The 72089-nt window shown below is 41.9% G+C and overlaps 3 protein-coding genes across 3 annotated transcripts; 2 read left to right on the forward strand and 1 right to left on the reverse strand.

The window, feature by feature from the left end:
- The first annotated feature begins 14879 nt into the window (after positions 1 to 14879).
- On the forward strand, positions 14880 to 23507 carry LOC149286572 (transcription factor Sp1-like). The gene is made up of 5 exons (XM_089493973.1): positions 14880 to 15035; positions 16251 to 17682; positions 20983 to 21148; positions 22177 to 22376; positions 23191 to 23507. The coding sequence occupies exons 1-5, from the start codon at positions 14880 to 14882 to the stop codon at positions 23505 to 23507; spliced, it is 2271 nt and encodes a 756-aa protein (XP_089350099.1).
- A 3233-nt stretch (positions 23508 to 26740) lies between these two features.
- Positions 26741 to 39866, reverse strand: LOC149286573 (cell division cycle-associated protein 7-like). Its single transcript, XM_089493974.1, has 7 exons — positions 39645 to 39866; positions 39461 to 39541; positions 39085 to 39258; positions 38406 to 38549; positions 38023 to 38172; positions 37426 to 37562; positions 26741 to 26810 (listed from the first exon to the last, which is right to left on the reverse strand). The coding sequence occupies exons 1-7, from the start codon at positions 39864 to 39866 to the stop codon at positions 26741 to 26743; spliced, it is 978 nt and encodes a 325-aa protein (XP_089350100.1).
- Positions 39867 to 46375: 6509 nt separating this feature from the next.
- On the forward strand, positions 46376 to 56882 carry LOC149286574 (anti-Muellerian hormone type-2 receptor-like). The gene is made up of 9 exons (XM_089493975.1): positions 46376 to 46436; positions 47245 to 47376; positions 49921 to 49992; positions 50717 to 50784; positions 51127 to 51238; positions 52209 to 52369; positions 52463 to 52610; positions 53608 to 53744; positions 56712 to 56882. Exons 1-9 carry the CDS (start codon positions 46376 to 46378, stop codon positions 56880 to 56882), a joined length of 1062 nt encoding a protein of 353 aa, XP_089350101.1.
- The last annotated feature ends 15207 nt before the right edge of the window (positions 56883 to 72089 follow it).

The following is a 72089-nucleotide window of genomic DNA, read 5'->3' on the forward strand; positions in this document are numbered from 1 at the left end:
CACAATATGCATTAGCAGAACTCCTGTCGTGTTTTGATGAAACGATCCATGCTGATGAGGCCTAAAATAGTTTTTTCTACCTCTGATCCTCTAACGTTATTGAAAATGAAACATCAAGAATATGCTTTGGGAGGATGCAGCAAGAAACCGAAGCACGTACTTCTGCAATGGCCAAAATATAGGTGTGAAAATCAAGGGGGCTAAACTTATAAACTGGGGGCATTTATCTTATACCAACCGAGGAAATACGTGACAATGGAAGGGGCAATATTTGCACAAGTAAGCTGTACACTAATTTGAAAGCCTCGGCAAGGGATGTCCGTGCCAACAAATTAAAAAACAAAATCCAAATGAAAGTAAATATGGCACGGCAGAGTCTGTTAACACCAGATTAAGGGCAAAATTGATGAAAAGTTAGATATTTTTTAATATTAAATTTAAAAGAAATTCCAGTGTTTAATGGTGGTTGTTATTTAATTGGAATGCATTACAGTTCTCTAAAACATAGAGAACAATAAGGGTAACTATAATGAACCAAAACATATACTTCAATGCTACGTTGAAGAAATAACTGATAAGAAAAACAAAAATGGGCACATGCCCTTTAGTGGATAGAAGGTGGTACAGCAACTGAGTTGGAGATGAGATGACCGACTTCTAAAGCAATAAGGCTCTGCGTTCATTAATCTTCATGTAAACCTAACAAACAGCCTTAACGTAACGGCCGACAAGTATTGGACACTTCACTTACCCAGGGGTGACTACGTTCCGTAGACTGCCCAAGACAATTCCTTGTTAGCTTGGGCTTAAAATCTTTTGGATGTAAGACTCCTTGTTTAGAAATCGGCTAGGTGTGTGTGTGTGTGTGTGTGTGTGTGTACACACACACACACACACATCCCCTATAAGTCAGTTACACACTTTGATGATATTGACACCAGCTGTTTGGGCCATTTTAACTCAATACAGCTATTTTGCACCTATTTTGTATAAAAGATTCTCGAATCTCTGTTATCTGAAATCTTGCGTACTAATTTTGCTCAGTAACCCTGCAAACAGCAATATCAGCAAGACTGTGTTCTCTTTCTGTGAGTACTTATTCATAGAAAGCGTGCAAATTAGTTTTGACGTGATCTACTTACTACTTAAGCTGTGCTGACTCCTAGTAATAAACTCTTTTCCCAAATATTGCAGTGGATCCGCACTAAATGGCAAGCTCCCTGGTCTATAATTTAGCAACTGAGATTGTGTTGCCTTTTTGGAATAAAGACCCACATATTCTTTCCTCCTATGCGGTGGCACTCCTCCAGATTACAGAGAATTAGGGTTTGTGGCCTGGCATTTTCTGAACAAAGCTTTATAAGTTTATGCCATCCAGGTCAGCTCCTTTGCACCCCTTAAATGGAAAACACTGCGATTTTTGTATGTAGCACCACTGCGCCATTAAACAATTATTACCATAGAGTTGTGTGAAATAATTTGATTAACCAAGTATTTTCAAGACCCTTTAAAATGTTCAATTTGGACAAATTCATAAGAAAATAAACTTTGGAAATGTCAGACTTTATGTGCATAAGGCGTTTCAATGCATCCCATAAATCAATAATTAAATGCTTAAAAGCATTTGTGTTTTTGGGAATATTCCTACCAGCTGGGGTGCAACGGTTTATTTCAACCTACAATGACAACCTACAGGTTCAGAGGCTGCGGCCAATGCTCCGCTTTACCAGGAACCGATTGCCCTACTGGCTGATCGATTTAATCAATGGGTCGCAGCCCAATCTCCTGGTGTGTGCTTGAGATGGCATAGACATGTGTGGCACCTATCTCCTAATCTATAGAAACTTCTAAGGTGGATTGTAAACTCGTTTGAGCAGGGCCCTCCTCACCTGTAGTTTCCGTAAATCAAATTGTTATGTTATATACTGCTTGTTATGTCCTGTCTACCCATTGTACAGCTCTACGGAACTTGATGGCACTATATAAAACAAATAATAATAAGGTGGAACATTTGGATGTGTAGTCATATTGTTGCAACTTGCACATTGAGGTCATATATTGTACAAGGAAGTGATAATCGAGGTGATAAGTGCTTGCAATTTGCACCCTGATGAGTCTGGCAATGTGAACACCCATCATTTATACATCACTGCTAGGACGGCAGATAAAGGTTACGCTGCACTCACAGTGCCAACCTGCAAGTGAGCAGGGATCTGTGCTTCTTCAATACATATATCTATGATCCCCTCTACAGCAATGTTTTCATCATATTCCAGGGCTCTCCAGAGCACATCCAGCAGAGCAAAGTTATTACTACATGGCAGAACCAGGCATCACATGCAGCAGCCTTGGGTCCTTGAATCAGAGTAGCGCTGGGGTCTTAATTGGCTACAGGTCTTGGGGCACATTAATAGGGGCAGATCATGTTATTGGGACCCAAATCCCTATGCCCCCCCCTCCTTTTTAAGAGCTCAGAACATCTGCTGGGCATGCATATATACAACACCCAATGTGAGGTGGCCCTTAAACGTATAATGAAACCGTAAGGCAAAGCAGAAGTTTGTTGCTAATTATAAAAACATAACACTATCTAAAATGAAAAAAAAATGGGGGCGCTACAGAGTTCCTGGGGATCCACTTGGTCTAGGACCAGCCCAAAATGGAGCCGACCACCGTGGAGTACTGTGCTGCATTTGCCCTTGTCTTGTATTTGCTGGGAGGGAAGCTGTAGCCTATGGATGTGTACTCCATCCTCAATGGCCACACTCCCCAAGAGAAATATACAACTTAATTCTTCCCTCCTCAGCCAAAATTGGTGCCCTTAGCGGAGTTCATTTAAAGTCTCGAGTCAGCTTAGACCTGGTGTGTTTCCTCCATGTAGGTTTGCTTAGCCAAATCAACACTAAGGTCGATAAAATGTAACACATGAAAAACAGCAGGGAAGTTAGTGTGTGATTTTAGGGTACAGTTAGAGCAGTGGCGTCCAACATGCAGCCCGCGAGACCTCGAGGTGCGGCCCGCGTAAGATCGGCAGCCAGGGCAACCGATCTTACGCGGGCCGCACTTCGAGCCCTGCTACTTACCAGTGGGAGGGTCTTTTGTACTGCAGAGGAAGCGGAACCCAGCAGAGTTCACGTGACATCACATGACTCTGCTCCAGTCCTGCTTCCTGTTTAGTACCAGAGAACGCAGAGGGAGGCTGCGCCCCCTGCCGAAGTCTGTGAGCGGCATCGAGGAGCTGCAGTGCAGGTAAGGGGGGTGTTTGAATGAGTATGCGTGATTAAGGGAATGAATCTGTGAATGAATGAGTATATGAATGAATGAATGAGTGTGTGTGATAGCAAGGATGTGTAAGTGCTGGAACCTAGGCATGATGGGACTGTGATTGCTGTTAGCAATCACACCCCTATCGTGCCAAGTCAGCCAGAACATGCTGAAACCTAGCTAGCTACCCCCCTTGTGTATTGATGCTGCCAGCAGTATGGGGTCTCCACATCACTTACAGCCACCCTGTACCAGCATGTACTGGCTGACTTGGCAACATAGGAGTGTGATTGCTAACAGCAATCACAGCAAGCACAGTCCCATCATGCCTAGGTACCAGTATTTACATTTACACACTCCTATCATGCCAAATCATATTGCTAATTTTATTAAAAATGTGAGTTTTTATTATTATTTTTAAAGGTGGGGGGTCATTTTCGGTTTTGGCTAAGTAAACCGTGAATGGTTTGGTCCAGAATTTTCATTTTGGTGCATCCCTAGAATAAATAGAACTATTTCATCTTTAATTATCCTGAATTTGTAGTCACAACACTTTCTAGGCCCAGAAATCAGTGAGAGGAAAAGTAAAGGTTTTGTGTCATTTACTTTATTTTAATTTGCATATTTTATTAAAGGCCATATTTTCTCACAGTGAAAAATGAGTGCGGCCCTCGCACGTATACAATTCTGATGAAGTGGCCCACTGCACAAAAAACTTGGACACCCCTGAGTTAGACGTATCACTGGGAGAGGGCTTTGCCAACAACTTTTTTTGGGAATTTGTTGATAGCGAATTATGTATCTGAATAATGTACAAAAAAGAATAATGTATTTGATTTACACATTTCCTTCTACAGACGTACACCTTATTGTGACCCTCACTATAGTAGTACTCTTTGATACACTCGTAACCAGCAAACATTCTGAGCTCATAGAAAAGAGGGGCAACAGAGGCATAAAGAAGGACATAAGGATGTTGGGTCCAAAAGCAGGACTGTCTCTCTAAAGTGTGATATATATCGGGGAGAAAACATAATAAAAAGCTACCATTTAAAAACGTTTTGCTACTACCATACAGGAAATCTACATCATGGTATTGGATGATTTTTATTGGAACATCACATTTTAAAAATGATTGTTATCTATGAGCTCTCTGCTATTCTCTTGGGAACGCAAATCCACATTACGCTACTACAGCTAAAGTCAGGATACACACCCTGGTGTGATCAATTCTCATAAGAACTTTCCCCATCCAGGGTTCACCCTCCGTTGAAGCGCAGCATCGTCTAATCCTTGACATAGCGCTCCCTCTGCTGGCCGTTTTCAGGCACAGTCGGGAAAGAAGCCTTAGGGGGCTAGCGGAAGCAGGCGGTGGCTATGCTCGGTAACAGCGGCGGATCAAAAGACACGCTGTGAATGTAAGCATTTGACATCTCTAGTAGAGACTATTGCCCCGCTTTGCATCATGTGACCCATAGATTAGAGTTATGGGTCGACCGAGGATGAGAGGTTGAGCCAGGGGAAGCCAAGCCACGTGGAGATGTTGCCGAGGGGCTGGGTAGATGGAGAAATCCTTCCCCAATTGGGTGTAACATAGGCATGGTCTCAGGAGGGTGTGCTTTCATTACCAGCCTCCAGGGTTACCCACCCAGGGCAAGGGCAGGGCGTGGACTGGGAGGTTTTGTGAGTTCCACGTGAATGTTTGCTGGGTCCATTCACCAGTAAGACCGACACTAAACATAGTACTGGTACTGGGAGCTGATGAGTAACGCAGGAGAGGAGAGAGTCCATGGCCGTAGCGCCGTACCTGAGTGAAACCGCCACGACCAGTCAACGTTTGGCTGCGGGGGGGGGGGGGGGTTACTTGTGAAGTGAAACCAAAACAACTAACAAAGCCCTCTCTGATAAGGGCTTTCCTCTATGTTGCAAGAGCTATAAAAAGTTTTTGCCTCTCGTTTTAGGGCTGCATCTGTGTTATCTGGGTGGAAATGGGATGCCCCCTAAATAGAATGACCCCAGAGCTAGGTTAACTCCCTACGTGCCAGATCGTGTAGGTATACCCACAAAATATAAAGAGATCTATTTAGTAAAGGCAGCGTCTGCCTGATATCACTGTGCAGCTTTACTGAATACCCAGGAACTTCACTGAGCCGGAGATTCTTAAAATATTAACCCTTTAATAGCCCACTGTGAAAATTCTATGTAGTGACTCTCCAAACGAGTTACCCAAGTGGCTTTAAGAGCTGTCCTCATGGGAGCATTGACATGTAATTATTTAACCGCTTGATAACAATTGACAATTAAATTGTTTATATAAAAAAAAAAAGTGGTAGCATGTAAAAATAATTTTCCACCCATGCCACCATCAGGGGGACCTTCCAGTTCCTAAAAACGTAAAAAAAAAAGGCCAAAAAATATCCTAAAATTAGCACTATATCTTCAAACAATTCTTGCATTGAAAGAGTTAATACACTGGCATGTTAAATGCCCATGGGGTGTCTACTTTTAAAAAATGTAGAATTTAATGGGGTAAATTGAATGTCCCAACAACGTCCCAATTAACGGGGGGGGGGGGGGCATTTCCAATTTGAAAAATGCACGTCCCAAATGTGGCCTTTTAGTCCCTAAACAACCTGAAAAACCCATGCATGGTGGGTATCACTGTACTCGGGAGATGTTGCGGAACACATATAGGAGTGTCGTGTGACAGCGACATATACCAGGAGCAGTAAATTCATACCTAAAAGTACAACATGTGTGGGAAAAATACTACTGCAAACTTCGATAAAGACTGGTGGTAAAATGTGTGCATTGAAAGAGTTAAAATGACAGCATTTGAAATACCCTGGGCTGTCTTGTTCTTAAAAATATATGATTTTATTGGGCACACTGAATTGGCCGGGCTCAAAGATGTACCAAATAGTGCATGGGCAGTGGATCACCAAATGTCAAAGTTCAACACTGAAAAATGCACATGCCCCAAATGTGGGCCTTTTGCCCCCAAACAGCCAGGCAAATGCATGCATAGGTGAGATCACTGTACTCGAGATGTTACTGAACACATATTGGAGTGAAAACACAGGGGCAGGATGACCACATGTCAGATTTCCAATTTGAAAAATGCATGCGTCCCAAATGTGGCCTTTTAGCCCAGGGCTTGACACATTTGTTGTGAATCTAGGCGCCAGCTAAAAAAGTTAGGAGCCAGGATTTTTTCTTAAACTAACAGTTGGTTAGGAGTGATCTGATCATTATCAGCCCACTTACTAAACTCACAGCGTTTGACCTGGAAGCACCCTGGACTTTCAGGTCAGTGCTGGTTTTTGTTGTTTTTTTTTAACTCTTTCAATGCTGATGTTCCATTGGAGCACAGCATTGACTGATATTTAGTCCCCACAAGCTTGTGGGGACAAATGTTAACCCCTGCAATGCACAAATGTGTTATACACAATTGTGGCATTGAAGGGGTTAACGCTGCACTGTCGCTCTCAGGGAGCGATCAGGCAGCAGTGGAGGGTATGGGCTGGTCTCCCCACTGATGTGGAGACCAAAGAACCCTCTCCCCTGTCCCTGAAGCTGCCTCTGGCAGCTGGGACGCAACTGATGGTCTATAGACCAGCCATTGCACGGGGAGTCTCTGATGACTGCTGTAGGCTTCCATGCCTACAGGAATCAAAGGGCTTGTGGGGGGCTCGTTTTTGCTGTTGCTGGTCTGCCTGGGCTTCCAGGCAGACCACCAGCAGCAGAGCCCCTTACAAAACTGGAATTAACAGCATTGAAGGGGTTAACGCTGCACTGTCGCTCTCATGGAGCGATCAGGCAGCAGGGGGGGTGTTGGGTCAGGTCCCCACACGTGTGGGGACCCAATCAACACTCAACCCCCTTTCCTGAAGCTGCCTGTGGCAGCTGAAAACGCGATTTCAGGTTTTCCTGCAATCGCGGTTTCAGCCTACAGGATCACTCCGTGGGAGTGATCTCAGGCTCGGGGGCGGGCTCGGAGTGGCTGGGCTGTCTGCCCAGACTCCTGGGTAGACAGCAGCAGCAGCGCCCCCCGCGATCACAGGCTGACAAACACCTAGGCGCCAGGACAAAATTCTGAGTCGCCATGGCGCCCGGGATTTGTCGAGCCCTGTTTTAGCCCCAAACAACCTGACAGGCGTGTGGGGTATCACTGTGCTCAGGAGATGTTGCTGAACACATATTGGAGTGTTGTGTGACAGCGACATATACCAGGAGCTGTAAATTCATACCTCAAGTACAACATGTACGGGAAAACTACATACAAAAAATACTACTGCATAATTTGACAAATGTTGGTGGTAGAATAAGTGCATGGAAAGAGTTAAAATACCACCACTGAAATACCCTGGGGTGCCTTGTTTTCAAAAATATATGGTTTGATGGGGTAAATTGCATTGGACGGCTTCATAGATACCCGAAACAGCACACGGGGGGATTTGGAAAAAATGTTTTTGAAATAGCAAAACACTACTTGTACTTATTGCCCCATAACATGCAGAAAAAGGCAAAAAAACCCATAAAAACATTGGGTATTTCTAAACTCAGGACAAATAGTGGAATCTATTTAGCAGTTTTTTTCATTAGCTTTTATAGATTAGTGAAAGATTTTTCAAGTAAAAGTCAGAAAAAGTCATTTTTTTTCTCAGTTTTTCACCATATTTTATACTTTTGTTTATAGTAAATGATATGATACAATCAAAATAATAAAAAAAAATTTTCATACTGTCCTGAAAAAAACAAAATCTATAAATTGTTTGGGTTCAGTAAACAGGGAAGAAAAAAATGTAAACACGAGCACTGCAGAAATGTTAAAACAGCCACTGTCACGAAGGGTACAAAAAATAAAATCAGCCATTTTCACGAAGTGGTTAAATTTACTTGAGTCACCTGGGTGTTCAATCAGGGATATGAACCATAACGTACTGGCAGCAAAGCACCAATAAGGAGTCATATAAAATCCTGGCAGCGTAGAATAGAATCGGGCTCGGGGTCCCAGCTATGGCTTTACAGTATACAGTAATGTACATAGTAATGTACTAAGGAAAATGTTATCTTTATTTTGTTCCAATGAGCTCACTTTACTTTCAGACTTGGAGGCAGTTTATGTGCTATTTTGGGTAACATTACCCGCACAAACACCACAGAGAGCAGATTCTTTATGGCTGTTCTAGTAAGTCCTGCTTAACCGTCCCGCTTGTTGCACAGTGAGGTCATGTAATGCAATGTTATGTCACCCCACCGTAATATCGCGGGCCTGCTCGCGGTGCATGAGCAGCCATGAGGATGAGCTCCAAGAGGTAAGTGTGTGAGGTGTGATGATAGAGGTGATGTAATGTGTAAGTTTTGAGTGATGATGTTTTTATGTGAGGGTGCATTAGTATTTCTGTGTCTATGTTTATGCTAATATTCGTGGGTCTGGTCCCCGAGCTTGCTGGTCCAACAAAATCTGGCCCCCTGCACCAGCCAAGTTGGATACTGGTCTAGCAGATTGAGCTAAAATAACAGCAGGGGAAGCCATCTCAGCGTATCGGAGAGTAGTAACATAGTAACATAGTTCATAAGGTTGAAAAAAGACCAAAGTCCATCAAGTTCAACCTATATACATATTGTGTCCCTACTGTGTTGATCCAGAGGAAGGCAAAAAACCCTTATGAAGCAGATGCCAATTGCCCCATACCAGGGGGAAAATTCCTTCCCGACTCCAAATATGGCAATCAGAATAAATCCCTGGATCAACGTTCTGTCCCTATTAATCTAATATCCATAACTTGTAATATTATTGCTTTCAAGAAACACGTCCAGGCTCCTTTTGAACTCTTTTATTGAGTTTACCATCACCACTTCCTCTGGCAGAGAGTTCCATAATCTCACCGCTCTTACTGTAAAGAACCCCCGTCTGTGCTGGTGTAGAAACCTTCTTTCCTCCAACCGTAGAGGATGTCCCCTTGTTATAGATACAGTCCTGGGTATAAATAGGTCCTGGGAGTGATCTCTGTACTGTCCCCTTATATATTTATACATAGTTATTAAGTCCCCCCTAAGCCGTCTTTTTTCCAAACTAAATAACCCCAATTCTGATAATCTTTCTGGGTACTGTAGTCCTCCCATTCCCCTTATTACTCTGGTTGCCCGTCTTTGAACCCTCTCCAGCTCCACTATATCTTTCTTGTACACTGGTGCCCAGTACTGTACACAGTATTCCATGTGTGGTCTGACTAGTGACTTGTACAGGGGTAGAATTATTTCCTTGTCGTGGGCATCTATGCCCCTTTTGATGCACCCCATGATTTTATTTGCCTTAGCAGCAGCTGCCTGACACTGGTCGCTACAGGTAAATTTACTGTGTTGAACCTCATCTGCCACATCCCAGCCCAAGCCTCCAACCTATGCAGATCCATTTGTAATCGTGCGCTGTCCTCTATTGTGTTAACCACGTTACAGAGCTTAGTATCGTCTGCAAAGATTGATACTTTACTATGCAATCCCTCTAAATCAAGATATACGACATCCAGCGATTCACCCCGATCCAGTCTTGAGCTCACCTCCTCATAAAAGCTGATCAGGTTAGTTTGACAGGACCGATCCCTTGTAAACCCATGCTGATATGGAGTCATACACTTATTTTCATTGAGATACTCCAAAATAGCATCTCTTAGGAAACAGTTTACACACAACAGAAGTTAAACTAACAGGCCTATAATTCCCCGGGTCACTTTTTGTCCCCTTTTTGAATATTGGCACAACATTTGCTATGCGCCAGTCCTGGGGAACAGACCCTGTCACTATAGAGTCCTTGAATATTAGAAATAGGGGTCTGTCTATTACATTACTTAACTCCCTTAGAACGCGGGGGTGAATGCCATCTGGACCTGGTGATTTGTCTATTTTGATTTTTTTTAGGCGGCACTGCACTTCTTCCTGGGTTAGACAGGCGACATGTACTGGGGCATTTATCTCATCCTGCTGTATATTACCTGGCATTTCATTTTCCTCTGTGAATACAGCAGAGAAGAATATATTTAATAGATTAGCTTTTTCCTGATCCCCGTCTATAACTTCTCCCTCATTACTTTTTAAGGGGCCAACGCTTTCATTGTTAACCTTTTTACTATTTATATAGTTAAAGAACATTTTGGGGTTTGTTTTACTCTCTTTGGCAATGAGTCTTTCTGTCTCCAATTTTGCTGCTTTTATCTGATTTTTACATATTTTATTTTTTTCCCGATAGCTTTTTAGTGCTTCCTCACTGCCTTCCTGTTTTAGTAGCTTAAATGCCTTTTTTTGCCATTTATTGCCCCCTTTACATTTTTATTTATCCACATTGGTTTTCTCTTGTTCCTGACTCTTTTATTCCCATACGGTATGTACCTTTCACAGTGAGAATTTAAGATATTCTTAAAAATCTCCCATTGAGCGTCTGTACTCTTGTTTTTGAGGACATTTTCCCAATTTACAGTGTTAAGGGCTTCTCTTAGTTGATCAAACTTTGCCCTCCTAAAGTGCATAGTTCTTGTGGCTCCTCTAAGAGTTCCCTTATTGAAGGACAAGTTATAATGCATCATATTGTGATCACTATTTCCTAGATGTCCCCTGACCTGCACATTAGTTACTCTGTCAGGTCTGTTGGTTAATATTAAGTCCAGTAGGGCGCCCCCTCTGGTCGGGTCCTGTACCATTTGGGACAGATAATTATCCTTACTTATAGTCAGAAACCGGTTTCCTTTATGAGATTCACAGGTCTCGGTTTCCCAGTTTATGTCGGGATAGTTAAAGTCCCCCATAATAACCACCTCATTGTGATTAGCTGCCTTGTTTATTTGCTTTAATAATTGATCTTCTGCTGCTTCCATTATATTTGGTGGCTTATAGCAAACCCCGATCAGTATTTTATTATTTTTCTTTCCATATATTTCTACCCATAATGACTCCACATTATCATTTCCCTCACATATATTCTCCCGCAGTGTGGCCTTTAGGCTGGACTTTACATAAAGGCAAACTCCTCCCCCTTTTCGTTTTTTCCGATCCTTCCTGAATAGACTATACCCCTGTATGTTAACCGCCCAGTCATAGCTATCATCCAACCATGTCTCTGTTATACCCACTATGTCATAATTTTCTTCAGACATTATTAACTCCAGTTCGTCAGTTTTATTGGTCAGACTTCTGGCATTAGTAAGCATACAATTTAGAGGTGTATGGTTTTTTTCCCTATGAAGCCTATCCCTATTAACTATTCTAACCCCTCCCTCTGCTCCACCCCCAGGTACATTTATAAGCCCCAGCTCTCTATCTACACTATCTTCCCCTTCTATATTGTAGTTTCCCTCCCCCCCTTTCCCTAGTTTAAACACTCCTCCACCCTTCTGACCATCTTCTCCCCAAGCACAGCTGCACCCTCCCCATTGAGGTGCAGCCCGTCCCTACCGTAGAGCCTGTATCCGACAGAGAAGTCGGCCCAGTTCTCCATGAACCCAAACCCCTCCTTCCTACACCAGCTTCTGAGCCACTTGTTTAGCTCCCTAATCTCCCGCTGCCTCTCTGGTGTGGCACGTGGTACAGGTAATATTTCAGAAAATACTACCTTGGAGGTCCTTGCCTTAAGCTTGCTACCTAAGTCCCTGAAATCATTTTTAAGGACACTCCGCCTCCCTCTCACTTTGTCATTGGTGCCAATGTGCACCATGACTGCTGGGTCTTCTCCAGCCCCTCCCAGTAATCTGTCAACCCGATCCGCGATGTGCCGAACTCGAGCGCCAGGCAGACAACACACTGTTCGGCGATCCCGGTCTTTGTGACAGATCGCCCTGTCTGTCCCCCTAATAATTGAGTCCCCCACTACCAGCACCTGTCTGGCCTGCCCTGCGCTCCTCCTTCCCTCCTTACTGGAGCAGACACCCCTCTGGTGGTCAGAGGCAGTGACTTGCTGCAGTACTGCTAACTCTGAACTAACATCCCCCTCATCTGCCAACCGGGCAAACTTGTTGGGGTGTGCTAGATCAGGACTAGCCTCCCTGGCGTTTTTCCCCCTACCCCGCCTTCTAACTGTAACCCAGCTAGCTGCCTGACTGTCCTGTACCTCCATCCCACTATCCTCCCCCACCTCTACCTGCGAGAGAGCTTGCTCAGTGAGCAGCAGACTCCTCTCCAAGTTGTCAATAGATCTCAGTGTTGCCAGTTGCTCCTCTAGACTCAGGATTTGTGCTTCCAAATGAGCAACCCGCACACATCTCGCACAGCAATATGCACCCTCGAAGCGCTGCTCAAGGATTGCATACATTGAGCAAGATGTACACCTGACCGCATTGTCAAACATGGAGGACATCTTGGCAATGGGGATAGCTCCAATAACTGGCAAAAACAGACAGTAAGGCGCAAAATATATATAAATATATTATATGCAATCACAAGGATTTATACTTTACCCTCCTTCTTGCTTTTTAACGCCTTCTTTGCTTGTAACTCCTCACTTAGAGATGTCACTTAGGAGATTCGCCCCAGCTCAGGATTCGCTTGTGTGTCCAAGCTAAATGCAACTGCAAAAGCCAAGCAGAACTCACAGAGCAGGTCCCCTGCAGCGCTGCGGGGGATCTGTATCCTAACCCTGCTGCCTGCCCGGAACTGCATGTCCTGGGCGTCGGGCGAAACGAATTGTGCATTCCTGCGCTAGACCCCGAATATAGGCGGCACCCCCACTTTAAAGACTTAAAGTGGGGCCTATATTCGGGCAAATACGGTATATATATATATATAATCCTATGTCTACCAAGAGGTAGGTAATGTACATCGCCCTCTTTCATTCTCTAACAGTCTTTCACAAACTCTCATCTCTTCACTCTGTCTGAATGTCTCCCTACCTCCTCCGCCGACCGATTTTCTTGTGCTTCATCTTCATCATCTGCTCCTTGTGTCATCTTTCTTCATCCACGGTCTCCCGGTAAACTTTTGCAAAAGCACAGAGCCTCCGGGCACACCCTCTCACCTATTCCTCCAATCGAGTTCACCAGGAGGCCAGAATAATGAAGACAGATTAGTTGAGAGAAGCGTTTCTGCACTTATTCTGGTCTCTCTTCATGTTAACGCAGCAACAATGGGGCAAGGACAGCGTATAAACCTGAGAGACTTTGTCTATTCAGCCCGAGACTGGCGTAAAAACCCTGAGTGTTCTGCTCTGTATAACAAAAAACACACGTTTAACTTAAAAGATGCATTGCGAAATAACAAACACTGCAATGGCCACTTTGTCGCCATTGGTTACCAACCCGATTACCAGAGATTCAGATCAGGGTGGTTTCTGGCCTCAGTGTGCAGCATGTCAATACTTTGGTAAGGTTTAGGGTGGTTTTACTCCAAAATAATGAACCATTTTAGAATTAACTGTTGTGAGTTTTTCTTCTAACAGAAATAAAAATGCGGGGAAATGTCTCTGACAGCAAGTATGCGGGGAGAGGAATGTGAAAGTTAACTTGAGTAATTGCGAATTACACGAAATGGCGCCTAAAACCTTAAACGGTCAACCAAACTATCCTACTGACTGTTCGCCTAACCTGCTGTGTAACGCTGCGCTCTCATTCGCCAGCCTGCCAGCCATCGTTGGCTTTTCTTTTGCGTGTCACGGGTGTTTGAACACGTCAATCTGGCCTGGGGGCGGAACAAAAGCGCGTTGCGTAAGGGAGACTCCCACGTCTTCCCCTCCCTCCTTGCATTCCTTCTCTCCCCTCCCCCACATTCCACCTCCGTGGCGGGGCGGGGCAGTTCTAATCTTTATTGGTCTACTCTTCCAGTCCATCACCAGTTTTACCCCGCCTTCCGCGCCACCCCATTGGGCGGGCGGAGCCGCCCCTCAGCGGGAGTGGCTAGACAAGCTGTCGATCTCCGCCTGTGGCCCCGCCTACCCTTCGTCTCCGCCGCGCGGCAGGTTAGGTTGCTATCGTCAGCCGAGGTTTGTGTGAAGCGCTCGGGGCCCCGTTTAGACAGGATGAGCGGTAAGAAACGGGGTCCTATAGCTGGACAGTGGGAGGTAACGGGGTGGAAAAGGTGAAGTGAACGCTTCCTAATTACCCGGACATCAGGGGCAGTGACACCACGGAACTAATCTGTGAAACTTAACTCGATGCGCGCCATAATATAGGGAAGGCTCCGAGCAGCACCTCGAGCGGGTTCTACCCCTACTGACCCCTCTCGTTTTATTTAATTTATATTCCTTGCCCCTTTTTTATTTCCCCGCATTTCGGGGAGGTGGCGGCAAACCCCCCTCCCTCTTGTCTCTCCTCCTCTGCCGCCCTAGTTTTCTGCCCCCTCGGTGGGTGGGGTAGTAACGTACAATTGCCCCCTCCCTTAGAAACGGACCCTTCCATGACCCCTGTAACGTGTAACTGATTAGACTCCGTGGGTAACTAAGCTCGCGTGTGGGCTTAAGATGTCCGCTCGCTGCGTCTTCCTCCATTTTCTGTGTCTCGCCCCGGCGCGCAGCGATGTGTAAACAGGCAATCACTAGGAGGCCTCCTGTGCTCTGCTCCCGGAAGTTGGCTGGCTGCCCCGCCATGTTGTAGCCGTTCTCCCCGTTCTCCCCGTTCTTGCACTTGGTTATTGACATGGTGTACGAGGCGCTTCTAACCACTCCCTTCCCCCGCTCTCTCTCTCTGGCTTCATTCCCATTAGCAGACCAGGAGCCCACAAGCGAGGATATGTCGGCCGTGAAGTCCGAGAACCGGTCCGGGTCAGGAGGAGGATACGTGCAGAAGGGGCAGGTATGATCACCCACCTACCCACCCCGCATACACACAGCCGGACTCCCGATCCTGCCTATCTACCCACCCCCTCATTCACACAGACTGCGCGTTATAGCAGGAGGGTGGAGGGGGGAGTTGTCCTTCCTGTGGCCTGCAGCTTTTCTCCCACCCTTTGCTTGCCAGCCCACCCATCTGCTGACTGCCCACTTGGGGCAGGAACCACAAAACCCATCCTCCTTGTCCCTCCTGTTCTGTGACTAACTCCCTTGACATGCTGGTTTGTTTACATGCTGGCACCTTTAGGGGTGTTTCTTTTGCTATTGTCTGGGATGTGTTCATTCTGTCACAGCCTTATTGGCGTGCGAAGGGTTAACACGTGGGAAAAGCTGCCGCGCATCACACCGCTTTATAACGTCACCACGTTATAAAACTTTGCTTTTGTGAAACCCACTTATAAACGTCACTGCGATAAAGTATTCTTTCCGGTCGGTGAATACGGCTTGATCTGAAAATCGATATACCTACAAACAGAAGTTACATCTTCTATCCAGGGCTTTATTTGCACTTATATGTTGCCTTCTATTGGGTTCTTCCTTGCTTTTACTGGTTCTTAAATATGTTATTTGCCCTACATTATTATGCAGTGTGTGTGTGTGTGTGTGTGTGTATATATATATATATGTGTGTGTATATAACGTACGTACACATACAAGGCCGGAAATGGAGATTACACTCCAAATAAGCCTTTATTTAACAGGCCGAAAAACAAAATCAATGATTCAGATCACATTGTGGGGGTGTGTGTGTGGGGGTGTGTGTGTATATATATATATATATGTGTGTATATATATATATATATGTGTGTGTAAATATGGTAAACTTTAGGAACTCCATTTTCAGCATTCAAGAGCCAATCTTCATTGAGCCGCAAACTTGCCCTGACTTATACACCACCATCACCACCACCAACAATCATTTTCATACCTGCCTTTAGAAGTATATTTTCTTCCGGTTTTCATTCTGCCTCTTTGTCCAGTGATCCACATGGACGTAAATTCCCATTTCCTTTAGCAATACGGAATTTTGAGCTGCTGATTTTGTTTTTTTAAACCATACCTGTGTTTTATTTGGTAACTATGCTCATACTAATGAACTTTGTTAATGTTATAGTTACTTTTATAGATCCCATGATTGTATATTTTTTTTAAAGTTAAAATACCTTATATCTTGTAGGACTCTCAGCCCTCCCCTTTGGCCTTATTGGCGGCCACATGTAGTAGAATTGAGCCTCCTGAGAATGGCGGAGGAGGAGGACAGCAGCAGGGCACAGCGGAGCTGGATCTAAGTACCGCGCAACTCCAACAGACGGCAAATGGCTGGCAGATTATATCTGCTTCATCCAAGGACCAGACTGGAGGGGATGCTTCATCCAAGAACCGTCCGATAGCTCCTGGGCAGTTTGTGGTCGCGGCTTCCCCAAATGTGCAGAATCAACAGGTGTTGGCCAGCCTTCAGGGTGTGATGCCTAATATTCAGTACCAAGTTATACCACAGTTCCAAACAGTGGATGGACAGCAGCTCCAGTTTACTACTGCTCCTGCTCAGGTCAATGTTCAGCAGGATGCTTCTGGCCAGTTGCAGATTATCCCAGCTACTAACCAGCAAATCATCACCACTAACCGCACCGGAGCGGGGAACATACTTGCAGCGATGCCTAACTTACTGCAGCAAGCTGTCCCAATTCAAGGCATGGGGTTAGCCAATAACGTCCTCTCAGGGCAGACACAATACTTAACCAATGTCCCTCTTGCTCTTAATGGTAATATTACCCTGCTTCCAGTGAATGCGTCATCCCTGGCACCAACATCACAATCCATGACTATAAGTGGGGGTTCTCAGGAGAATGGCTCTCAGCCAGTTACTTCTGTGGCCATGAGCTCATCTGGTCAGCTGGTCACTTCTCAGGCCAATACCTTTTTTACCAATGCAAATAGTTTCTCCACCAACACCACCGCTAGTAATATGGGGCTCATGCATTGCAGTAGTGGGAGCAGCACACCTGGGACCAATGTCCAGATACAGTCTTCTCAGAGGTCAAGTGGCCAGCTGAGCTTGCTCGGTGACCCACAGCAAGGTAGTGGCACAATGCAGCAAGGTCAGCAGAAAGAAGGGGACCACCACCACCACCAGCAGCAGCAGCAGCAAATCCTCATTCAGCCACAGATACTACAAGGTGGTCAGACCATCCAGACTCTGCAGGCAGCTCAGTTGTCTGGACAGACCTTCAGTACACAGGCTATCTCGCAAGATGCCCTACAGAATCTTCAGATTCAGACTATGCCCAACACTGGACCAATCATTATACGTACACCTACTGTTGGACCCAATGGCCAAGTAACATGGCAAACAATCCAGCTACAGAACCTTCAGGTCCAAAATCCCCAAACTCAGACAATCACTCTTGCGCCTATGCAAGGGGTGTCATTGGGGCAAACTGGCAGTACCCAAACCCTCACCACCATGCCTGCTGGCACAGTAACAGTCAATGCCGCTCAACTCTCTTCCATGCCTGGCCTCCAGACAATTAACTTGGGAGCCCTGGGAGCATCTGGCATTCAAGTGCACCAGCTTCAAGGAGTTCCTCTAACCATCACCAATGCATCTGGTATGTAGCTATGTTAAACATGCATTTTTTATTTCAATAAGTGTTAAAATGTGCCCTTTAAATGTAGCCTATGTATTTGCATTAATTTTAAATCTCCCTTTCACGTTCTTACATAATTGAGAATTTCAACTTTTTCAGTTACTATTAAAGCTGGGCTGTAGATTCAGTATTCTTATAGGCAGATAGTAAAAAAATTATTCAGAAGCTCTCTAGTTTCTGCCACTTTTAATGAAGTATTTGAATTGAAACCAGGGGGCATCTTACAGGGCAGGGGGTCACTAAAATCTAGTCAGCCTTTGCTGTGGAACCTAGTACATGGAATAGCAAAGAACATATATTGTCAAGTAATGACCGGGGTCATAGTTCGGTTTACTTAGTAGATTTTATCTGTTACTGGTGATGAACGTGTTAAGAGGATGGAGGTCTTGTGTTGGAGCCCTTGGCACGTGTGTGTATGATTATATATACTTTCTTACAGTACACAAGCGCCTTATCTCATGCCTCCTTACACCACCGGATGTTGACTTCTACAGTAACCCATGATATGCCAAAGCAGTTGGCTGGAATCATGTATTACTGCCTTATATCTGCTTCCTGATTTGAGGTTTCACATATGACACATCTAGTTTCAAGCAACAAAAACCTACTTGGCAATACAGGTGCAATACTGACAATAACAAGAGTCATGAGCTCCACTATGTGTTCCGGCTGCCTTCTTAAAAGGAACACATCTTTGGAAAATGTAGAGGCCCTTGCTGGCGTAGCACGCCTTCTAGTGTGGCTAGGTATCCTTATATCCACGGTGCGTATATATATATATATATATATATATATATATATATATATATATATATATATATATATATTTATTTTTTTAAAAACATTGTGGCATGAATAATTTAACAAGAAAGCAAGGAGTTGTGGCTAAAGGGCCACATTAGCTCAAGATAAAACATATAAACCCATAACCCGAGAGGTGAATTTCCAACTTTGTCAAGCCTTGCCATGCACCAACATACATTTACATGTTCTAATACCATACAGTAACACACACGCTAACATTCTGTGCTTATGTATATACATGCTTACACTAATACACACTCTAACACTGTGCTGACATACACACTCATGCTAATGCCATACTTAACAACATACACACTAGCACTGCACTCTTTAAGGGATGCGTTAGTATTTGTGAATACGTGCTATGGAATGGGTTTTTGGACAAACTGAGTCTACTCCTAAGGGCCGTCACACAGTGAATGTTGACCGACGCACGGTCCAGAATGGAATAGTCAGATCTTCAAAAAGTTGACAATTGAAGAACTAACCGTGTGTGAGGTTCCTTCATCGTCAGATCCTGTCCCCTTTCTGTTCTGGAGATGCAGCTGGCTTCTGTCAAATACGATTAATGTGGTTATCAGACTATAATGAGGCAACTTTGAGCTTCACAGGCTTGGGACCGATTTTATTAATCGCCGCCATAGAATAGGCCTGTGGATTATGACATATTGAGGTAGAAGTAGAGGTTAGGGACCCAGTAAGAAAATCGAGGTTATTTCTAGATTAAAACAGTTTAGTAGCGGTTATCTCTGTTTGAAATGGTAGAGCTGATGTAACTGGCGTACAGATCCAATTTGCTGCTTGCTGTTTATGGTTTCGTGATTGCGTAATGGCCGCTGGAAGAACGTATAGCCTCGTTTTACTCTCCGTCTCTTTTGCCGCTTGCACTGGTTGATTTTTGAGTCTGGTCCCCTAGCAGCACTGGTTTTACTGGTTCCGTACACCAAAGGAACATCGCCTTGTTGCTTACCCCAGTATACGGTACGGCAATGCTTACTAAAAGGGAGCGGGCCTTCTGAACATAACATGACAGAAGTCGTACATCTCAAATATGACGTCTGTGTAGCGTCTGCGTGATATTTTGTGATCATTTTAACAGATTAACAGTAGGTGATCTTCCTTCATCAGGTTACATGTAAATCTCTACGTTTAAGAAACATTTAGGGTCCTCAATGTTTTCTGTATATGCTCCCTTGGTGAATGCGGCCATAAAAACCCACTGAGCGCTTCTTGTCAAACACGAGGTAGCCCTTGCAATGCATAATATGATTTAAGCCCCAAGATGGAGGAAACGTGTTGGGCGAAGGTTGGTGTCTTGTTCGATTGTATGAAGTAATCTGTGTGGCTTCCTGTTTGATCAGTGAATAAATGCCATGTTTATCCTGATGGCCGGCCTTGTCGAACCCGTTGGAATATCGTCGGTGTGACTAGTGACGGCCGGCATGTGTAGGTTCTTTGGTGACTCTTATGTGGTCATGATGATGCCAATTAAAAATAGAACAAATTCCAGGATTCGTGTAGTCATTGCTTCTTAATGGCTGGATTACTTCCAAGCTCCAAAAAATATTACCTGTTCCAGAACTGCTCTGCATTGACACCCTATACTTTTCTGACTAGCCCAGAGCTTTATACTCTTTATACTTTATACAGAGGGCTGCGGGCCGTGTGTGCCTCTGATTATCGGGCTCTGAGATACCTGCGTCTTAAATCTTTCATTATTCATATTGGAATTTATTTTCTCTTAATCCCTGCTAAGTATGAGATGTGTATTATATTCTTTCACTTCTTTTTGTCAATGGCGACATCTTGCAATGCATTGCAGAGCAGTATACGTGATTCACGTGGATAACTAGCTGGTGGTGGCTGATAAAATACCGTTCCGTGTGCCGTGAATGCCCATTGTGTGACGGGAGCGTTGGGGTTCATATAATAAACATAGCTGTAGGCACGGCACGATGAAGAGATTCTCACCGATGCAAAGGGGATCCTCCATGTTTTTCTTCCGCAAAGTTACCTGAGGTGGCTTTCAATAATGCGTAGAAAACCCTACGAAGGGGTCTGATTAGCTATGGATGAGACCAGGCCAACCAAGCCCACCGTAGAAATCCCAGGATTCTGTTCGTCCAGTAATGGGAACGGAGTTTATTGTAGAATTATGTTAAACGACTCATTTTGTGGAAGGACCTGCTGTTTTTTAGGCCAGTATAAGGAGAAGAGAAGCAGTAGTAATGCAGATTTTGCACCGAACAGAGGTGATGGCAAACGCTGTGTTGGTAAACTGTTGGTGAATCTGTTTTATGCTTCTGCTGTTTCTTGAAACGTAAAACACCTGATGTTCCCTGTTTATATTTTGATAAGGATTTTCAGGTCGTAAGATTTCCTGACCTGCACGGTGTTTGTAACTTTAGAAACTTATGTTTTTTCTTTTTTCCTTTCTTCCTCTTTCTTTTTAACCAGGCGATGGCAGCACCCATCTCAGTCTCCACACAAATGCTGATGGACTCCATGATGATAATTCTGCCATGGAAGAAGGGGAAACCAGCCCAGATCCTCAGCCACAGCCTGGGCGGCGGATGCGCAGGGAGGCCTGTACCTGTCCGTACTGCAAAGACAGCGAGGGAAGGTATGGAAACGAAGTAACTTTCAGGCCCCACTTGAGCTTATGAGCCACCTTTTTGTGTCTTAAATGTAATATAAAGCCGTGATTTGTTGTTTCCACTCAATTCTGTACTTCAGGATAGCACATTCACCCACCTTTTACGAAATGTTACCTTCCTTTGTGTCAAGTCATTGTGCTGGATGTATAAATGTTTTCCTGTTAGGCAGAGACAAGATTTTTGCAGTGTGGTCGGCGTGAATGTTTCCAATCTCAGAGTAACAAAGTGCCCTGCAGCGTTATACACTGATGTGCGACTCTTTCTTCTTGTGTTCCTTCTAGTCAGTGACTTTAAGATAATTCAAAAGTCATTATAGCTCCGAATACAAGATAACATTTCCTTTATTGTCCAAATATGTATTTTTTTTTTTCGGGTGTCAGAATATCCTTTAACAGCCACGTTGGTACATATAGATTGTTATTGAATTTGGATAATTAAAGTCAAAATGGTTCTTCTACCAGAATGTTGTGAACATGGGGTAGAAGTTTGTAGGACACGCTCTTAATTATGTAAAACTCCATATAACGCTGTTGTTAAGGAATTGTTTAAGTATTGCCCTTCTCTGCAAGATTATTATTTAACAATTACAGGCGCTAAATATTGAAAATACTCGCATGGAATTAGGCATTCAATTATTATTCAGGTTATGCTGAATGTGTTCCAGGCTTTACGTATTGGTGTGAATGAGACTGTGGGAATTAAACTTTTAAGGTGTAAGTATGTTGTCAATGCCTTAAAGAACTGCGATGTCACCAAATATCACATGATCTGCAGATATTCCCCCCCCCCCCATAAAGCATGCTTTTAAACATATTCTCTCAAATCTAAACTATATATCACTTTACAGAAGACTGTTCGATGTTTCTATGTGTAACATTTGTTTGTCTTAAGGTTATATTTTCTATGACAATAAATAACTGTTCCTATGGCCTTTTTTTAGTTACCGTATCCGTTTTGCTGTGAGCTGAACGTTGTACCATTTCCTTCCCGTTAGGAGCTCAGGAGACCCTGGAAAAAAGAAGCAGCACATCTGCCACATTGCGGGTTGTGGCAAAGTGTACGGGAAAACGTCCCACCTGCGCGCCCACTTGCGCTGGCACACAGGAGAGCGCCCCTTTGTCTGCACATGGATGTTCTGTGGGAAACGTTTTACTAGGAGCGATGAGCTGCAGAGACATAAGCGCACTCACACGGGTAAGACGGCCTGTCTGTGTACGCCATTAGCTGTGCTTTTACGTGTTTAATGTAAAAATTACAGCCGGGCTCATGCGTAGTCTTTTAAATCGGTGTGGGCGGTGTGTAATTTTTTTTATTTTTTTTTTATCCCCCCTTGATTGATCGGACGGTAGGATTCCAATGTAATAATCTATTTGGGATCGTTGCCATGAAATGCCGTGACTGCTTTTCTTGGCATCTGTTATTGAACATAAACTTTATAGGCGGAGGAGGCTTGAAACTGAGTTTAGCATAACTAAATTCATTAATTAAAATGACCTCTGGCTTGTTCGGTGTAATTGTTCTGGCGATATTTACTTAAACGTGAACCTCATGGAAACAGTTAAGCAGCATCCCATGTTAGGACCAGCATTATCCAAACAGTTACCCGTATTTTCTACTTGAACCAACAAAAACGGCAACTTTACATTAGGGAGGAAAATGAGAAATAATCTGACCAGCTACCACCAGGTTTGCTGTAACAATGGTGTACATGCTTTAAAGTTGGCTTACCGTTAGTATTTCTGTTCCAATTCTAACGGACAAGCTTTTTTATTTTTTTGAGGGGAGAATTGGTTATTTGGAATATATAGAGAACGGTCACTTCCACTCTGCATTATATCTATGCTTTCAACGCAGTAAACACAAGAGATTTCTTATGTACGCATAAGGTGATGCCGCAGGACAATGGAGGCAAAATAAAATAATGCTAAAACCCTGTAGAATTGAAATTCACTTTTACCGGAAAAAATAACCGTTTCTCTTGATTTTTTATTTTTTTTTGTGGTTTTAGGTGAGAAGAAGTTTATGTGCCCCGAGTGTCCAAAGCGCTTCATGAGGAGTGACCATTTGTCCAAGCATATAAAGACACACCAGAATAAAAAAGGCCAGGGTGGTCCTGTTGCTATGACCACTGTACCCATGGACACTGGGGCAGGTTCTGATGGGAGTACTGCCTCCACACCAACCCCGCAGACCCTCATCACCACCAATATGGTCGCGATGGAAGCGATATCACCCGAGGGCATCGCACGGCTGGCAAGCAGCGGCATCAATGTCATGCAAGTGGCAGACCTGCAGTCGATCAATATTAGTGGCAATGGTTTCTGAGAACCAACACGGATGCAGGACTGTAATTTAAAGTGGGAAATGTGTTTGGCCCAGGGAGTAGAGGGATATAGTAAAATAACAGTGGGTCCAAAGGAGAAATGGAAAGTATAAAACTGCTCTCACATCAGGAGGCGGGTGTGTGTGCCAATTTGCCTTATCTGTTGAGGAAGTTCTCTTCCGCACTGTTGCAATTTCTTCTCTAACCTCATCATTGATTATTCTGCCATTGGTCTCGCAGGGCTTCTAGGATCCATTTAAAAGACTACGACGCAGTCTGGGGCAGTGTGGACAATGCTACAAAGCCCTCTTAACAGTGTACTGGGTAATATTGTCCTCCTGGTGGCGGATTGCAAGCGGTATAACCGTAAACTATTGTTAAACAAAGTCGCTGTTGAGGCAAAGGGAGTGAAAAGGTTTCCACAATTTTTTTTTTATATATATAAATAAAGCTATTTTTTCCTTTTATATTTTCAGAAAAAAATTAAGGTACACCCATAGCCATCAAGCCTTGCTAATTCTGTTGATAAAATACATTTTTTTTTTAACCGAGATGCTATATATAAGATATTAAAGCATTCTAAAGAAAAAAAAAAATGCCAAAAACTATATATATAAATATAATATAAAGTGCTTCGACCAACAGACACTTTGGTCATTCAACCTAGCCTTAATCTTAAATTGTTAGCCTGTGACTTTCATGCATTGTTCATCATTTAATAGTCTCTGAATACATGTATTTATTTCTTATTCCTTAACGCCGTCTGTTTAACGAAGCCTTATGTCCTACCCCCAACTTTAACCTGCAAACCCAGCTATTCTCCTGTATAAGTTGTGTATTTGCGTATATTTCATGTATGGGTTGGGATATTAATGTGTATAGATGGAGTTTTGGTGGCATTAAACATGTTTTAGTGCTGACATAGCTGATTATAAAGGTGCCGGTGGTATTGAGTAATACTTCTGCCGTACCCTGTAATGGTCGGTCGATGAGCCTGAAGAGGTTGCATTGCAATTGTATGTGGTGCAACCCAATGTCTTGGGGTGAAAATAGTGGTTCCATTTCTTATTAACCCTTAAACTGCCTACATAGTGGCATATGTGCCGTTTTAAAGTCTTAATAGGATGTGATTATGGGTTTCATCGGGTAAGCATTTACTACTACAGGGCATAGCAGACTTAACACTGTCTGTATTCTTGCTTCCATGCTTGTGGGAAAACACTGTTTCAACGTGTGTTGCATGTTTTAAGACTATTCTTGCCTTGCGATTCTTCTCCTCCAAGGCAGGCCTCTTACTACACTTGCGTTTCCAACACACCGGTAAGACTGAATTGAGGCCGGGTTAGCGTCCAGGTCTGTATTTTAGTAACCTTGGCATGGGGTTATATGAGTGATGGATTGTATGCTTTTGTTGGGTGTAACTTAATATTTTGTTTTTACTTTCTCCTTTTTTTTTTTTTTTTCCACGCTATTTATCGGTCTGTGGAAATGGTCCTTTTTATGCAGACTCCTCCTGTAAATATGCATATATCTTTTTATTTTCAGATTTGCATTTGGTGGGTTTACCTCCCCACTACATATTTTTATATATTCAAGCATAGCCTAAACAAAGATATGAAATGTATTTTTATACAGTTTTGCTACCCCCGGGGACTTTTGCATTCTGTATTCTTGTATCTGAGGTTAGAGGGTTACTATTATACTAAGGATATGCTGAATAGACTGTTTATTGCTTGCTGATGTCAAATCATTGGGTTTTGTTTTTTTTTTTGCTTTTGCAATGAATGTGATGCTTCGCTAGATCATACTGTGTCCACCGTTTAGACATCCTCATTTTTTTGAGATGTAAAGGGTTGAACTTTTTCTTTCAAGCCTTAGAAAAATTGTGTTTGTTCATATATTAGTCCTTTATTCCCTCAAAATAAATTCATACCTTCGCAGTAAGACGTGAGGAATTAGTTTGTTCAGTTTGTGGGAATACCTACTGAGTATATGTGCCAGGTTATAACCCATTATTTGGTCAGTGGATTTATTTTTATATATATATTTTTTCCTTTTACTAAAAATATTAACACACCAGCATATTGTTGAAGGGAAAAGTCTAAAAGATAAGTTGTTTTAGAAAGCTACACACTTGTAATCGCCATAGCAGATTTCAATGTCAACTTAAGTTACATTTTTGTTTGCATTTTGCTTTCCTTTAAAAAGGTTTTTTTTTTTTCTTGGTTGATCGGCAAAGACATCAGTATGAAAGCACATGGAATAGCGAGTTGTCTTTTAATCAAATTTTTGGATTTTTCTGTGAAATTTATATAGTTATACCTGTAAATAAATTGCAGCTCTTCACTTCCATTACAGAGGCTCAAATTTGTCTTGTTTTTTTTTCCCCTTTTCTTTCAAACTTCTAGATCTACAGATTTTGTTTTCCATAGGTTACCTTTATAGATGCAAGACTGTCTCTTGATGGGGGCCATAAAAAAACGCATCTTTTTATGATATTCAATGATTGCCTTCCTCCAGAGATCTCATTTCGTGCTATGCAACTGACCTTCCGCGTTAACCCTTTAGACGGACACCCTTTTTTTTTTTTTTTGCAGGGAATGATGCAGCAATAAATACCCCTTATATTCATAAGGCTTAAATTTACTTAATTTACTTAACTTCATATAAAATTCAAACAGATTGCAATGCATTTTTCTGTATGCAAATTGGAGCATATATTCTTGAACACTTGGGGTTTTGACTTGTCTTGTATACCTTTACCAAAACCAGAAAGCATTACTATATAGACTACTTGCACTTATATTTAAGTCATTAAAGCAGCAGCCAATCCATAAGTGTTAAGATAACATACACGTGATTTGCGGCTTTGTTGTCTTCCATTGCAGTGATGCTGCGGACGAGTAATGTTTCTGGGTTTCAGTAGAGGTAGGCAGGGAATCATCGACACAATCGCTAATCAATGTCTAAAAAAAAAAAATGGACACGACTGTCCCTTCCTAATGTGAAGTTTATACAGTCTCTGCTTTAGAGACAGAAACGTGTTTTTGGCAGCAGGTTATCGTTAAGCGTTAGAAAACCACATTGCGTTGGTAGGAAGTCAGCATTTTGTATATTGGGCGACCACCGTTCTGTTTTCCATGATTTTATGTCTTGGTAGGAACATCTGTTATACTACCGGTTTTTCCTAACCAAATGTATAGCGTTAAAGCTACAGCTCATAGTTGGCCAAACCTCAGCGGTAGGGGGCTCTGTTGCCATTTGTTTTAGCAGGTCCCATCTCCTTGATATTGTCGTCGTAAAGGCTGATATCGGCATAACATAACACATAACAGGGAATAGATACAAGGTTCGGAAGGTGAGACCGTAACCTTGGAATAATATAGCACCTCTTCGTGCTCCGGTTTTGCCACCTTGGGCCGTTGCCTGGGCCCTGAGTGAAGTGAATGGAGCTTGATGTTTGTCAGCTTGGGGTCTTGAGCTGTAGTTTAATCGCTTTAGAGCGACACATTTGGTCTCAACACATCTAGGAAAATGACTAGTATAGCAGAGTAGTCACGTAGCCCAGCGTGTGAGTTATAACGCGGCTTTAGTAACATGGAAGACAGATGGAGTGCTGACTTGTCCTTAGAATGCAGTAACATTGACCTGTGATGGACACATCCGTTAGAAAGACGCAGCGTTGTGGTGTTACTGAGTGGCCCTTTCAAATCAATTTTTTATTTTATTTTGTAAATTTATGGTAATATATGAACTATTTGATAACTATTTTTTCTTTCTATAGCAGCATAACAGAATCAAGTGTCACCCCTCGCGGTTTGTCATTTCCATAAACACCCAAACCTACACGGTAGATTTAGTCCATTTTATAGTCAGACATGTCTTATTTATAAACACGATATTATCTGCTGTACCAGTATATAGTAGCAGATCTGCTTTAAGCAAAAGCTGGTTATACAAAGATCTAATAGATTCCAATCCAAATCTATGCAGTTGCATTAGCATTTTTATTTCATTTTATTACATTACACAAATAGTATTAAGTTGCTGCATCACGAATATGATATGAGTAAGTATCGGTGTACACTCTGGTTATTAAAGGGAGTTTCCTAAATTACTTGTCCATCCAGAAGAGAATATATTAGCACTTTGAGCATATGGAGTAGTCCTGTATGTATTATATTAATTTGGTAAATAGCATCTCACGACTTTGTTAGATTATTCTGTATGATCACATAGTACCATTGACTGGTTTGTGATTTGTTCTTCCATGTGACTTCCAAGGATTTCTAACATCTGGCATTACGAGATGTTATAGGTAAGAGGCTGGCCAAGCGTTTGCTTGTATAGTCCAGGTTCGGTTTTCTCCTGACCGTTTGTCGGAGTTTGTCGTTGCACAGATGCGATATAAATGGTGGTTAGGAGTCAGTACAGCTGTTTAAACATATTGCTCCATCTACAAGTGAGAATACTGCCAGGAAACGAAAGCGACATGAGGATAAAACTATTCTAAAATAGATGCAAACATGAGTTGCTTTGTAATTTGTTTACGAAGAATTCCACTTGTCATTGGGATTGCTTGTATGATTCAGTATGGCGGTTCTGGCTGGTTAGTCTTTTGGGCATATAGAACTACGATCTTGGTCAGATGTGCCTGAAAGAATTGGCGTTGGTTATTCTCGCTGTTATCTGTCTCTTCCAGCATTTTATTAGGTGTAAACAGTGCGAGAGCGAATGGGGGTGTCTCAAGCCATTTACTCCTTTACAATCTCTGGGAACATTTAATAGTGCCTCATCCTTTTATATAAAACACTGGCAATAACTAAAATCTACACCTTTAAAACCTTTTTATCTTGTGATGTTTTCATTTTGTTTTATTGCTGAATTAATAATGTTGCAAGCATTTTAAATAGTTTTTCTCTTTTGTACAAAGATTACAATTACTGTAGTTTATAACTTCATTGTAAACCCAATTATATTTTCATTTTTAATAAATCAGTTTTTTCGGATTCTGGTTTGGCTGCTTTGATTCATTTCTCTTTTTTCCTGTTTTGGAACAGTTATCAAAGGCTAATTTTTATTTTAAGTATCTATGGAAGTGTATTAAAGGGACTTGGTCCAGTTTAGAGGGTCTGGTCCTTTGGTGTGGCCAAGACAGACCCAGGGCCCAGGTAGGAGAGCCAGACTTGCACCCATGTATTGGGTCGAAGCTTATGCCAGCTTGTACTGGTCAAATATGGCTGTCAACTAGACCCGGCAATCTCTGTAGAAGTAATGTCTGTAGCCTCCTGGTATTTGGAGGTTTGGCAACAACCTGGCAGATCATTACTGCTTGTGTTATTACCCCCTGATTTCAACATAGAACCCAACAGCAATCTGTGCCATTGGACAATAGTTTGTGTAATACAATTTAAAGGGGATTATTAACCAAATTGTATTACTAGTATCAGAATAAAAGTTTTCAAATTATATACTTTAGCTGTTTTCCAAAAAAAACTGTGTATTCTTAGCCCAATCTACTAGACATAAATCTTGACCATGTAGCATACTGTTAAACATCCAGCTGGACACTTTGGACTTACTAATTTAGCAATATGGGGCCAACTAGGCACTTCTGGCAGCAGAGGCTGACTGTTTTGGCCCTTTGTAATGTATAGTGAAGCCAATTCTCTCTCCTTAATGAATAGACCCTATAAATAAGGAACTAGCTGGACCTACGCAAGTCTCCAGAGTAGCTGTTACCGGTAACTAGAGCAACAAGTCACTGCGTGGCTACTTAGCTTAAAATTAATATGCCACAAAACCATTCAACTTTGAAGTTTTCAGTTTAAAAGCTTTAGCAATTTGTACATGTAGTGAAGTGGAATCTACTGCTTATAACATAAAATGTTTTTTTTGTGTGAGAGGGAGTGTTTGAGTATGTGTGCCCGAGTATGTTGCAAGGGGCAAGGAAGATACAGGCAAGCTGTTAGAGGGAAAATATGATACAGGCAGAGTGGGGGTTATGATGGCATTGAGAAGTTGCTTGGGGGCAAATGTGGCACTGTGGTGCATCTAGTTACACAGCCCCCTAGCATGCATGTGTGTCCTTAAAGGGAGGATTCCCTTAATGGCCAAAGATAGCATGTTCCTGTGTCTATTGGATAGCTCACTTGCTGCCACATTAGTCCAGACTTTCTCTGATGTGGCATCAGGGAGCCCAAAAATCTGCTCTATTATGTCCTCGGTTCCGATGAGCTTATGGATCTCTCAAGTCTGGTTTAGCTTCCTCCCAAACTTGATAACTCCCAGGTAAAACCATTACATGCTTCAAAGACTGAGGCACCTTGATTAATACTTGACGTAACCATGAGGTCAGAATAAGTAATGTCACCCTCAACCTGACGAGCTGTCTTTTTAGCCACTTTTGCTATAGCTAGACCCACCTTAGGGAGATCTTCAGAAGGTGAGTATATATCCCGCAGGCTGAACATGTTTCCTGCACTGGTTTATCTGAGGGATGTCACAGACCCACTGAACACAACAGCAGGACCTGCTACCTCCTTGCCGGCTCTCACAGTAACGTTAAGGGGGACGTAGGTGTGAAAGGGTTAAGGGTAAATCCAGCATGTTGGGCCCAGAGAAGCTACACCTTAACCCCAAACTTCTTCACACCACAAACCCAACACTTTATTTGCTGCCATCGCTAAGTTCTATTTGAGCTCTGAAAAATACCTAAGGCGACTTCAATTACCCTCTGAGCTACTCAAACGCTATAAAACCCCCAATTTAGTCAAAAAAGGTAAAACTTCCAATTTAGAAAAATGGTAAGGTGATAACTCTAGCTATCCCTGAAAAATATGAATCCAAAATTAGATCATAAGAGCAGTACTGATTATATTTAACCTAAGCGAAAATGGTCAGTGCTTGATACAAAAATGAAATAAAAAAATGAGGATAAGAAAACATAATACAATACAAAATAAACAAGGATAAAAAACAGGAAACTTACACTGCTTCAAAAAAATAAAAATCTGAGAATCTCCAGATGATAAGTACCTTTAAAGAATGATGTTCCAGGAAAGCCAACTTATCTCATTGTCGGATTCCCATTCTAAAAGGAACCTTCTGAAAGTTATTTATATGTCTTTTAGAGACGTCCATTTGGTGTCCGGTGGGGAGGGGAGTGTGGAGCCCGGGCACTTTACAACGGTAATAAAGACTGGTGGCAAATGTCCCCCGTGTTATTACAAGCGTACTGGTACCGAACACTCCGAGCTAGGTGACCTATACTTACTTCTCAGGCCCTGTTTAAACCGCTCCTGCCATGTTCTGAAGGTCCCACATAGAGCGTCTTCATGTTATGATTCTACTATGGAAAGATATCCATATTCCTCAAATCATAACTCTGAAGATGCTCTGTGTTGTGTCCCTGTGTGACCCCAGTGCCTGGTCCCCTCTAAGATTTTAGGGCAGCCAGGACAGGGAGGGCATCAGACATCCTTAGAAGATGCCCTGCTTGGATGCTCTTCATGTTCCACTAACTTTATTGTGGCATCTGGCCAGGGTTCCAGATAACATTTATAGCAGGATATGGCCAAAGGAAAACTACATTTGCTCTTGCTCTTGGAAGATGCCTTGTTAACCCTTAAACACTGGCATTGTACATGATAGATGGTTAAAGGGGCAAAGGTGTATGGATATGCATTAAAGTGCATATGATGGATGGAGTGTCCCTTTAAGCAGACTGAAGTAACTTACTTGGGCAACAGCAGTCTCCAGCAGGAAACGGCATGATGTGTAGAAAACACCCCCAAACTTCCTAAAACAGCAGCACTAGAGAAGCAACTTCTCTGGTTTTAAAACATCTAGTTCCGAACCACCTACATCGCAACGTGGCAGTGTGACTCTCCATAAAAATTGCGGACACGGTAACCAGAGTGCATGTATAAAGTATCACCAACACTCAAAAAGAGACAGCTCCCTGCTGGTCACCAAAGGCAAGAGAATCCTGCCTACAGCTGCAATGACCACTTCATCCACTGCCAATAATTACTATCAATCCAGCAGATGTCTCAGAGATGGCTAGTCCTACTGATGACCACAGATATGACCATCTCCACCTTCCTTAAGATATAAGACTTCCAGTCTCTCTCGCACATTGGAAAAAAAAATGTTTTTATTTTCTTTTTCTTTGTGCCAAACTCATTTACCTGACTAGTGACGACTTACTGTTCTGCACACAACTGCTAGCTGATTGCAATTGTAATCAGCAGTGCAGAGCTATGGAGCCCTGTTTTGTGATCAACAGGAGGAAAATAGTTCCCCCCTTCTAAAAATGAGCTATAAATGAAATAATTGAAAGGGAAATCTTAAAGGGAACTTGAGCCATACTGCATTGGGAACGGTGGGAAAAAAAAAAAAAAAATTCCCCCCAAACAAAAAAAGTGCCACCTACCATTTCCACCTTAAAGTTTGGTGCTATTTTAAAGAAAAAATATTTTTAAAATAAAAAAATACACATTAGTGGAATGGTAAAACAGTAGTGTATCTAATAAATAGGAATGTATGTATTTTAAAATTTTTGGTATCAATTATGCAGTTAGGCAGCGTAAGTTATATATAAACAGAAATTCTTAATTCATAATGCACCTTACTTATAGATATGCCACTCTGCCCCCCCCCAAGATATGCTTTATGCCCCCTAGAAATGGGACTCTCTACCCCCCCAGATTCCTGGGAGCGGAAGTTGTCTACACGCATCGCACAGATGTCCACCGGCTGCCGGAGAGGAGGATCCAGGTCCCCTGCAGCTCTGTGGCCTATATTCAGTCAAATACAGTATATATATATATAAAATCACTACCTTACCCCTTAAGTCAATAGTATTAAAAATATGTAATATATGATATGTAAAGCATGGATGTGGCCCTCTGGAACATATGTATATGGGGTATGACTGTAATCATGGGTTACTGTTCAGCTGTATAGAAAAAAAATTGCAAAAATATGATTTATTTTTCTATTTTGGTATATATATATATTTTTATCTACTATCACTAATAACTATTATGTGTTATATATTTCCACTATTTATAAAGAAGGCCCTACTTCTCCTGAACAAAATAACGTATCATTTGTGTGGGTTCATCAAACATAAGAATCATGCTTTAACATAAAAATTACAAAAAATATTTTGGTCCTTTGGTTCTGACAACCCTGAGGACTGAAACGGTTAATGCATGGTTACAAAAGTGGAATACAAAGCTCGGCCGCAGTCTCTACAGCAGGGATGGGATGCTGTACGTTAGTAAGGACTTCTAAAGATGGTTAGGGCTTTATTTTAAAGTAGGATGCGGGGTGAGGAACATAGAAAGGCTCGCCAGTGTAGGGATCAGCTTTGGAAAATTAATGAAATGGTGTGAACAGCTAAACTACAACATGTTAAAAGATAAACAAAAGACTGTTGGTAACCTGACATGTCTGCGGGGAAATGCAAGAAGATTGTGGAAGCGTATATGACATACCTGGGAACTTTCTAAATCGCCTGACCCTCAAAGATCAACCCTTTATTACCCCATCATATAAAGTATCTCACACTTTTGTAAATATTTTATGATATGTTTTCATGTGACAACACATGAAGAAATGACACTGCTACAATGTAAAGTAGTGAGTGTACAGCCTGTATAATGGTGTAAATTTGCTGTCCCCTCAAAATAACTCAACACACAGCCATTAATGCCTAAACAAAAGTGAGTACACCCCTAAGTGGAAATGTCCAAGTTGGGCCCAAAGTGTCAATATTTTGTGTGGCCACCATTATTTTCCAGCACTGCCTTAAACCTCTTGGGCATGGAGTTCACCAGAGTTTCACAGGTTGCCATTGGAGTCCTCTTCCACTCCTCCATGACGACATCACGGAGCTGGTGGATGTTAGAGACCTTGCGCTCCCCCAACTTCCGTTTGAGGATGCCCCATAGATGCTCAATAGGGTTTAGGTCTGGAAACATGCTTGCAGTGGTCGTCTTGGAGGTGTTTTTGGGGTCGCTATGTTGGAATATTGCCCTGCGGCCCAGTCTCTGAAGGAAGGGGATAATGCTCTGCTTCAGTATGTCACAGTATATGTTGGAAATTTATGGTTCCCTCAATGAGCTGTAACTCCCCAGTGCCGGCAGACCTTGACACTCCCACCTCCATGCTTGACTGTAAACAGGACACACTTGTCTTTGTACTCCTCACCTGGTTGCCGCCACACACGCTTGACACCATCTGAACCAAATAAGTTTATCTTGGTCCTATCGGATCACAGGACATGGTTCCAGTAATCCATGTCCTTAGTCTGCTTGTCTTCGGCAAACTGTTTGCGGGCTTTCTTGTGCATCATCTTTAGAAGAGGCTTCCTTCTGGGATGACATCCAAGCAGACCAATTTGATGCGGTGTGCGCCGTACGGTCTGCGCACTGACAGGCTGACACCCCCCCCTTCAACCTCTGCAGAAATGCTGGCAGCACTCAAATGTCTATTTCCCAAAGACAACCTCTGGATATGATGCTGAGCACGTGCACTCAACTTCTTTGGTCGATCATGATGAGGTCTGTTCTGAGTGGAACCTGTCCTGTGAAACCGCTGTATGGTCTTGCCCACCATGCTGCAGCACAGTTTCAGGGTCTTGGCAATCTTCTTATAGCCTAGCCCTAGGCCATCTTTATGTAGAGCAACAACTCTTTTTTTTCCAGATCCTCTTTGCCATGAGGTGCCATGTTGAACTTCCAGTGACCAGTATGAGAGAGTGTGAGAGTGATAACACCAAATTTAACAGACCTGCTCCCCATTCACACTTGAGACCTTGTAACACTAACGTGTCACATGACACCGGGAAGAGGAAATGGCTAATTGGGCCCAATGTGGACATTTCCACTTAGGGGCGTACTCAATTTTGTTGCCAAGATTTAGACATTAATGGGTGTGTTGAGTTATTTTGACGGGACAGCAAATTTACACCGTTATACAGGCTGTACACTCACTACTTTACATTGTAGCAGAGTGTCATTTCTTCAGTGTTGTCACATGAAAAGAAAATATTTACACAAATGTGAGTGTACTCATTTTTGTGAGATACTGTAGATTCTATGTACTAGCGCTGTGTTAAGCAAATGGCGTTAATGGAAAATTGTACTTAAAATTGTATTAAAAGGTAGACTTAGTCACCTGTATCCAAGCAGGGATATCAGCCATAACATACTTGGAACAAAAGCATATGATCTCTACAGGGAACAATAGGTAGGAGTCAGCTCCAGACTGCATGACCTTGAAAATATGCCCCTTCACCCCAGGATGGGGGGGGGGGGACCGAGAGTTCCCAGGTAAGGTTATGGGTAGAAATTGAGAGCAACAACATGGGAGCCTCATCTCAGACCAAGAACAGACAGCGCTGAAATAGCCTGCCCTTTAGGCAGCACCATTACAGAGGGGATCTCTCCATTACCATATCAGACTGGTCCAACCCATCAGGGCAGTCCAGACACAAAATGCCTGGCAAGCCTTCCCTGCACAAGGAATACAGCAACCACAGACATACGTTTCAGTCTCTCATAGGCCTCGTCAGTGTGGTACGGCTGCTAGGTACAGGAGCCAGGGACCCACATCTGGGTATACCCCAACCTAAGGCGAGAAAAACACCATGGGAGCCTCATCTCAGCATAAGGACTGACTGTGCTGAAGCAGCCTGCCCTATAGGAAGGTACCTATGGGTAGAAATGTACACAGGTACGATGAGGTGCAATAAATCAACTGTATGTATATGATTTGAAGTTAGATTTGAATGACTCAGGCTGGAATACCGGAACAAATAGTTTAGCAAAGGGGAGCAAGTCTAAACATGTTTAATATAGCTTCTTCATGACACAATCAGTGGACCCTTCAACTATAAAGGACAGCGGTCTGGATCTGGTCGTAAGCAATAATGTAAAGCCCAATAAAGGAGCATTTGGGGAAAAGTGACTAACATGGCAACACACGAGATTGCGCTTGTGACTCAAGCTAGACTTCATCCAAATGGTGTTATTTTAGGAAGGCATCCATGGGAACTTTCTGGCTCCAGCTACCTGAGCACCCCCTTGTAGAACAGCAGAGGGCAGTCAGGCCAATTGTGTCCACTGTTGTCATAAGACAGACACACACACACTATTGTCGGAGGGTAATTGGGCAGGTAGCGAGGCATGCCGCTCCTGAGTTTTCCCATAGTGATATGGAGAAGTGGCCCTTCTACCGGAGTCTCCAGGCAAAATGCACAGAATTCCCAGGTATGGGTTAAGGACATGCTTGGAGCCAAGTTACTGGGCAAATCCTAGGAATAAATGCAGAAGATAAGGGGAATATCTTCTAACATTTACCCCTTAATGACTGGGCTGTTTTTATTTTACAGCTTTGGTCACAAAATGTATTAACATTTCTGCAGCTTTTAGCTGCAGTTGTCTTCTCAATTCATGTACCCCAACAAATTATATAATTTTACTATAACAAAAAAAAATTGGTGTAACATGTTGAGGAAATAAAAAAAAAAAAAAAAAAAAAAAAAAAAAAAATGGAAAACCCCTTTAGTGATCTGCACAAACGAAAGAAAATAAACCGCTGAATAGATTCTAACATTTGTCCTGAGTTTAGAAATACACAATGTTTTACTGTGTCTTTTTGCAGGTTATAGGGCAATAAGTACAAGTAGCATATTTCCATTTGAGAACCATTTTTTGTTTATATATATGATCATGTGCCCATGTCAGATTTGGGACATCGTTGAAGCCAACCAATTCATCTTCCCCCATGTAACCATATATTTTTGACACCACTCAAGTATTTAACGCAGGGGTTCTCAAACTGCGGCCCTCCAGCTGCTGCAGGACTACATCTCCCATAATGCTCCTTCAGCTAAGGGGCTGGCTGAGGAGTATGGGAGATGTAGTCCTGCAGCAGCTGGAGGGCCGCAGTTTGAGAACCCCTGATTTAACGCTTTCCATTCTAGGATTTTTCTGGGAAGATATAGCACCAATTTTAGGACTTGCTCAAAAAGTTTGGGTTTTTGACAATTGCTTGAGACTGGGACCATTAATGGGATCACTGGGGGTCTTCATTTTTAACTTTTTTTTTTTTATCACAGGGCTCAATTGACCTGTATGTTTGGCTGCAGTACCTGTAGCCCATCTCTAAGGGGTGTTCAGAGGCTCTGGATAGACCTTTATACAGGGAACTACCTTTTACTGGGCGCTGCCAACTTGTGAGAGGCAGCATGGCTGGCATGTCAGGAACAATCACAAGGGGCCCCAACTTTTTTTGTGTGTGATATTGAATGGCTTGGTATGAAGAAATTTCCACACCAACTGAGTTTAGGAGACAATAGTCCCCAATATGTAAAAAAAAAAAAAAAAAAACTGCCTTTGAGAACATCCATAACGAGCACTGGGATCTTTGCATTTCGGACAATGAAAACATCCCGATTTATCACAATGAGGGAGGGATTTAAAGAATGCCTGAATCATATCAAGCCCGAATTATAATTTGCTTATCTATTTCAATTAAGATATTTAACTTTTGCAGGAAATATTTTATTCAACTTTCAAACATCACAAATAAAAACCAGTAACAGAAAACCAGCTAGTGCAGGTCATTTATAGAACAAGACAAATCCTTAAGCATCAATGTCCTCATCTTCCTTTGTAGAGTTTCTCAGGCTGCAAAAAGTGTAGGGGGGGGAGAATTACAGTAAAATTATTATAAAAGAGGAAGTGAATGTGCAACACAAAAACAATACAAGAAAAGACACCTAGATTTAGATAAAAATTCTTGCATCAATATAAAATAGCAGTAATCACAGAAAGCATTGCAACATATTTTGTAAAGATTTTTGTGAGGTTGGTCATTTATATTAAGAGGCACACATCTCACCTATTCAGGTAGGAATGAACATCACTGTAACCATGGTAACGTGCCAGAGGGAAGAGAATCCCAGTAGCACTCCTGCCATCCCTCTGTCGACAGAAGCTGCAGTTACATATTCCTCTGCATGGGGGGCAGTGCCAGTCCTAAACAGGGAAGAGGTGTTACTTATATAAGCGAATTATGCCAGAGATGTGCCGACATGAATGTTGCTCGGCATCCCACAGAATACGGAAAGTTCAGATGTTGAAGAGCAGGAATGGAGGGACATAAGATTCCCCAGTGTTGAGCTCGTCTTGGAGGAGTCTCCACTTTTCACAGATTAACCAGCGTCATATTAAGATAAGCCAGAAATAAGACAGCTGGAAACTAAAATTACTGTAGACAATGTCTCCAATATTTCAGCCATGAGATAGCAAGCATAAAGTTTACCAATACACATATGTCACACAGACACTATTTTCTGGGGCCAAGGGACCGAATATTTGGAAAGATTTCCATTATATAAGGACCCAAGGAAGTATCCCAAGCCACCAGAGTACCAGGACATTACCAGAAGGCTTGAAAGTTTGTAAAACTTTCAAGATTCCCTTTTTTGTTACTCACAGGATCCAGAAGAACTTTTTTGACATCTTCTCCGTATCTGTTCCTCAGACAGGGCCCACAGAACTGTCCTCGTATACCTTGACAGTCCACATTGCGGCAGTTTGATTTTGTGTCTATGGTCTTCTGGCGGCACTGATGGCAAGTGGAACCCTGAAAACATATCACCACCCTTGGGAGTTATACAGTAACGCTTACAATGCAAGTAGTGTGTTGCATAAATTAAGAGTGAAACATTCCTGCCCTGGCATATTTTTCAACCTGATATATATATATATATATATTATAGGGATTTTATTTGTATTAATTTTCTCTTCTAAAAACAGGCTGTTTACAAGTATCTGCATTTCATGACCGGCATTACAGAGGGAGGACATTTTTCTTACATGTACACTGTTGTATACTTTTTCCTTCACGGTGTCTGCAACATTTTTCAGATCATCCTCAGTTATTTCTTCCACGGGCCGCACTACATGGGGAATGGTCAGAGCACTGGGACGAGGTGGCCGGCGTCTCCTCGGAGCCTTTTCCTAAGCGAATAAAAGCACCATGGTCATGCCTCGGAGCATGTGTGGTTAAACTTTACACTTACACACTTAAATCACATGCAACAAAAAACACCCCTAAAACCCTTTCACCATCAATATCTATGGAAAGCCAGTCTTCATGATCAGGTATTCAGTAAAATATCGAGTATGCTACGCAACTGGAAATCTCAAAGAAGCTTTTATCAGGGCTACATAGAACACAGCAGGGATGTCACCCTTTCCTAGGGCCAAAGTTTCCCATGCAGTCCATCCACATGTTGTAGACAGACACCTACTGGCAGTAGTTAAAGGCAATGCAGTGGCCCTGGACATCTGCATACATGACAGACTAAAGCCATCTTCCTTCACTTTCAAAAGTACGTGACACTTTCCAGCTGAATCCCACATGCACCACCACATTTATCATAACACAGCACAAGATCTTGAAATAAAAGGGTAGTGCTTCATTTGATTATTAGAAGATGTTCCTTTCCATGAATGCTCTCATTTCTAGAACAGGATTTAGGAAGGAACTCACTTCCTCAGCCAGCAGATCATTGTGTAGTCTGTTCAACAGCTGGTCTCTCCTATCTTTCTCAGGAGATGGAGGCTGCACCCCTCCCATAGAACGAGTCATTCGCCGGGCAGAACGCTCCGGGTTTCTCCTCTGTTGTTGAGGAGCCAGAGAATTCCGATCGGGCCTCCTGGACTTCTGTAATTAAGGAAAAAAAAAAATGGGAGAAAAAAAATTAAACGCACGCCAAGTACCAACAACAGTTATACTTTTTATAATGCTCAATAGTAAAGATTCAAATAAAAACGAAGAGTGGCAGAAAAAAAAAAAAAAAAAAAAAAAAAAGACGCAAGACTAGAAAATCCATGATATAGCCAGTGAAATAACGCTCTGCGTTTACCTGCCCACCGCCACTCTGCTCCCTGGAATCAGACAGGAGGTTTCCAGGGAGTTTCTCCAAGTCAGCCATAAGTTTGGCAAGCTGTATATAGATAACAGAAATAGGGAAAGTTATGAAAAATGTTATCTGGTCATTAGTTCCCAAGAGATATACAACACATGTACATAAAGAAAAAGAAACAAACCATAGCTTTATTATCACTGATATTTTTGGCCCTCCTCTGTAAGAAGTCATCTGGCTGTTCATTGTCAGAGTCAGAATCGTTCTTTTTGGCCGGTGGTTGGACGATAGCTTCTGGAGATGAACCGCACTCATTCTCTTCTGCCGACTCCTCACTGCTTTCAGACGATAAGGGCGTTTGTTTCAGAGCCACTCGGAGGGAGAACCTGCTGCCTTTTTGTGACATTGCTGCCTTCTCAGGCTGTTTCTTCGCTGTAGCCTACAGTTACAAAGACAGATAGAAAGCCACTTGTGGCGAGATGATGAAGCCAGCAGCATGTTGACTTTGGATGTTACACTAGACCCGACCCAGCCAACCATGGGAGTCACCGCCATAGACTCTCCTGAACAACAGTATACAAAGTCATATCCTGGGGCTCTGCCTCTTAAGGAGGTGCAGTGCCAAGTACAGCAAGATATGGTGGTTGTGCTGGTTAAGCACAGCCCTTAATGTAAAGCAGCTGGCTGAGGGGGGGGGGATAAGATCTTTCTCGTAACTGGTCCACCAGGGAGCTTGACTCAACCTGCTCTAGGTTTTGTGGCATTGGTGCCAATGCCCCTTGGACCAGATATTCTATGCCTCATAAGTCTAGGCCAGAAAATGACACTTATAGGCATGTCAGGTCATGAGTAGCTTACACAATGCCCTTCTTTATTTACGATAGAGATAGATATATATTTTTCCCCCACACTTATAGAATCTTACATAAAAGTAAATCCCATTATTATTTTATACAAGTACAAATATTGCCTCCATGTAGAAGTTAAGCACGAATATTATACCTCTTATTTTATGGTAGGTCAACCAGTCTAATTAGGGACAACACGGCACAACAGGGTTTTTGTCAAAAACGGGATTACAAGAGAACAAGATACACTTCTTTAAAAGGTTATTTGGTAAATTTGAAGAGATTGTAAACTTGTTTGAGCAGGGCCCTCCACACCCGTTTCTGTAAGCCTAATTGTTAGGTTATAGACTACTTTAGTCCCTTCCACCGATTGTACACCACTATGGAATCTGATGGAGCTATGCAATACAACAGTTTCAGTAGCATCTTCCTCACACTCCATAACCCAAAAATACGTCCCCTGGTTTTCCAGACTCTAAGGTCCCAATATTGAAAACCACTATATGGCATCTCCACCAACAAACAATGTATCATGCAGGACAGCAGTCATTTTAATGAGCCTGGCAGAGGTCACGTTCCACCACTGGCCACATTCCAAGGGCATTACTTGTTGTTCTATCTACCTCCATTCCCCAATGTGCAGGACTGATTGCCCCAACAGGTGTACAGCTGATCCAAACGTGCAGAGGTTATGAAAACCAGTGCCGTCAGGTACACCGAAGAAATGATGCTGAAAGACTACACACATATACCGGTACATATTAAATAAAAAAATACAACCCTATATGCAATAACTTTATGGTAAACTTTGAACAAGCCTGCAGAAACATACAACTCCCAGGAGCCTCAGACATTACGTGAAATGTGGCTGCAGCGGTGAATGCAGCCCCCACATAGGATTATTCTGAATGCAATTTAGCACAAAGCCTTTAAAACACACACACACACACTTTCTGGATTAACCGGTGCCGACAGCGGTCGCTGCTGTATTTCCTGGTAGAAAGCAATTTTGAGTGTAGGGTTTTTAGAAATACATTTTAACTAGGCATCAAAAAACATCTCCAAAGCAAGAATCGCATGAAAAGGGGAGCTAGTTTGAAAGACCATAATGCCCATCATTCTATATTTGCTTTTCATTGATCAAGTTTTGCAAAACCAAGACGAATATTAAAATATTACTGGAAATTATTGGAATAGTTAATGTCTCCTATTTTATACACTTTTCTAAGGTTTATTAGATTGTCCTCATAACCATTTCAGTGCCTGACCTCATCATCACTGTCTTCAAACCCAAAGAAAGTTCTGTTATTTTCATCGTCTGAGTCTTCAGAAAACAGCTGTGAGATGATCTGCAAACAAAAATGGCATGAGATGGCGTGACAAAAATGGATGGTCCTGGCCAGACGGTATCCCAACACAGGAGGCTTCCTAGAAATTAATGAATATTTGCAAGTGATTTATTACTTTGTCACACTTGTTTTAGGACCCACTTTCTATGGAGGACCCTAATCGGTTTTTAGGGTAGTCACCCAGGCGAATGCCACTAAGAGGTCATTAAAAAGGGACAGTTTAATGTCACAGGGAATCAGGAACTTCCCAACTACTTTAATATAAATTCTTGAAAAATAAATAAACCCTTAGCTTTAGGGAAAGCTGGAGCTCCTGCAGAACACCGCCTCTATGGTCGGATTTGGCACCTGACTGGCTGCTTGAACAGCCAATCAGCGGGAAGGGAGCGCTGCCCCTGAAGTCAATAGTCCAGAGCTGACTCGCAGAATGTATACCACGTGCGGAGAAGGTGTGCCACACGTCAGATAACTAAGGGTAGGCAAAGTAGCAAACACATACAGGGCCTTCTGCCGATATATTTTAAAAAAGACCTCTCTCGCATTACAAAATAGCCACAATTGGATGTGGAGTTCATAAATCCAGCAGCCATTTGGCAGCAACTCCCACAACTCCCTACCAGCTCACACATGCGATAGGAATCTCCTATAGAAGGAAAGTTTGTAACACAGAACATACAACCAAATACTACATCATACAGAAGTATCTGCTCTGTAAAGAGAGTCCAAATACAAACAATACATTTTATTAACAAACAAAAGCATTAATGCCAATACAGCAAGCAAACAGTGGGGCTGCCAACACCAACCCCCTAATGGCACTGCAGACATCATACGCACTTTAATGTAGATAACTAAGGGGTCCCCTTAAGTTCACACAAAATGTGTGCCCCCCCCCCTCCCTCATCATCATCATCATCGCCGCATACCTGGGAACTATCAGGGCTTGACCCTGCATCTCAGGTGCCCCTGTGATCATGTACAAGAGCCCTAATTGGCGCTTTTGCTACCAGTGTTACATTGATATATCTGCTTGAATGCAGGGGACTCAATTTAGCATATCTTTAAATGAGAATTCAAGGTTTCCACGAGGGCCAGTATCAGAGCCATTTGGTTAGCACATTTTTGGTGGCTCGCTACACATAGCCTTTACAATGGGCTACTAAATGGTTAATATTATAATATTTTTAAAAAAAGTCTCATTATAAGCCCATTTGTAAAGACCAACAATGGCGCGCGCGCGCATGCACGCACACACACACACACACACACACACCAATAAAGTAGCTTAAGGCATCATAACAGCTTCCTTTCTGAAAATAAATAGGAGCCCATGCAATCAATAAAATTATATATATCACACATATACACACACTCTCTCTCTATTGCAACAATCACCATTAACCAAACATTTTAAACAAATGGAAACAAAACAGATAGAATTTTTTTGATACATTTGGATCATAAAAAATATTAAAATTAGTAAACGTTCAGCTCCTCTTATAAGTGTCTTGCAAACATAAACAGAGCATGGAGATCACATGCTGAAACCCAATGTAGATTTATAATCATTAAAAACCCAACACATTATTGTTTACCTTTACACCAGGCATCCTGCCCACCACACACCAAACGAGGACACAACAGTCTCTGATTGAGCTGCTATTCGACTGTTATAGCTACCCGTTAGGAGGAGCTCTCAGCCCTGCACAGGTGGCTCTGCTTCTGACAATCATCATCCTCCTCTCCAAACTGACTTGCAATTTGCGCAGTGACCACTGTGTGGCAGCACTGTCTTCTTCAAAACGAATGTAGGGAGAAAGGACATTGATGGGATTGCATAGTAGAATACCTGACAATACCTGCAGGGGGAGGCAATAATTGGATATTTGGTGGTAATTACACTAAATGCCCGCAGGGCCAGGCCTACTGTATAGGTGAGTTAGGCAGCTGGTTCGGCACCAAATAGGATCTGGTGAAAGCAACACTAGATTTACTATACCATATCGAATAGCAAGTTCATCTAGAGTCATGGAAACCCTAGGGCTGGCTTTGATGCTCCATATATACAGAATCGGCAGAATCCTCCATGTATTTGTAAGATGGAACATCATGAAAATGTAAAGGGACTTCTCAGGTTCCTTTAAATTATATACATTAAAGTATCCCTTTAAAAGGGGCTGCTTCATAGAAGGAGCACAGAAAGTTATTATCCCTTAAATAATCCGCTTTTGTCCAAGGCTACGTATGAACTGGCAGGTTAGGGGAAAAAAATAGATTGGAAAAGCCAGCAAGTCCGATTATTCTTCTGGATCTGCGCCTCGCTTCACTAAGGACCATTTTAATTTCTTATTAGGTCTATCTTAGAAGAGTGAAAAAATAAACACCCCAACAAGGTGATAAATTAATTTGGCTAAGATCTGCATATGATTGCAGTTTAAAATATCTACAAATTTTCTCTTTATTTAATCACCCAATCATAAAAAAGCTTTGTCTCCTCAAAACATTGCTAGAAGAGATATATTCTTGCCATTCTCTTCGATGTTTCTGTGCCTATGCTCCCACGATGTTGCAAATTCTGGCCCAGCATGGATATGCTTTTGAACGCTAGTTTGAGCCCTGTAAGATATCAATGTGTTCTTAAGAAACAGGCCCGTCTTTAATATAGATGGGATCCTGGACAAGCATTTGCTTGGGACCCCCCTGCGCTTCCTAGCCACATGAATGGATGGACCACATGGTGGATGACTGGCCACTTGTCAACCACACTTCTGGAGGCAAGTATTTCTTTATATAATATAAAAAATATGTGGCTGGGGGGGCCTTAATGAAGGGGTCCCATGTACTTGCTGCATTGACTCTGCAGATTAGGAGTAGTCAGTTCAGTCTTTCCTCCTTCTGACCCTAGTGTGACTCATTGTGAGACATCCTCGCTCCACACACTGATCACATAATAATTGAATGGTGTGGGTCCAGTGTGTTGCCCGAAACGGACTCGCAAGTCGCGATCTGCTCAGGTGTTGTCGCAGGCTCTAGGGGCAGCCGCTTTGGGCCCAGGGCCTGCCCAAGACATTGTGCTGTCTGGTCCACGGATAAAATCCTGCCCTCCTCCACACACATTTTAAAAAAATAAAAGTAAGAATGTCAGCCTCAAAGTCATGCAAAAAAATGAAGTCAAACTGTATTTTTTATCTCTCACTTTTCTCCCTATCCCTCCCCTTCTTATTATCACTCCCCCTTCTCACAGATCTCTTGCCTTTTCTCCTATTTTCTCACTATCTCCTTTCCTCTCATCTTTCTCCTTCCTTTTCTCTATATCTATATATATATATATGTCTCCTCTTTATCGCTCTTCTTTCTCTATCTCTCCCCTTTCTCCCTTTCTCTCCCCTTTTTCATTATCTCTCCCCTTTTCTCAATATCTCTTCTTTCTCCATAACTCCCCCTTCTGTCTATGCCCCCCCTTTCTCTTTCCTCCTCATCATCTCTCCCTTATCTTCCTTGTCATCTTTCCATTTTCTTACTGTTGCTCCTCTTTACCACTATCTATCTACCCCTTTCTCCACATCTTTTTACTGTGGTGGGAGTGCAAGGTCTGTTCCACAGAACCTTGTCTGAGTGCTCAATCGTGGTGCATGTGCATGTGGCTTCAGTGCTGAGCGCCGGTGTATGACATGATATCCCGGACCTCGTGGCTCCCTTTATCTTGGGTCGGTTAGACGTCGCTTACAAGAAGCCAGTGATTTTTACCTATACTTTGAGCTGGCTCAACAAAGATGTTCTCATTGCAAGTTTTGCATTACCACGCTGAACCAGAACACTACCTCTCAAGATTGTAAGTTTGCAAGCAGGGCTCACTCCACCTAATATCAGTTTGTCTTAGTCTGTCAATTCTCGTCTTGTCGTACCCCTTGAATATATATATTGTATTAAGCGCTACATAACTTGTTGGCGCTATATAAATAAAAAGATAATGATAATATTAATAGCTTGGCATCTATCACTTATCTGTGTACAGAAGTGTACAAAAGTTGTCCATTTGTAGCTATGATGAAAATATCTCTTTTTTATATACTTTACACCAGAATCACTTTTTATACCCCCTATGAATTGGTTGGTTTTTGAATTCAAGAAATGCATTGCTAAACCTTTTCTCTCTTGAGCCATACGTTAGCAACATAGTAGCAGACTGCCATTCCAGGCCCTCCATTTGTGTTGCTAATGCTAGTTTGGTCCCTTCAAACATGTTTCTTTGTGTAAATCATTTGTTTTCAATGTCGCGCATGTTTTCATGAGAAGTTCATGTTGCTGACCTTTATTTAACTCTGAAACTCATATCCTTATACTTCGCTAATAACATGAAACAAAATGTAATCTATGTTTTCAAATAATTGTGTTATTTTGTGCCATCTGACTATAATGTTCTGCCCTCCCTCACAGTGTTCTCAGAATTGTACTCCCCAGAATAAAGCAACATCCAAGATCCGCCCCAGGTTAGATATCCTTGACTTTGAATTTCACTCTGCCATTGGAGCCTCCCCCACCTGCTGCTTCAGAGACAAAAAAAGGGAAGAAACTAAAGAAAAGGTCTCAGCGAAGACGAAAGGACGCATTTATCGAAAAGATGGGCATATATACTATCTAGGAGAAAGCAGGTGAATGGAGCTTTTTGAAGGGCCCAACAGACAACCAAACTCAGACAAACTCATCAGCTTATCGGAATGTCTCATGAGACTTCAGTTCTCAGCCTTCTCCTCCTCAGCTCGACTATGTTCCTACCAGGTACGAGCCATGATGGGAACATATGGGATGGGTAACCTTTATCATTCCAACTGCTGTGGACCATGGAACTTACAATTATTGTCAGCAATGAACATCTTTAAAATACATTATTTTCTCCTTTAGTTGTCCATCTTGAAGGCATCTTGTGTGCGCTGTTTGCAAACTCCTCTTTTCCTGTCAAGTTCCCTTTTTCTCAATTTGGGGTGGAGAAGGAGCCAGGAAAGATACATTGTGAACACAGCAACTGCTGCATGGGCATGTGGAGTGAGCTTGATGGACAGCTGCAACCTGTTGTACTGAGTGAGACTCCATCCCTTTTTCATATGAGCATAGAAAATATTAGCCTTTACCCTGAATGTTATGCTAAACAATAATTTATGTTTTATTTCATTGAATTGCTTAGTTCAAAAAGTATTTCTACTGATGAGAACTGTTTGTTTAAGAATTGTTAACACGCGATATTGCCCACCATGCTCTGAAGAACTAGAATTATCAACGGTAACTTTTTTCACATGTCATGTAGCACTATAAATATCTGCAGCCTTAGGGTACCATTTCCATCTGGGTTTTTGTGTATCTGATGAACACTGCAAATGTGTGTTGGACACAACTGGCCAAGCATCATGGAGTGGTCTACTCGCTTGCATTGTTTTTTTTCCATTGTGGCCCTGATTACTTTAATTGTTCAGGACCCTGGAAGTGCAGGTAGATTAATGATGATGACCCTGGACAAGAGTCATAGAAGCTATCACCTGTTTGCCATAGCTCTAGTTCATTTCCAACTGTACCCATGTCTCTTAATTCTTAGGTTGCTTTCCAGACAGTGCAGTGTGCGGGTCTGCGGTCTGCTCTCCAGTAGAAAGGCAATCTATGTACTACTGCATGTGTTCTTCAGATATGTGCAATGCAAACATCACCCGTCACCACAAACCAAGTGCTCGTGAGTATAACTGCATATATAAGAAAAGTGGGGGCTCCCGCAGTGATTGCTCGCAAGAATGAGGAATTCTGGCACAGAGTGGGTGAAGAAGAACAGTACTGACCTCACTATGCATTATGAAAGGCCAACTCAGTGAGAATCTCCATGAACAAAATCTGCATAACATTGAAACATTAAATTTGATAAGGACCATTTAACCATTATCTAGCACATAGTCCTTGTTCCCTTGAAGAAGTAGCCCACTGGGGCTGGTCACTATATACTGCATAGGAAGAAAGCGAGTTATAATGTTTCACCTATGCACCTCTAGAGCATCCCTGTTTCCAGTGGTAACAAAAAGCATTACAGAAGTAATAAGTAAAAAAACATGTTTTTAAAGGATTAATGTTTATGTCCTTGTAGATGTTTTCACGGGTTTACTGAAAATGTCTTATTTTTATTCTTTCATTGGCACAAATATATTTCAAATGCATGAATGGCTAAATGCTCATACTTTGTAACCCTTTGAGTACCAGACAGGCAATCCGAGGGAATTTAAATAGTTAATGTGTGGCACATCGAATCACTTTTAAATGTTCTTTTACAATATATATATATATATATATATATATATTGTCACATGTGGCTCAGTGATTACGGTATTTTGTGTCAGGAATTCTTTGTGGGTAAAGGGTTTAAGGGAGAAATGCTTATCACTGGGAACACAGGTGGTGCTGGGGGAGGAACTGGTTGCTCTAACTGGGTTTCTTATCAGCCACCCAAGCTGAACTGGAGACATGTGCTCGCTGGAACCTGTCCTGTGATTGGATTGGAGAAGCGAGGGAGCAACTGAGGAATGCAAGCAGCTTCAGTAAGGGAATGAACACATATTAGTGTCAATTTACTAACATATGTGACATCATACAGAGCTGTATGTTGGGATCTGTGTGACATAAGCTCAGAGCTTTGGGCCCAAAAAATAAACTGCAAGAATGTGACATCACTGTCTGGTTTGATGTTATAAAATGAAAGCCTGACATCGCGGTTTGCGACAGCATTAACATAGTGAATGGTACTCATTAAATTACAGCAGGCTATGTGATGTAATGCAGGACTGGACTTTTTAACATACTAATCACATCTGCACCAAAAAGGCATTTAGGTATGTAGTCCTAGCTTTAGTTATGTTTGGTTCTCCAATAACTAAATGGTGTAAAGCAACACTAATGGACATCTCTCAGACCTTGTTCATGTGACATAGCAGATTAGATTCCACCCCCCAAAAAAATGTCACACCATCCCTTACTATTAATCGACGCCTCTCCTGTGCACTTCTGTGTTATGATTATCTGATATCCAACTAAACAATAAATTGTTTACTGGCCAACGGTGACAGATCCATACTTCATACAACAGAAATGTCCTCTTCTTGGCAATAGTGATGGTTCTGGGTGATGTTAAAAAAGGCCAATGGCTTCCTGTGTGAAAAAAAACCATCTCCAGATTATTAGCTTTTGTGAGACTACTTGAACTGCTCAAATAGAAGATTTGCTGCTTGCAACATTGTAGATATGTAGATATATATATATCTACGGTATATATATATATAACACATAGTCTGCCAGCCACAGGCTCGATACAAACCAGTGATCAGAACTGCCAGCCACAGGCATAGCAAATACCAACTTTGCTCCCTAAATAGCTTTTCTGTGCAACCCTTGCCCCCAAACAGTTTGTCTGTGCCAACTTTGCCCCCCCAATACAGCTCATCTGTGCCATTTTTGCCCCCCAAACAGCCTGCCTGTGACATGTTTGGCCTCAAACAGCCTGAATGTGCCATCTTTGCCCCAAACAGTGTGCTTGTGCTATTTCTGCTCACAAAGGAGCCTGCCTTTGTTATTTCTCTCTCCAAATTGTCTGCCTGTGCGATTTCTACCCTCAAACCGTCTGCCTGCATTCATGCTAGTAACCTACTTCCTACTGGAGCGGCATAGAGCATGGTATACCACTAATGGGTATTGCAGTCAGGTGACACTGTCAGTGCTGGTGATACCCACTGAGGTTGTCACCCAGTGCGGTCTACACCCCCAGGTGACGCCCCTGGGAGGGCTTGCCATTGCCAATTGGGCTACTCTGCTTTAATGATTTGGGGCCACTGCCTGAAGCTTTATTGTGTGGTTTTACTGGCGACTCCTTACTGGGCTTTGTGTTACTTTATTACTGGGATTCCCTCTTTTCTTTAAATTTATTTTGTTATAAATGGTTTAGTACCACTATAACTTCCACTCGGGAATGTTAATAAAAACAGTTCTGTTATGCCTTCTGGACACTGCCTTTCCTATAACCAGTGTCTTAGTGTGAAAAGATGGATTTGTACTAAGTTGTAAAAACTAATTTGGCCGGACAATAATGGGCTGTGAATATGAATGATCTGTCTGCTGTACCAATAAAGTGCACATACTAATGTTTTGTTTCTAAAACTAAAGGTTTCATTTCTCTGGAATGCTATCTAGCTCCTAGATCATTTTAACCATTTCTGATTTTTTTATGTCACTTACTTTTCAGGTTATCGTTTGGTTGTTTACGCGGTCATAGTTATCCTCTTTTTGATAATGTGTGTCTTGGTGTTCATCAAAGGTATGGTGACATTGATACAGGGACATGAACTCTCATAGTCAACCTGGCAAACATTTTGTAAGTGTGGTCTTTCTTCCTCTGTTTTCTTTCCTTTCACTTCTGTTGGCTCAGTTTTAAGGAAACTCAAAATAAGAAAGGATGAAATACTTGAACTTCAGGATGTTCTCACTCAGGATGAGTGTTCCTCACCAACCCTGCCAGTGGAAGGACTCACCTTACTACAGGTACCTGCTGCATGTATAGATGGGTAAAGCAAGAGTATTACCTATTTCCATATTCTGTGGTTTTGCAGACTAGCACCACCCTATGTTTACTTGCGTAATGATGTAAAGCAGGGATGTGCTTGTTTAGGTAAATTTCTTGTAGGATTATTACTTCCCCCAGGCCGTAATGCTCATAGCTGCCCGCCAAGGCCAGCAGTCATTCCCACGTTCTTGTCTATGCAAGGTGGCCTTTCTCATTGTCAATTTGCTGATGTGAAGCATTATATGGAATGCATGAGTAAACTACATAAATCGGATTAGCCTGATGGTTACATCTTTTGCATTATCTCAGGCACTAAGAGAAGAGCAGTTAGAAGCACATTTGTGGCTTGGAGTTCTGCATGGTAGGGGTGTGATCATAAAGAGTTTCCCACCACCACTGAGAGAGGTGTACCAAAAGGAGTGGAGAATCCTTAGCCTTCTGTCCCCACTTCAGCATGAAAACATTGTACGCCTTCTAGCAGCAGGTGGTGGTGACAAAGGACCCCTGGAACATCACCAGCTTTTGGTTCTACAACATTATCCAGAGGTGAGAACCATGGTGTGTACCTTGATTAAAATGCATCTGCCAGGCATGTATACACACTGCATAACATTTAGAGGATTATAGGTATGCACGACCAGAACAAAGTCTATTTTGGCAACAGAACAGAGTCTTTAGAGACTTTACATCTACAGTCTAATGGATTTGAACATGACAGCTTCCCTTTAGAGTTTTGTATAATGTCTCCAGATTTCATTTGATAATCTGGTCAGCTTTGGGTTGACTAGTATGACTAGGTGGTAGGCACCAGTGGTCACGATTGGAACTTGATATGGGTATATGTCATTTGCATAGTTACTTATTTGTAAATTGACATCTCTAACACAGGGATCTCTCAGAAATTACTTAACTGGTCACACCACTGACTGGGTCACAGCTTGTCAAATGGCTGCTTCCTTGGCTCGCGGACTGGCATTTCTTCATGCAGACTTATGGAGAGGTTAGAAGAATTTAATAGCTGCTTGTTAAATCAAGGCTTGGTTTATTTTACAATGATGTTACATTATATAGAAATATTCATTTTTTGGAAAACTGTTATGTTCTAAGTAAATTTTATTCAATTCACAAGAAAATAATTCTTGGGTTTTTATCATATCAGTCAACAACCCTCTGTATTTCCCATTTTCAACTATTCACCTGTCATTATCGTTATTTTATTCTTGATGAATCTATTCCTGCAGAATATGTTAAACCAGTTTAAGTAGGAAGATGGAAATATCTGATGCAGCCAGTGAGTTGAGTGCAGCAGCCGTCCACATGTTGAGTGCCTGGATATGAGGACATATCCTGTTTCTTAAAGGCACATAGCACTGGCCCATTGTGCAGCGGCATAACGGGAGGCCTGAGGATGCTGCCCTAGGCCAGAATACAATAATGGGTGCAGCATCTATTGAATGCCTGTGTACCTCCTCTGTGATGCCTTATTGGAGGGCCCTTCACAAATGCACCTTACAGTTTTTAGAATAAACTTCCATATTTTCTAAAACATATTCTTTCGTATTAGTGAAAACCCTGAGTGTTCCCGGCTATTGTGAGAAGTGATCGCAGCTGTGAAAAGGCCATAGCTTTAAAAAAAGCCTGGTATACTGTGAAGCTTGCATGCCCTGTCTGAGCTATCTTTATGTGATGTAGGAAACAGCGCCCCCGGCAGTGAAAGGATAAGATGAGTATTACACCCAGCATCGCAAAGTGATCGTATTTTGCGGTGTGATTGGAAGAACCCTAAAGAGCTAAACAGTGATGAGAAACATGTTAGCGAAATGTTTGCTGATATAGGTGTTTTACTCAAGGAATATGATCTTAATATATTTTTGAGGGTTAACGTATTAAATTAATATGGGGCAGTAGTGATATTAAAAAGATTAATATGGGCAATTTACCACATATATTTGCTTTTGTATACTTCTTAGGTTCCTATAAACCAGCAATAGCTCACCGGGATCTAAGCAGCGACAACATATTGGTACAAGCTGATTGCTCTTGTGTAATCTCAAACTTTGGTCTGTCTGTGGTCCTGGAGAGCTTCCAGATGAAAAATAAGAAGGAACAAGACCCAGATTTAATAAGCATGGTAAAATAGTGTGACATAGTGTGGCATTTGCCTTGTTGGTAATCAGAGCTCGATGTAATGGCGGTACAGTATACTAACACTCGAACATCACAGACAGGCACTTTGAGGTACATGTCCCCAGAGATGCTGGATGGCTTCCTTAATCTCGTCTCCTGGGAGATGGCGCTGACACAAGCGGACGTCTATTCTCTTGGGCTCCTGCTATGGGAAATATTCATCCGCTGCAATGACTTATATGAAGGTAAAAGACCAAACTGTCGCATTTGATTGTGTGGTGTGGCTTAGCTGGTTTATTGGCTTTATTAATGATTATTGCTATGTCATAAGCACACTTATATTTATGTCTAGGTATGTACAAAGCCCTAATACTTACGGATGTTTCCAAACCAGACAACATCAAATCAAAATACGATATGTTTATTTACCTGTGTCTAGCAATCTTCAGAGCTGGATGCTTTAATCCCCAGTAAGCCTGTTTGAGCAGGAATCCCCTCACATTTTGTCTCTGTAAATCCAAATAGTTGAGATGCATTACTTGTTTTGTCCTCTTTATTCATTACTATACATGTGAACTCTGCTTCCCCGGCTCTTCTGGTCAGCCCATTCTTTCTCTGGGCAGGAGAGTGGTGTTTGGCTATGCCCAATTTTAGGCTGGCGATACCGAAATGTTACAACTACATAAACCAAACCCTGCAAAATAACAGAGATCATCATATGAGTTATTATTATTATTTATAAACGTAAAAGCTGCTGTATCTGAAACGGAGGGGGCAAAGATGGCACAGACAGGATGTTTGGTGGGATTCACAAGCTGTTTGGTGTCAAAGATGGAACAGGCATGCTGTTTGGGGGCACTGACAAGCTGTCTGGTGGCAAAGATGAAACAGGCAGGCTGTTTGTGGCCCTGACAAGCTGTTTGGTGGCAAAGATGACACAGACAAGCTGTTTGGGGGACAAGGTGGCGATGTGGGACATGTTACTTGTGAATTTGGGGCCCAGGCGTGTGGTATATAGGCTGTCCTAAATCTAGTTTATTGATACTGTAATACTAAATTAAGATTTGTTTTTGTTGTTATTTTGTTTTCTTATGCCTATTTCAAGACTTACAAAAAAAGAAGGCACTAAAAAGATCAGACATGATTTCATTTAATTGAAATTTTTTGTTTTTTTCTGTTGTGTAGTGGTAACATGGATGAATGATTCAATTGTGCTTTTAAACACTTTGGCATTTCTTGTAGATCATCAGGCTCCAGACTTCCAGGTAGTTTTCTCTGAAGAGCTGGGATCAAACCCAACACTTTGTGAACTTCAGACCTTGGTAGTGGAGAATAAAGAAAGACCTCGGCTTCCTAAACCCTGGACCAGAAACTTCCAGGTAGGTTACCTGTGTATAAACTCTTACTGGGTTGTGAGGATAAATGCACATAACTGGGAGCCCTCTGCGAGGTTCAAGTTTTTTACCCCCAGTTACCACACAAAATGCATATATGCATGTTTGTATTTACTCATATTTGCCAAGTAATGAGGTTTAAAACTGATTGGATTTCTCAAATACTACATTGAATAGTTCCATACACTAGATTATCATCTATAAAGGAGCCAAAAAAGCTAAATATATGTCCCCAAACACCAGACAACCGGAGAAGTAGAGCTTCACCGGGAGTCTTCGGACAAAAGCCGAAGTGTTCCCAGGTATGATTATAAATATGTTAAATAAAACAGAAGATCCACACTCAAAGGAGGTGCAGTTGAAATCAAAAAGGTTAGTGTGTAGTGTAGACCAGTCTATATCTACAATTCCCATTAGGTTCAGATAGCAAAATGGCTGCTGAATATTATTGTAGATGCAGTCAACAAAAGTTAGTGTTTGTACTGCAGACTTATTGTACTCCTCAAGCCCAATCTAGTTACAGCGTTTAATGCTCAGCTACATGGGAGTTGCAGTCAAGAAAAGTAAATGTTGTGTAGTGTAGCTCTATGTTGTGTAGTGTAGCTCTATATTGTGTAGTGTAGCTCTATAATGCACAGCAAACATTCTGAGGTATTACAAAAAGAGGGTAGTTAGACGATAGTAAAAAGGGACGTAAAGCAGGGCCGCCTTTAACATTGATTTGACCCTGGACAAGCATTTTCTGGGGCCCTCCCACTACCATACTCTGTCAGAGTCCGTGCGGTCTTCCCTTCTGACCCTAGAATGACTCTGGGTGAGAAGTCCTCACACCACACGCACAGGAGGAGCAAGATACTATGCAGATCGCACAGAAAATGTATGGTGCGCGTCCGGCGAGTGTCCTGAAATGGAGAGAAAGACGTGATCAGGACTGTCTCTAGGTGTTCAGGCACCCGGATGCGGGCCACCTCTGTGGTGCCCCCTCCCCCATCATCACCCCGGAGTCCCCCACTGTACCACACCATTTTTTGCAGGTATCGATCTACTGAAGCCCCGTATTTGCAGGTATTAATAAATAACATATGGAAACACAGAATGCATGTAAACTCTAAATTGCAGACATAGATCACATGTCACATTTGGCACACAAATTGCACCACTCAGATTTCATCCACAGGACCTGCCTAGTACCCAGATTGGGCGCATAGGACCTGCCATCTTGGCCCCAACCAGCCTCCCTGTGCCATCTTGGCCCCCAAACAGCCTCCCTGTGCCATCTTTGCTTCAAACAGCCTGCCTGTTTCATTGTTGCCCAAAACAGTCTGTCTGAACCATCTTTGCCCCAAACAGCATGGCTGAGCCATCTTTCCCCCATACAGCCTGCCTGTGCCATCTTTGCTCCCACTTACACATCCATGCTATCACACACATACTGATTAATTCACTCATTCACAGATACTCATTCACACATATTTATACACCCTCCTGCACCCCTTTACCTCAAGTACAGATTTGTCTGTGATGCTTCCACACTTCCACACAGGCCCGCAGCTTAGCTCGTAAATGCAATGTGACCCTGCTGGGTTTTTGCTTCTCCTGGGTAGTAGAAGATAGATTGTTCATAGAGTGCGTTTGCAATGCAGAGGTAAGCAGATGGCCCGTACGGAGGTGATCGCAGGGATTGTTGTAACATTTTCAGATAAAACATTAAGCTTTTTAAATGTTGCAGACCTGTAGAATGATGAACATTAACAAAATGATTTGGAATATTCCAGTTTGCAGAAAATAAGCTTGTAATATGATGACAAACACTTTGTATATGGTTATTTAAATAATATAAACAACCATTAGCAATTGCAATTAGTGTCAACTTCAAGGTGCCCCTTCGTACAATTAAGAAACCTGGGATTCTTTTAAGACCCAGGGGCTCCATGCACCACGGTGGCTCTAGGGACCTATATTACTTCCCTGTACACAGCGCTGTGTACTCAAGATACCACCTAGTGGCCAATCAGTAGAGATGCAGAAATAGATGGTTATAGAATGAGATGGCTGTTTTTGTAAAAAAAATATTTGAAGGGGAACGCTCACTGTTTTTTTTGTTTTGTTTTCATATTTCTATTGTCAGTAAGGTACCAAGCAATATGCACTAAATATGTTACTTGGAACAAAAGAGGAGGAAAACTTACATAAAGTTTTGCATTGGTATCCCTTAGTTTCTCTTCTTGTGTGATCTGCATTTTTATTATTATTTATTGTTTTATATAGCACCATTAAATTCCGTAGCGCTGTACAATGGGTGGACAGGACATAACAAGTAGTATGTAACATAACAATTTGACTTACAGAGACAACAGGTGAGGAGGGCCCTGCTCAAACAAGTTTACAATTTTTGCAGACACATTTTGCTATTTTGACAATACATGGCATGTGTAAAGACATTTGATGCTATTTGTGGCATCAGTATTTTTGTTATCACACATTCCAAAACATGTGACATAAGCTGTGCTTCAAAGTCGCTATAACTATTCAAGCTGCAGAGAATCAAGAAACACATAGAGCTAACATTACATACTTATTCCTTACAACCTGGGACAACAACAAGATATGACATTATGGTGGGAGTTCTCGTTTTACGCATGCAGATGATTGTCCTAAGTGTTAAACAGGTAAACCACACATCTGATTAGATTGTTGGTCTTGTCGTATATTTGGATAACCTAATACCTAACCCATGTACATTCCCTCAATCTTAGCCTTCACTTAATCTGTTGGCAGAAGACTATACCATTTATCCACCACCCTTTCAGCAAAGAAAGAAAATTAACTACGGATATAGATTTATAGATCTGCAAATGCGATGTATGTTATAAAGTTGTGGTTAGTGTTTATCTGAACAAAAGTATCTGTATTGTTACTACAGCCATGCTATTGTTTTTTTTCTTTGGCCAGCTCAGTTTGGCGCTCTGGGAAACACTGGAGGACTGTTGGGATCCTGACTCTGAGGCTCGTCTGACAGCACAGTGCATGGAGCAGAGACTCTGTAACCTCTGCCACTTACAGACCAAATCACGGCAAAGAGAAGCTATCACGGAAACTACTAGGAACTGTCCGGTGCCCTAACGGGAGTCTGTGCCGCATACAGCCTGCTCATCAGGGAGGAATCTATTTAACATTTTTTTATCTCTGGTACATTACGGACTGCTTCTGATTCCTGTTACTTTTTGTAAGGCTTTCATATACAGTATTTCTTCTTCCTCCTTTTCTTTATTGGCCTAGATGAAAATGAGGACTGATTGAGGTCCATGCTGTGTACTTGCCATATGGCCATTACATTACATTTAGTTATATAGCGCCAGCAGATTCTGTAGCGCTGTTAGAATCAGTGGAAATATTTAACCCCTTCAGTCCCCTATGGACGTACCGGTACGTCCTAAAAACGCATCCCAATAATCCCCTATGGACGTACCGGTACGTACTGCCCTTCTTGCAGCAGCAGGGACAGCCTGGACTTCCCCTGACAGCAGAAACCAGAATTTCTGGCTTTCTGCTGCCCGATCTCATGTAACGCCAGAAAACTGTTACATTTTTAAATGCCGATCGTGCTAGTTTTTACTAAATTTCTCATCCTAAATTTTCAGCTAATCATCTAACTATGGTATCAAAAGAAAGCTCTATCTCTCCTTGAAAAAACAATATATAGTTTTTATGGGTACACTATTCGTAGGAAAAGAGAATAATCACTGAACTGACATAGCGCAAAAATGGCAAAATTGCTCCGGGACTTGAGGTACCAAAAACCCCTGGGACTGAAGGGGTTAAAGTCACACACAAAAACAAACTGATACAAAAATAGAAGAGGGCTCTGCTCTTGTGAGCTTACAATGGCCAATTTAATATTGTTATTATCATTCAGCTTTTGCAAATGTACTTAACTGAAAAGTTGGCGTGATCACTCTTACTTGAAAGGCAGAAGGAAAAATGACATACTCCTAAATTTGATTTTACTTAACACAGCATAAACAGTGTACTTCAATGATTGTGTAGAAGTATGAAGCACAAGCAAATCTTGGAATGGCCGGTGTTAGACCTGGGTAAGTGTGTCTGACCAGGTCCAGCTACAATGTCCGCATTATATAGGGACCTGTAGTGATGTATTTTATAATCTAAATAGATTAGATTGCTAAAGTCTCCGAAATAGTGCACTTGGTGGAGCTCTATTAACTGTGCCACTGAGTCTCTCTGGCCAGAAAGTATACTGCACAATTCCCCAAAATTATTTATCTAAAAATAAAGAACATTATACCAGTGTATGCTGTGGAAAAGTGGAAGGAGACCAGGACACACTCATATATACAGTGAGGGTTCATATGTGCAAAATCTCCTCGTGGAGCACATATGACTCAAAATTAATTTAAAAATCTGGATCACTCGCAGAACTTTCTACAAAGGTCTTAATGAAGGGTCTGTTGTGATATTTGACCAAAAATGTTGTAGCAAATGTATATGTTGATAGGTTTGTGGAAACGTCCACAAGTGCTTTAATTTTTGTATTTTGAGTTGGCAGGAGGACCCCAGGAGCCAACCACACATATTTTACGTGGAGGCAATGTAAGGTCCCATCACTGCTACAAGTGATTGTGTAAAAACATTGTTGTAGTGTGATGGAGGCTGTCGATCAGCACCTAAGACTTCCTAAGGAGATGAAAAGAGTGTTAACGATTGGACATAATTGGTAGCTTTTCAAAGTATGTAAAAAAAAGTAGAATGAAGGTCCATGGAGGAGAGTCTAATATGGCCACTTGATAAATTGGTAACAAACATTGGGGGAGGGGGGATAAAAGTACCTGTGTGCTCTAAGCTAATCTATTGTGCTAGTAGAAAACCCTGATCCTGACTATCATGCTGGGATCAGGGATAGTGAAGTCACAGGTGCTCCATCACCACCACACTAAACCTCCTTTACCACTATAAAAACAATGTTCAAACATAAAATAAATACAAATAGAGAGTGAATAATTTTTTTTCAAGCTCCCATCGACTACAACTACCATCACCCTCAGACAGAATGATTACGAGGGTAACGGAAGTTGTAGCTTTCAAAAATGTTGGCATAGTTACATGTCACCTGCATGAGTTGTAATGCAATATGCATTTATATACAACCGCATCCAGAAATAGAAGAATTTGTGCTGAATAATTGTTTAGGTCTCCCTAGATAAAGTGTAAACTGTTTATATGGTTGTTACCTAAATCTAGCTGTAGAAAATTTACCAAAATTGTCCTAATTTGTCAAGAAACTTATCTCTGTCTTTTGTGGCTTTATTATCACAGTTATGCTGCACAATTTGTAGTATAAATCAATTATCATAGATTTATTTTGTTGTTAAACCTGTTAAATGCATTATTATTCCCTGTTGATCCAATTGACAGTAAAAGGGGTTCTTTTTCGTTCAATGCATAATTATTGAACTTGCCATAATTAAAGTGTGTTGTTATTTAACAAATAATGCCCATTACCTTTTGGAATTTGATAGAAAATTTTAGGGACCCGAAAATAACAATTCGTATTCTGTTATTGTTATTCCAACCATTCAAAATTTAACAGTACAGGTGGAGTTTTTGAGAGAGGTTGTTTCAAGACTTAGCCTTGAAGGTCCAGTGTCACTCTGTACCTCAAAATAAAATGCCACATATGACAAAAAAGGTGAAGAAACATCTATGTAGCAGTTGCTTGTGACCTTAATCTCCTTTGCATCATCAAAGAGGCTTGTTAAGACCCTGTGCCAAGAATTGTTAAAGCTAAACTGAATCCATTATTAGTCATTCCCACCAATAAACTTTTCCATGACTTATTTATGAATGCCATGCCATGTTACATGGTACTTAATACTGGATTATTAAATGGAATTGAACACATGGCCTTCCTGTATGTGCCCACATGCCAACAGGGTAATGTTATTTACATATATGATACAGTTATCCGCCTCTTGTAATCATATAAAGTCACACACTGGGAACATCCATCACTTTCCTGCTGTTTGAGTATCTCTTGAAGCGGTTTCTTTTGGTGCTATCCATACTGACAATTTGTGAACTTCCCATCGCTTAATTAAAGGAATGGCGAGCCACATGCAGGCGCTGGGCTATCCTCAGACAGCCTTTAATGTAAGGGAACTCATTACAGGGGACAGGGGAAGAGAAGCCAGCAAGATGGCATTCTGCCTAGCAGCTACTCCTTGTTAATAAATACATTATCAGCAGCATTACAATTTCTTATGCATTTATTGTTTTGAAATGTTGATACATTAAGCCTCCTAACATTACCTTGTTGTGCTTTTACTCGCTTCAATGATCTTGTCATTTATACTGTTCTTTTGGATACCAAAAACTTCCATTTGTTTCCCCATTGTTAACTTATTTTCAATGTCTGCAGCCACCTGTTGTGATGTTTACAATGTGTAATCTGTCTCAGTTAAAAATAATGCTGAATAAATTGATGAATAAATTGATTCATGATTTCTGTTGTTTTATCAGTAATCAGTAAATAATGCGACATTGCTTTGCTGCACGTTATTACCCTTTATTACCCTTTTTTTGGCTTTTGCAGTTGCATTTAGCTTGGACACACAAGCGAATCCTGAGCTGGGGCGAATCTCCTAAGTGACATCTCTAAGTGAGGAGTTACAAGCAAAGAAGGAGAGTATATTCATTACTATTGCAAGGGGGAGCACTGTGTTTGTTTGTTTGTGTTGTGTTCAGTGTAAAGTTTTGTTGAAAAAAGCAAAAAAAAAAGGGGTAAGGGCTATTTCAGGTGTGTTGCTAATTAAGTAATTAAGTCTCTGTGAGTTCTGCTTGGCTTTTGCAGTTGCATTTAGCTTGGACACACAAGCGAATCCTGAGCTGGGGCGAATCTCCTAAGTGACATCTCTAAGTGAGGAGTTACAAGCAAAGAAGGAGGGTAAAGTATAAATCCTTGTGATTCCATATATTTATATTTATATATATATATATATATATATATATATATATTGCACCTTACTGTCTGTTTTTGCCAGTTATTTGAGCTATCCCCATTGCCAAGATGTCCTCCATGTTTGACAATGCGGTCAGGTGTACATCTTGCTCAATGTATGCAATCATTGATCAGCGCTTCGAGGGTGCATATTGCTGTGCGAGATGTGTGCGGGTTGCTCATTTGGAAGCACAAATCCTGAGTCTAGAGGAGCAACTGGCAACACTGAGATCTATTGACAACTTGGAGAGGAGTCTGCTGCTCACTGAGCAAGCTCTCTCGGGGGTAGAGGTGGGGGAGGATAGCGGGATGGAGGTACAGGACAGTCAGGCAGCTAGCTGGGTTACAGTTAGAAGGCGGGGTAGGGGGAAAAGCGCCAGGGAGGCTAGTCCTGATCTAGCACACCCCAACAAGTTTGCCCGGTTGGCAGATGAGGGGGATGTTAGTTCAGAGTTAGCAGTACTGCAGCAAGTCACTGCCTCTGACCACCAGAGGGGTGTCTGCTCCAGTAAGGAGGGAAGGAGGAGCGCAGGGCAGGCCAGACAGGTGCTGGTTGTGGGGGACTCAATTATTAGGGGGACAGACAGGGCGATCTGTCACAAAGACCGGGATCGCCGAACAGTGTGTTGTCTGCCTGGCGCTCGCGTTCGGCACATCGCGGATCGGGTTGACAGATTACTGGGGGGGGCTGGAGAAGACCCAGCAGTCATGGTGCACATTGGCACCAATGACAAAGTGAGAGGTAGGCGGAGTGTCCTTAAAAATGATTTCAGGGACTTAGGTAGCAAGCTTAAGGCAAGGACCTCCAAGGTAGTATTTTCTGAAATATTACCTGTACCACGTGCCACACCAGAGAGGCAGCGGGAGATTAGGGAGCTAAACAAGTGGCTCAGAAGCTGGTGTGGGAAGGAGGGGTTTGGGTTCATGGAGAACTGGGCCGACTTCTCTGTCGGATACAGGCTCTACGGTAGGGACGGGCTGCACCTCAATGGGGAGGGTGCAGCTGTGCTCGGGGAGAAGATGGCCAGAAGGGTGGAGGAGTGTTTAAACTAGGTAAAGGGGGGGAGGGAAACTACAATATAGAAGGGGAAGATGGTGTAGCTAGAAAGCTGGGGCTTATAAATGTACCTGGGGGTGGAGCGGAGGCAGGGGTTAGAATAGTCAATAGGGATAGGCTTCATAGGGAAAAAAACCATACACCTCTAAATTGTATGCTTACTAATGCCAGAAGTCTGACCAATAAAACTGACGAACTGGAGTTAATAATGTCTGAAGAAAACTATGACATAGTGGGTATAACAGAGACATGGTTGGATGATAGCTATGACTGGGCGGTTAACATACAGGGTTATAGTCTATTCAGGAAGGATCGAAAAAAACGAAAAGGGGGACGAGTTTGCCTTTATGTAAAGTCCAGCCTAAAGGCCACACTGCGGGAGAATATATGTGAGGGAAATGATAATGTGGAGTCATTATGGGTAATATATGGAAAGAAAAATAATAAAATACTGATCGGGGTTTGCTATAAGCCACCAAATATAATGGAAGCAGCAGAAGATCAATTATTAAAGCAAATAAACAAGGCAGCAAATCACAATGAGGTGGTTATTATGGGGGACTTTAACTATCCCGACATAAACTGGGAAACAGAGACCTGTGAATCTCATAAAGGAAACCGGTTTCTGACTATAAGTAAGGATAATTATCTGTCCCAAATGGTACAGGACCCGACCAGAGGGGGCGCCCTACTGGACTTAATATTGACCAACAGACCTGACAGAGTAACTAATGTGCAGGTCAGGGGGCATCTAGGAAATAGTGATCACAATATGATACATTATAACTTGTCTTTCAATATGGGAACTCTTAGAGGAGCCACAAGAACCATGAACTTTAGGAAGGCAAAGTTTGATCAACTAAGAGAAGCCCTTAACACTGTAAATTGGGAAAATGTCCTCAAAAACAAGAGTACAGACACTCAATGGGAGATTTTTAAGGATATCTTAAATTCTCAATGTGAAAGGTACATACCGTATGGGAATAAAGGAGTCAGGAACAAGAGAAAACCAATGTGGATAAATAAAAATGTAAAGGGGGTAATAAATGGCAAAAAAAGGCATTTAAGCTACTAAAACAGGAAGGCAGTGAGGAAGCACTAAAAAGCTATCGGGAAAAAAATAAAATATGTAAAAATCAGATAAAAGCAGCAAAAGTGGAGACAGAAAGACTCATTGCCAAAGAGAGTAAGACAAACCCCAAAATGTTCTTTAACTATATAAATAGTAAAAAGGTTAAAAATGAAAGCGTTGGCCCCTTAAAAAGTAATGAGGGAGAAGTTATAGACGGGGATCAGGAAAAAGCTAATCTATTAAATATATTCTTCTCTGCTGTATTCACAGAGGAAAATGAAATGCCAGGTAATATACAGCAGGATGAGATAACTGCCCCAGTACATGTCGCCTGTCTAACCCAGGAAGAAGTGCAGTGCCGCCTAAAAAAAATCAAAATAGACAAATCACCAGGTCCAGATGGCATTCACCCCCGCGTTCTAAGGGAGTTAAGTAATGTAATAGACAAACCCCTATTTCTAATATTCAAGGACTCTATAGTGACAGGGTCTGTTCCCCAGGACTGGCGCATAGCAAATGTTGTGCCAATATTCAAAAAGGGGACAAAAAGTGACCCGGGGAATTATAGGCCTGTTAGTTTAACTTCTGTTGTGTGTAAACTGTTTGAGGGTTTCCTAAGAGATGCTATTTTGGAGTATCTCAATGAAAATAAGTGTATGACTCCATATCAGCATGGGTTTACAAGGGATCGGTCCTGTCAAACTAACCTGATCAGCTTTTATGAGGAGGTGAGCTCAAGACTGGATCGGGGTGAATCGCTGGATGTCGTATATCTTGATTTTTCCAAAGCATTTGATACGGTGCCACATAAAAGGCTGGTACATAAAATGAGAATGCTTGGGCTGGGGGAGAATGTGTGTATGTGGGTAAGTAACTGGCTCAGTGATAGGAAACAGAGGGTGGTTATTAATGGTACATACTCTGAGTGGGTTACTGTTGCTAGTGGGGTACCACAGGGGTCAGTTTTGCGTCCTATTCTTTTTAATATATTTATTAATGACCTTGTAGAGGGATTGTATAGTAAAGTATCAATCTTTGCAGACGATACTAAGCTCTGTAACGTGGTTAACACAATAGAGGACAGTGCACGATTACAAATGGATCTGCATAGGTTGGAGGCTTGGGCTGGGATGTGGCAGATGAGGTTCAACACAGATAAATGTAAGGTTATGCACATGGGGAAGAAAAATCCAGGCTGGGAATATGTATTAAATGGGAAAACACTGGGGACGACTGACATGGAAAAGGACTTAGGAGTTTTAGTTAACAGTAAATTTACCTGTAGCAACCAGTGTCAGGCAGCTGCTGCTAAGGCAAATAAAATCATGGGGTGCATCAAAAGGGGCATAGATGCCCACGACAAGGAAATAATTCTACCACTGTACAAGTCACTAGTCAGACCACACATGGAATACTGTGTACAGTACTGGGCACCAGTGTACAAGAAAGATATAGTGGAGCTGGAGAGGGTTCAAAGACGGGCAACCAGAGTAATAAGGGGAATGGGAGGACTACAGTACCCAGAAAGATTATCAGAATTAGGGTTATTTAGTTTGGAAAAAAGACGGTTTAGGGGGGATTTAATAACTATGTATAAATATATAAGGGGACAGTACAGAGATCACTCCCAGGACCTATTTATACCCAGGACTGTATCTATAACAAGGGGACATCCTCTACGGTTGGAGGAAAGAAGGTTTCTACACCAGCACAGACGGGGGTTCTTTACAGTAAGAGCGGTGAGATTATGGAACTCTCTGCCAGAGGAAGTGGTTATGGCAAACTCAATAAAAGAGTTCAAAAGGAGCCTGGACGTGTTTCTTGAAAGCAATAATATTACAAGTTATGGATATTAGATTAATAGGGACAGAACGTTGATCCAGGGATTTATTCTGATTGCCATATTTGGAGTCGGGAAGGAATTTTCCCCCTGGTATGGGGCAATTGGCATCTGCTTCATAAGGGTTTTTTTGCCTTCCTCTGGATCAACACAGTAGGGACACAATATGTATATAGGTTGAACTTGATGGACTTTGGTCTTTTTTCAACCTTATGAACTATGTTACTATGTTACTATGTTACCCATTGTACAGCGCTGTGGAATATGATGGCGCTATACAAAACAATACATAATAATAATTATGCTGCAAACAGTTTCCAGTATCGACTGTAAACGTATTTCCAGAAAAATTCGAATCTGGCCAGATTTAACAAGAAAGCAGGTGGGAAACCGCTGGGCGCTGCTTCTGACTGTTTGCATTCCTTTGTGACCCAACTATTTATTTTTTGTACCCGTTGTGACAATGGCTGTTAATCCCTTAACCCCTTCGTGCAAAGGCTGATTTTACTTTTTGTACCCTTCGTGACAATGGCCGTTTTAACATTTCTGCGCTGCTCGTGTTTAGTTGTAATTTTCTTCTTTCCCGTTTACTGAACCCACACACATTAGATATTGTTTTTTTCACGACAAGAAGGGCTTTCTTTAGATGACATTGTTTTGATTGTATCATATTATTTACTATTAAAAAAAAGTATAAAATATGGTGAAAAATTTAGAAAAAAATTACTGTTTCTGACTTTTAGTTGAAAAATCTTTTACTCATCTATAAAAAGGTAATGAAAAAACCTGCTAAATAGATTCTACTATTTGTCCTGAGTTTAGAAATACCCAATGTTTTTATGTTTTTTTGCTTTTTTCTACACATTATGGAGCATTAAGTACAAGTAGTGTTTTGCTATTTCAAAACCATTTTTTCCAAATCTGGTAATTCTTCCCCCCATGTGCCATTTCGGGTATCTTTGAAGCCGGCCAATGCAATTTACCCCATCAAATCATATATTTTTGAAAACTAGACACCCCAAGGTATTTCAAATGCTAGAATTTTAACTCTTTCCATGCACTAATTCTACCACCAGTCTTTGTCAAACTTTGTGGTAGTAATTTATTTTGTGTTTTTTTATCGCTAAAATTGCTCTTCAGGTATGGATTTACAGCTCCTGGTATACAACACTTTCAAACAACACCCCAATATGTGTTCAGCAACGTACAGTCATACCCCCCATGCATGGGTTTGTCGGGTTGTTTGGGAGGTAAAACGCCACATTTAGGAAGTGCACATTTTTTAACTTGGAACTTTTACATCTGGTCATTCTGCCCCCATGTCCTAATAGGACCATCTTTGAAGCCGGCTAATTCAATTTACCCCATCATGCCATATATTTTTGAAAACTAGACACCCCAAGGTATTTCAAATGCTAGTATTTTAACCCTTTCCATGCATGAGATTCTACCACCAGCCTTTGCCACACTTTGTTGTAGTATTTTGTTGGTATTTTTTTTTACACAAATTGGGTATAAATTTATAGCTCCAGGTATACGTCACTATCAAAAAACACCCTAATATGTGTTCAACAACATCTCTCGAGTACAGTGATACCACCCATGCATGGGTTTGACTGCTGTTTGGGGTTAAAAGGCCACATTTGGGAAGTGCGCTTTTTTTTTCCTATTTTGGTCAGTCTGTGCCTATGCCCTATCTTTGAGCCCGGCCACTACAATTTACCCCATCAAACCATTCATTTTTTTAAATTAGACACCCCTTGGGTATTTGAAATGCTTTTATTTAAAATTTTCCATGTCAGGATTTTTGGGAAGATACAGTGCTAATTTTAACACTTGCTCATAATAATAAACTTTATTTTTTTATTTTATTTATTTTATTCTTTTTGGACTTTTTTTTTACATTTTGCTGGAACTGGATAGTTCCTCTGATGCATAATAATTTTTAAATATTACCATGCTTTTTTTTTTTTTTAATATTTTACTAATCACATAGTGATTAGAAAGCTGGGCTCCATTGACTTGTAAGTGGAGCCAGAGTTCTCTAGAAGGTCTGGAGACCATTAGATGCCATTATTTTGATCATTTCATCTAATTTACTATTAAAAATGGTGAAAATTTAAATCAAAGAAAAATCTTTTACTCATCCATAAAAGTTAACAAAAAAAGGTTTGTCCTGAGTGTAAAATACCCAAGGTTTTTATGTTTTTATGTTTTCGTTGCAAGCTATAGGGCAATAACTACCATATTACTATTTGAAAATAGACATTTTTATCATTTTCTTTTCAAAATTAGCCATAATTGACATTGTAACACTGATATCTGTCATAAATCCCTCAATCATATTTTTCAGAAGTAGAGAATCCGGGGGGGGGGGGGGGATGAAACAGCAAATAGTTTTGTAGCAAGATTTCCATTAAACATTTCCTACTTATCTAAAATAAATAGAGGGGAATAATGGAAGCAGCGACACTCTCTTATTTCAGGTTACTACTGACATACGTGTTCCTTTGAGAAGCTGCTTAAGGCAGGGTTTTCGTACATGCATAGATCATGTCCACACAAGTGACCCGGTAATAGACGCGTTTGGAAGACAGTAATATATCAGGTGGATCTCATCCTTATGAGTATTATATTACCCTGGAGATTCTTTGTAACAGCAATTACACTGTGAAATATCATTACAATTTGTAGCACTCAGTACAATGAGAGCCCTGCGGCAACCCAGTGATGGGCATCTCACAACCCAGTACTGGATCTTTACCCCAAGTTTGAGGAAGCCTGGCTTAGGGTCCCATTAGGTATATGGAGCCACATTAGAGAATGGGGAATGTAGGTATGATTTATAGGTAGCATTCTAGTTGCAGCACGCTGGAAATCGGCATCTCAGAGGGATATGATAACATTATATAAATATATGCAGGGCCGATATAAAGAGCTCTTCAGTGACCTGTTCATTAACAGAAACGTACAAAGAACAAGAGGTCACCCTCTGAGACTGGAAGAGCGCAGGTTTCATAGACGACAAAGTAAGAGATTCTTTACAGTAAAGGTATGGAATTCACTGCCAAGGGAGGTGGTGTTATCAAATACATTAGGTTAGGTAGAAGGGCTGAACTGGATGGACTTAGGTCTTTTTTCAACCTTATGTACTATGTACCTTATGTACTTTTTTTTTGGAAGCTTGTGCTCCTCCCGTCTACATCCGTTGTGAAGAAAAAAGGTGCTGGTGATCCAAAGTGATAAGGCCACAGTGGACACAGAGTACCCAATCTTCATCTTGTGGTAGTGCAGCCTCTTCCTTCCCTCCCAGACTAAAGCCTAGTATAGAGGAGACCCACTGGAGTCTTCAAGGGGGAGCGGCGGTTATAAGGCAAACCCCCCCCCCCCTGCTAAAATCCGATGCCGAGTCCTCAGGGAACCAGTTCCACTGTTGCGTTTGGTGGCACGTGATGCATAACTCATCTGAAACCAAGAATCACGTGCACTGAACAAAACTGATGGGCCCTCAAGGTGAACAGTGACACCATTTCTGGCCCCAGCCTCATCCCTATCCTCTCCTGGCGTAATGCCGGGAAGAATCGGTGTGAAATAAGAAGTGCAGGTAAAGGTCCAAAGTGCAAAAGGTGTACAGATTGTGTTTTCAGTAACATATATTTCCACCATGAGTTCCTGGGCAGACCAGACCAGGGCACACCAATTGAGATACCTTTACTCAGGCCAGAGAACCAAGCTTTCCTCTCTCACAGGTAACATAGTTCATAAGGTTGAAAAAAGACCAAAGTGCATCAAGTTCAACCTATATACCTATTGTGTCCCTACTGTGTTGATCCAGAGGAAGGCAAAAAACCCTTATGAAGCAGATGCCAATTGCCCCATACCAGGGGGAAAATTCCTTCCCGACTCCAAATATGGCAATCAGAATAAATCCCTGGATCAACGTTCTGTCCCTATTAATCTAATATCCATAACTTGTAATATTATTGCTTTCAAGAAACACGTCCAGGCTCCTTTTGAACTCTTTTATTGAGTTTACCATTACCACTGCCTCTGGCAGAGAGTTCCATAATCTACCGCTCTTACTGTAAAGAACCCCAGTCTGTGCTGGTGTAGAAACCTTCTTTCCTCCAGCCGTAGAGGATGTCCCCTTGTTATAGATACAGTCCTGGGTATAAATAGGTCCTGGGAGTGATCTCTGTACTGCCCCCTTATATATTTATACATAGTTATTAAGTCCCCCCTAAGCCGTCTTTTTTGCAAACTAAATAACCCTAATTCTGATAATCTTTCTGGGTATTGTAGTCCTCCCATTCCCCTTATTACTCTGGTTGCCCGTCTTTTAACCCTCTCCAGCTCCACTATATCTTTCTTGTACACTGGTGCCCAGTACTGTACACAGTATTCCATGTGTGGTCTGACTAGTGACTTGTACAGTGGTAGAATTATTTCCTTGTCGTGGGCATCTATGCCCCTTTTGATGCACCCCATGATTTTATTTGCCTTAGCAGCAGCTGCCTCACACTGGTCGCTACAGGTAAATTTACTGTTAACTAAAACTCCTAAGTCCTTTTCAATGTCAGTCGTCCCCAGTGTTTTCCCATTTATTACATATTCCCAGCCTGGATTTTTCTTCCTCATGTGCATAACCTTACATTTATCTGTGTTGAACCTCATCTGCCACATCCCAGCCCAAGCCTCCAACCTATGCAGATCCATTTGTAATCGTGCACTGTCCTCTATTGTATTAACCACGTTACAGAGCCTAGTATCGTCTGCAAAGATTGATACTTTACTATACAATCCCTCTACAAGGTCATTAATAAATATATTAAAAAGAATAGGACCCAAAACTGACCCCTGTGGTACCCCACTAGCAACAGTCACCCACTCATTTTATGTACCAGCCTTTTATGTGGCACCGTATCAAATGCTTTGGAAAAATCAAGATATACGACATCCAGCGATTCACCCCGATCCAGTCTTGAGCTCACCTCCTCATAAAAGCTGATCAGGTTAGTTTGACAGGACCGATCCCTTGTAAACCCATGCTGATATGGAGTCTTACATTTATTTTCATTGAGATACTCCAAAATAGCATCTCTTAGGAAACCCTCAAACAGTTTACACACAACAGAAGTTAAACTAGCAGGCCTATAATTCCCCGGGTCACTTTTTGAATATTGGCACAACATTTGCTAGGTGCCAGTCCTGGGGAACAGACCCTGTCACTATAGAGTCCTTGAATATTAGAAATAGGGGTCTGTCTATTACATTACTTAACTCCCTTAGAACGCGGGGGTGAATGTCATCTGGACCTGGTGATTTGTCTATTTAGATTTTTTTTAGGCGGCACTGCACTTCTTCCTGGGTTAGACAGGCGACATGTACTGGGGCATTTATCTCATCCTGCTGTATATTACCTGGCATTTCATTTTTCTCTGTGAATACAGCAGAGAAGAATATATTTAATAGATTAGCTTTTACCTGATCCCCGTCTATAACTTCTCCCTCATTACTTTTTAAGGGGCCAACGCTTTCATTTTTAACCTTTTTACTATTTATATAGTTAAAGAACATTTTGGGGTTTGTTTTACTCTCTTTGGCAATGAGTCTTTCTGTCTCCACTTTTGCTGCTTTTATCTGATTTTTACATATTTTATTTTTTCCCTGATAGCTTTTTAGTGCTTCCTCACTGCCTTCCTGTTTTAGTAGCTTAAATGCCTTTTTTTGCCATGTATTGCCCCCTTTACATTTTTATTTATCCACATTGGTTTTCTCTTGTTCCTGACTCTTTTATTCCCATACGGTATGTACCTTTCACAGTGAGAATTTAAGATATTCTTAAAAATCTCCCATTGGGTGTCTGTACTCTTGTTTTTGAGGGACACGATCTTAGTACCTCATGGCTGTTATTAGACCCATCTATTGTTTTGGCGGCAGGTGGTATACATACCCAGAGAGTGCCAATGAATGAAGCCACACTACCGCTCCCACTACACTCAGGCAGATAAGAGCTGACACGCGGCCACGGGAAGGGTTTAGTCAGAGCAGGGTGTGGCAAACCAATGTCACCGTTACTCCTCTCTGCCTAAACGCATGGAGCAGCACTGCAGCTTTTCTACTAACTGCCCTGCAGCCTAGGGGTAAAGGACACTACAGGCACACCCCAGCAAGGGGGTAAATAAATAACTCCGTTTAATAATACATTAACGCGGAGATAACACGCCTCACAACACCCCCGCATTCACACAGCTCCAGGCTGGCGAACGAGAACCAGACGAACCGGGGCTGAAGGGGTGCAGCACGCCGGTTAACGCCTCTCACAGCCGTTATATAAACCCTAATTACGTCATAGGTTATGAGGCGTTATAACGGCAACAAACAAGTAAAAAAAAACAACTGGTGCCTGAGGGGTTAACCACACTGCAGTCATCCTAGGCATGCTTATGCAGCGTAGGAGAAGTAGGTGGGACATGTTAAAAGTCATCCAATGAGAAGTCGGGGTTAAGCGGGTTAACCAATGAGAATAACGGAATTGATGGGTGGAGCTCAAATGAAAATAAAGTCCAAAGTCTCCCGGAAGAAGTAAAACGCATCATCCCGAGCGGAGGACCGGGCAGGTAATATCACTGCTGCCAGCGCGCTACTTCTGTGTCTACATATACTCAGACATATCCCCTCAGCCAGGGCCCGCCTGTCCAAGGATACTGGGAGTTATTATGTAATGTACATAATGTTGGTTGTCTGTCCCTGACAATATAGGTACCCGGACAGACCCCCAGTGGCACATTCAGCAGTGTCACTAGCAGAGCTGCATGTTTAGGTGGCCCTCCCTAGTATAACAGGCTTTTGTACAGGTTCCATGTGGCAGGGGCAGGTTTTCTTGTGTAAAGTGTAAATGCCATCCAACAGGCACTCTGGATACATTAATATTCCCCTTATACTCCTATATCATGTATCAGTGTATGCTGGGCATTCCATGTTGCGATCTCTGACATGGAAAATCAATGATCTTCTGAGACTAGTGTTATTTAGTGAATTTGTCATCAAAATGCGGCAAGATTTTTAGAAGAAGGAAGCTACATGGAAAAATTCCATAGTATGTACGCTAACTAATGTGTATATTTTATAGGTAAAAGATTATCTTTGTAACTAGATGCACTAGGCTTTTCATATTGTATGAATATGTATATTTTGTATAATATGTATATATTTTAATATTATTGAGTGCTAACAGATTTACTTTTATAGTATGCTACAGGACAGGTACAATGCGTTCATATAATAAAGTACTCTAGACGCCTTTTGATTGGTGTACAATAGATATGATTACATTAGGAAAGGTG

This window comes from Sceloporus occidentalis, unplaced genomic scaffold (assembly GCF_023333645.1).
Source record: "Sceloporus occidentalis isolate IW3139 unplaced genomic scaffold, rSceOcc1.0.p SCAF_68, whole genome shotgun sequence".
In the NCBI taxonomy this organism is placed as follows: domain Eukaryota; kingdom Metazoa; phylum Chordata; class Lepidosauria; order Squamata; family Phrynosomatidae; genus Sceloporus; species Sceloporus occidentalis.

Excerpts from the sequence above, each read along its gene's own strand:
- LOC149286574 (XM_089493975.1), top strand. The coding sequence starts at position 46,376 with ATGTCTCATGAGACTTCAGTTCTCAGCCTTCTCCTCCTCAGCTCGACT. Across the intron at positions 49,993-50,716 it reads TGTCTTGGTGTTCATCAAAG|CAGCAGGTGGTGGTGACAAA; the intron begins GTATGGTGACAT and ends TACGCCTTCTAG. Across the intron at positions 52,611-53,607 it reads CTGCAATGACTTATATGAAG|ATCATCAGGCTCCAGACTTC; the intron begins GTAAAAGACCAA and ends CATTTCTTGTAG.
- LOC149286572 (XM_089493973.1), top strand. The coding sequence starts at position 14,880 with ATGGTGTACGAGGCGCTTCTAACCACTCCCTTCCCCCGCTCTCTCTCT. Across the intron at positions 15,036-16,250 it reads GATACGTGCAGAAGGGGCAG|GACTCTCAGCCCTCCCCTTT; the intron begins GTATGATCACCC and ends TATATCTTGTAG. Across the intron at positions 17,683-20,982 it reads AACCATCACCAATGCATCTG|GCGATGGCAGCACCCATCTC; the intron begins GTATGTAGCTAT and ends CTTTTTAACCAG.
- LOC149286573 (XM_089493974.1), bottom strand. The coding sequence starts at position 39,866 with ATGTCACAAAAAGGCAGCAGGTTCTCCCTCCGAGTGGCTCTGAAACAA. Across the intron at positions 38,173-38,405 it reads AAGTATACAACAGTGTACAT|GGTTCCACTTGCCATCAGTG; the intron begins GTAAGAAAAATG and ends ATATGTTTTCAG. Across the intron at positions 37,563-38,022 it reads AAAAAGTTCTTCTGGATCCT|GACTGGCACTGCCCCCCATG; the intron begins GTGAGTAACAAA and ends TTCCCTGTTTAG.